The 72,089-nt window shown below is 39.3% G+C and overlaps 1 protein-coding gene across 1 annotated transcript; it reads left to right on the forward strand.

The window, feature by feature from the left end:
- Positions 1 to 24,859: 24,859 nt before the first annotated feature.
- Positions 24,860 to 50,202, forward strand: triqk (triple QxxK/R motif containing). Its single transcript, XM_085396610.1, has 4 exons — positions 24,860 to 25,036; positions 30,460 to 30,534; positions 40,200 to 40,285; positions 47,819 to 50,202. The coding sequence occupies exons 2-4, from the start codon at positions 30,474 to 30,476 to the stop codon at positions 47,924 to 47,926; spliced, it is 255 nt and encodes an 84-aa protein (XP_085252736.1). The 5' UTR covers positions 24,860 to 25,036; positions 30,460 to 30,473; the 3' UTR covers positions 47,927 to 50,202.
- The last annotated feature ends 21,887 nt before the right edge of the window (positions 50,203 to 72,089 follow it).

The following is a 72,089-nucleotide window of genomic DNA, read 5'->3' on the forward strand; positions in this document are numbered from 1 at the left end:
ACTTTTTTCCAGCCATGCTTACATCCTGATACAAGAAAGCAACAGATGGCTGGACCGGGCCTTGTGGCCGATTTAGCCGAGTCGTGTTTGCTAGGAAGTAATTGCGTTTTAACCTGGAGAGAAACCGAATATTACAGTCGTGCAGGCAAACAAATTATAGTCACCTCACTCGCCAGCAGATGACTCTATTTGTCTCCCGTCCAGGTGGAGTTTGAAGAAAATAAATTGGCCAGTGCTGCTGAATGAGCTGGGTGTGTGTGTGTGTGTGTGTGTGTGTGTGTGTGTGTGTGTGTGTGTGTGTGTGTGTGTGTGCGTGTGAATCTCTTTGTTAGGGTGTCTTTCTTCCTGTCTCTCTACCTGTTTATCCCCTCAGCAGCCGCCTGTCAGTTTACTCATACATCAGTTGTGTACCGTGGCAGATGATTCAATACTGCTGTTTTTTTATATCAGAAAAGAAAAATAAACTTTGAGTGGATTAGAGCATTGATACACTCACTTAGCATTGAGCTACAGATTGCCTTTTGATGTCAAATATCGCCCCGCAGGGACGTAAATACTTACTAGAGCTTGGTATGGTTTCATTGTAAGCATTCATTAGCATGAGCATCAACAAAAGATCTGCCATGCTGATCTCTCCCCAAATTAAGTCGCTTTGTCTATTTCACATCTCCCCAATTTTCAACACTTGCTGTTTATATAAAACATTCTTGAATGAAGTGTTCATTCACTGTCAGTTCCTGCTCCATGTGCCAACTGTGTGCATCAGAAAATCCCCTGCAATCTTTGTTTTGGCTAGTGCGAGGCAGAAAGTGATTACCCAGAGTGCTTTGGGAAGTTAATGTTCATGGTCTGCACAGTGGGATTCTTGGAGTGATGACAGAGGAAGTGCCTCGGGGTGAGCGTCTTTTCCCTGTCATCTCACTTTCGCTGTTTCTGACAACACGTTTACCCCAACAGATGGCTCCAATGCTCACACAGAGACACTGCGAGGCTACGAGGAGCTGCGTGGGCTGATACAACACATAGAGAAGCGAGAAAACAGTTAGCGTGTGTTGATGTAAAATTGACAAATGAGCCCTCAATAATGACTGATGTGTTTAAATAGCTTGGTCAAAGGGCTCCATCACACTTACTTTTTAATGAAAGCAACTATCCATCATCTCTGGCTTTTCACGTTATCACTTTATTTCCTTTAACTTTTGCTCATTTGCATTTTAGCATCCGCAGGAGGTGAAACCAAGAGGAATTTCAAGGAATGAATTTCAACTCATATCTACATTGATGGCCCAAAGCAGCACGCTTGAAGGAAATCTGAAGGCATAACAAGAATATCTCTGTGTGAGGAATAAGACTGAACAACACCTTGGTCCCAAACTGCAGCTCTTTCTGGAAAAAGTATTTTCTTTGCATATCGAATCAGAAGAGTTCAGCCGTTGCCTCTAGGCTGCTAAAATGACACACAGCACAGCATCAGAATATGACTTACTGAGAAGTTCAGCAAGGTGGGATTCTGTGTGTGTGTGTGTGTGTGTGTGTGTGTGTGTGTGTGTGTGTGTGTGTGTGTGTGTGTGCGTGCGTGTGTGTGTGTGTGTGTGTGTGTGTGTGTGTGGGCACACGTCATGTGCTGTACAGTGTGAGTGTAAGTGTGTACCCCGAGTTAGTTTTTGAAAATTGTACATAAGGCACACATCACATTCAACCCACTTCCCTAAAATTTCCCATTTTTTGGCAGACAACAAAGTTTAACATTTTGGGAGTTTGATGACATTATGATGTCTCTGTAATGGTTAGCTACCAGTGTCTAAGTATGAATGTACTGGAGCTTTACTACATTAACACACATTGTACATAAACTACATTTTCTGTATTTATCACATCATGTTGCTTATCATTGCTCTTGTTAACACTACAAACTTGCATTTATAGTTCACTAGTTTGGAAATTTATCCCTAAATACTAACTGATCCTCTCAGTCAGTATTTACGAGCTCTCTGTGGAGACAGCTGACATTTAAGCCCAGACTTCCAGTCGTGTCCTTTGATCAATCAGGTAAGTTAAAAGCTGAATAACAACTTAAACTTGTATTTGATAATAGCCAGTGTTTCTAGTTTTTTAATCTTTAGAAAAGGATTTAAGAAAATGTGGTGCTTCTTTTGCTCTTACCTGCATGCAGTAAAAGCCTGCTCCAATCTGATGGGCATTGCAACTAGGAGCACAGAAAGCAGAACGCTTCCAGTACTAAAAATCAGGTTTATGGCCAGCCGGTTCTGCATATTCATGTCCAGATATCTTTTCTTTTTCACAGACTGTTTGGATTGAAGGTGGAAGTCCTGGCATCAGTGTCCCCCCTCTGCTGCCACCAGTTTAAAATACATAATACATAACCCTAACCCTAATTCTGCAAATTCAGTCCTCAAGTCTAAGTAAATAAAATTAAAAAAAACCCCGCATGCATGTGTATTTGTCTGCAAAAGTATCTAAATATTTGTGAGAGAAGCACAAACCAAGAGTTTTCCTCTGTACGGTTGATTGAACATGTGGCTGTTTGAGAGCGAATGAGTGAATGGCTACAGCGGCGTGCGAGGTGAATGTCACACCCATCAGCGTGCACAAGTAAGCTGGCATTACTACAAGCCAATAAAGTGGCTGTCCACTTACCTGCCCACACACTCACATACCCACACACATGTGCACTGGGACCCTCAGGCAGCCTTTCACACTAACTGGGCATCTTTTCACAGGACCCAGTGGAGCGTGCTGGTGTGACTCTACTCTCAGGCTCTAGTGGCGAAGGAAATTGCTGCAGAGAGAGGACAAGAGAGTTGGTGCGTCGTGGTGGCGTTAAAGGTTAGGACTTGCACAGGCACTGGAAGGATAATAATTGCCCATTGGCATTTATGTTCAGTTTGCTTACTTTCATTTTGAACTTCAGTTTTAACTTGTGCAGTTTCTGCATTGAGGAATAGGAAGTGGACTTCCTGGAAAGCCTGGATTTTACCTGTTCTAAAGACAAGCACCAAACTATGTTAAAACAAAGGATTTAAAATGTTGTCATTATTTGATTTATTAGCTAAATTGCACTTATTAGCTATTAAAGCATAAAGTTATGTTTAATTTTTCATGTGATCACAAAAAGTATTTTTACGTGACAGGAAATCCAAGAAATCCAAGAAAATCTGGCAGGTGGGAATATCTGCACAATGTTCCACTGTTTACTTTAATATAGAAACATGAATATTAAATGTATTTATTTATATTTTTAGCTTTTCAAAGGATTTTAAAAATCATTTAATCAGCATCGTTTTCTCCCATTAAAAAAGCAACGTCTAGATGAACAGAATCAGCTTTCTGGGATTTCACTGGTTGAAGCATAATTTGATAGATGATTTGATACATAAACTCACAAATTTGATCTGTGTGAATGATGTTCATCTATAAAAGACTGGCAAACATAATTATCTCTGTATGTTGCTTTTTTATAAACCATGTTATTATAGCATCACATGGAAAAACGACTGGCACCTATCCTTGACCAGAGGTGGTGTTAGAGCCGGTGAAAAAAGGCAAAATCAATCATCTACCCCCCCCCCCCCCCCTTTTTTTTTTTTTTTCTATAAAAGTATGAGAAAAAGCGAGAGAAATTAGACTGATGTATCACAGGGAGTGGACATTCTCTGCAAACTGGCTGGGATACAGCTGGCTGTAATTATTCTCCTGTGCTCTCTTACTCTGTCTGGTTATCACAGGAGGGTCAGTGACAGCTGTAATTGTTATGCCTCAGCTCTTTGTTCTCAAAAGACATTTATTGTTACTTTCTGTGGAGAAATTGTTCACACCTCAATGGTTATCTGTGCAGTAGGGTCACATTGTGCCACATATACTGCACGTGAGACGTGACAGAAGAGATTTAACGAGCTGCGAAGACAGACTGTTATTGATCTTTTTTGCTCATTGCTTAGAATGGACGATTTCTACTTTACTTCTTCACAGTTGGAAAACATATACAACATAGGTAAATGAAAATTCAAACATTGTAGGGCTGTTTTGATGTCTGTTTAGAGCTTGACTCTTTAATTTTGAAAAACAAGTTGCTTTCTTGATTGTGGTCAAACGTGCTCTATTAGTCTTCTCACTCCTGCTTTCAGCATGGCTAAATGAGCCTCTGAATTGGTTAACCGGGCTGAAAACATCACCCATTAATGTAAACAAGATTGTACTTTCTTCTATCTCCCACATGACTCTACGCCCTAACCAAATTAAGACAGTCATTTGCATAAGCGAGATGGATGAGATAGGACGAGAATACTCTCTCTCTGGAAAGTAAGTGCACTGTTAGACGGAGTGGGAATCTCAGATGAGATGTCGCAGCTTATTAGACCGGCCATGCTTCATCATTTCTCCCCCCCCCCCACAATGCATTCCTGTAATCACTTTTTAAAGTTGTCATAGTTTTTGGTGAAAGGCTGTGGTCTGATTAAAAGGCAGAGCGTTTGATTGTAGCAAAGGAGTGAATTTTGATTCGTTTTTTATGAAGAAACTGAAGCTGCACGCGGCTCTGTCTTTCTCCTCAAATTTTCCACATATCTGAATATTGCAGTACGGACCAATTATGTTCTCTTAGTTTAGATTTCAAACCACACCCACAGTACCGACAACCTCATTCAAATCTGAAAGTATTTTAGCAACAATAACACACATCTGAGGTGGTATTTACTCAGAAATGTACTAGAAACTTAATATGTGTTGCATTTTGCACATTAAGCTTTAACGTGCACCATTAGGCTTCTCTGCCCCTCCTTCGTTCTCCACAAACGCACACACAGAGCAAGTTTTGTTTGTGTACTAAAAAAAGCACCACAATTTACTGCAATCAGACACTGTGTATAGGCCAGGGCACCTGGGGCACCCTGTGTGCGTGCCTACCCTGTGGTGAAATTGCTGTCAACACTTTTGCCCCCCCCCCCCTCCTTTCAGCAATGGTAGACCCAAGTAAGCAGCCTGGTGCTGTCCACTATCCACCTCTCACCCACTGAGAGGAACACCATGCTACATTCACAACTCCGCATTTACAACATTCGGCTCTCCAGTGCTCACTGAGAAAACCGTTGCGATTTTCGCTTTATATTGTATCTTTCTTTCTATACCGTGCCTCCTTTCATTTCTGTGTTTATCACTCACACTTGGTTGGACGTGGCTGTGCAAAACCAGGAGTCTGAGAGCAAATTGGTTTTGCAGCCTGCTTCAGTTTGCAAGTAAATTAGGGAGAAGTGTCCTATGAATTTGAAATATGACTTCTTTGTTACTCTGCCTGAATGGAGGGTGCTACGTTACCTCTGCCATCCGTAACCAACGCGAGTACAATAAAAGGAAAACAAATGTTGAGAGATGCCTAGCATTTAAATCAAATCAAATGTGTTTTGACCACAATAATGTTCGGCTTGTTTGAATTTCACATTACATAGAGACCATTAATTTGCTGCTAACTTTGTGTCAAAGACCTGTACGGCTCTGTGGCTTTGACATGCGCGAGTGTAAGAGCAACTCATTGATTCAGACCATTAGTGAGATAATGTAGACAGCTGTCAAGGAGAGAGAGCGGCACGGAAAACGAACGAGAGGAAGAGAGAGTGAGAGAGAGAGAAGAGAGATCCCCACTTTGCACAACACCCCAGCCTCCTCCCTCAGGAGAGTGTAGAAGTGGTGCCATGAATAATGCATTACTGCTTAATTTATGGCCAAACTTTAAATAGAGCTGAAACACAGGAGGCGCCACAATATGAAAATCCATCTTGTTACATTATTTGCTAAGCTGGTATGCTTTGACACCCATCTAAGACACTGTATTTAAACAAAATCCTGTCACTGATAAACAAAATGGCTTCGAATGTTGTGTGTGTCTTGCTTTGATAACTCATAATTAAAATAGGGATGTTTTTTTGACGCCTGCATTATTCTTATGCTACCCCCTGTTAACTAATGTTATCCCGAGTGGCCTGCCTGGTTAAATATAATCATAACCAGTACAGACTGTAGAAAAATTGTTTTCTCTTCATGAACAGCTTACATAACATATCACAGCGAATCTCAATGATTTTGTTATACTGTAACAGATATTTAGTGCTGACTGTAATAACACATTAATAAAAGATTGGCAGAATCTCCATTAACTGCCTATTCAAACTTTGTGATTCACAACACTCATGTCAAGCTAAGTGTTTTTTTGGTTTTACTTGTCAGCTTATGGTAACTTTTATTATTGGAGGCTATGGAGCATGCAGAATCTCAAATGTGATATGCAGTGCGTGAAAAACAGCAACAGGGAGCTGATTACAGTCTGTGCAGCCTACCTTCACCCATCCTCTCCTCCTCTCCTCCACGGTAATGAGGCGATGAATGGCAGCATGTCTACAGGCAGGGGAAGCAGACGTGGCATGCAGCTGTGGACTCCTACGCGTGAGACGCGCAGACACGTTTCTTTTCCATCCCTCAGGCTCCCACCTGAGGGCCTGGTACTTAAATGGCACAGGGGTGGTTGTAGGGAGGCTTGATTGGTAGAGAATAAAAAAATTCTTACTGTGGTGGCAGAAAGGAATGAGACAGGACAAGGACACGTGACCTGGGAGAGCGGGGGTTGTGTGTTGTCTTGCGTGCGTCTTTTATGCGAGTGAATTTTGTGTTTCCATAATGCCTTCCTGCATCATTTTTTAACATATGCCCATGTTAAAGAATTTTGAAGAAACCAATATTGCTTAATAGGACAGTGTGATCTTATTTACCTTCCACTTTATCTAATTACAATGATAGATGCCGAAAGAATGCCAATTAAATGCACACCTCCACTGAGAGGAGGAAAGCTACATTTCTTTGCTATTATTTACAAATGATTAAGTCCATAGTGGTGTCTAAACCACTTAGAAACACCCACTGCATCATTGGAAGCCCCCAGCAGCCTAGGCCTATTGGAGCATAACAAAAGGATGGCTTAGGGTTATGGCACTAACTACACGCTTTATCAAAAAGGGAAGTTTTAAGCCTAATCTTAAAAGTAGAGATAGTGTCTGTCTCCTGAATACAAACTGGGAGCTGGTTCCACTGAAGAGGGGGCCTGATAGCTGAAGGCTGTCCCATTCTACTTTTAAATATCCATAGGAACCACATGTAAACCACCTGAGAGCAGAGTGCTCTATTGGGGAGAAAAGGTACTATGAGGCCTTTGAAATGACAAGTGATGGGAAAAACGTATGCTGTGGTTTATCATACAGGAGATTTACCTACTCAGTGAGCGCCCTGGATGTCCTGTACTGACCAGCTGCCAGCTACAAAGAAATGGGTGATGAGCAAATTGCTTTAAGAGTGGAATAGATTTTTTGTCACCGAGCTTATGTGAAATATTCAACTTTTCATTCCAGAGGCCTGAGGAATGCTACGATCAAAGTCTCTTCAGCATACATTCAGACTAATTGGAGATCTTATTAGGAACTCCACTTCTTTCAGATACTTTTTAAATTCATTAAGCCAAGTTAAAAACAGCATATTTTTCAACATTTTCAACCAGAGCGTATATCCATGTCAATATATGTTGATGAAAATAAATTCCATTAGCACAGAAAGAGCTGCAGGGGTTTGTCTGCACATCCACATATGGATTTAAACTAAACTCAAAGGTTAACTATTGCTCTTATCCTAAGCTCCACTGCTTATTCTGCTAGAGTAGCTTTGCATGAGTCACAATTTACTCTATCAAAGTTTACCATAAACTCAGCCTAACCCTAATCACGGATTTAATACACTGTGTAAAAATAGGCAATATTTTTGTCTCTCCGTTTATGGGTATGTCTCTGTAAGCCTTTCTTATGATTGTTTGTCCATCATGGGTGGGATGCTGTGCCAGAACTATGTGACTGAAATAACCATAATAAGGATAACCAGACGCTCGGCAGAACCAAGAGTAGCAAAAAATGATTGAAGGGGAACTTTTAGAGAAGTCTGAAGCATCAGTTTTGTTCCTTTTACTTGTACATTCACTAACTTCATTACCAGAAACTTTGGCCGTGTGTAATGAGGGTCCACCATTGTACAACTATATACATATATAATGTATACATATAAGTAAAAGTCTGTTTTTGTTTTTTTTTGACAGACTCTCTCTCTCGTGTTCACAAAGCACTACTCTGCCATCAAATTGCAGAAGTAAAAAAATATGGAAACAGATGTTCTGAGTGGAGAAAGTACTGACGCACCACTAATAACAGGTTGAATAAAACATCGAAAGTACATGGCAGTCAGCCGCAGAGTGTATGGCTAAGATTTTTTTATTTCACTTTAACATTTTTGAGGCAATCTTCAGCAACACAGCCTGTTTATTGATAAGGTATTTGCTCAGCAGTGAGTTGTTTATTTTTTACACCACTGTCTTTTGTTTCTTTTACATATTATGTGTATTTTCATGAGCTAGTTGCAAATCAGCATGAGGGGAGAAAAAATGCATTACTGGAAATTTAAAGTTTAACCAAATGGCTGTGAAGAAATTTGCCCAAACTGATGCCACAAACAGTGCAAACTTGATAACAGAAACTTGGACAGATGCTACATTTAAAAATCTTTGGTATTTATTTTTCAGGGAGCATTGACAGGAGCTGCACCATCATAAGACACACACACACACACACACACACACACACACACACACACACACACACACACACACACACACACACACACACTGCATATTAACTGCAATGGCAAGTGACAGGATAACAAAGCAAATCCAGGACACAGATGGAAACTTTATCGATTCAACAATGAGACCATTGATAACCACGCTAGCTGTCCATCAGGAAAAAAGTCCCTCTTCTTACAAGCGCTCTTTTAGGTAAATATTGCATCAAAAAGCTGCACCCATCATAAATCAAACATCCCAGGAGTCATCATATTTTATACACAACTGCTTTCCCCCCCCAACCCCCCCCCCCCCCCCCCCTTGTCTCCCAGTGATGCATTAAAGACACGGGCCTCTCTGAGGGGAAACCTGTGATCTCAAAGAAATATTTATTTTCTCATGCTGCGCAGCAGTTCGTCTGAGATGCTTCAGAAAATTGCTTCTATTCCCGCTCAGTAAAAAAGTCTAAAAGACTGCGTACTCTTTGCTGCACGTGAAAATTTATCCCCACTGGACTCTTTGGCCACTCCTAAATCCCTTAGTTACTTACATTGTTTGTGTTGTCATTAATATTTTATAAAGATGTTTCAATATTTATTCATCTTTTTCTCCACACAGATAACCGTCTCACTAGCTCCCTTGTATCATACATTTTAATGCACTGAGTGATCACGTCCCACAAGCGGTGCGCACGAGTTTTTCTACCCCTCCTTCTTTAGTACATGCATCTATTAATAAAACATAATAGATGCCTCTGCCAAGAATCATTCTCTTTCAATAAATGTAGTGTAAAACGGGCTGGCAAAAATGCTCTTATCTTTTTAAATGAAAATGACATGCATCTTCTGATATTGTGATCAAGCCACCGAAAGCACTGAAATTTCATATGTTTAAAAAGAAAAATCATAAAGTTCTTTTTTCTGTTGTTGTTTTGAATAACTGATGAGTGCCTGGTGGAAATAAGTGTTTTGGGGGGAAAGCCCATTGCATTTGAATTTGAAAGTCACAATTTTGTGGAAAAAAAATGATAATGATTTTACATAATGGCCATCTTTAAACATGAATAAAAAATGTGCTTGGACTAAGAATGCATCAAGAAGTGTTTTTGGCAAGACATATCTAAAGCATCAAAATTAGACATGATGAATTAAGAAAAGGTCCCTCTAGTCGTTATAGGTTTATTACATATTGCATATTATTAACTTCTACGTTGCAAACTGAGAAACAGTTGGAAATGTTCTTCACAGATTTTGGTCCACAGCGACATAGCATCACACAGTTGCTGCAGATTTGTTGGCAGCACATCCAGGAGTTGAAGCTCCCATTTCACCACACCCAAAGGTTGGGTGCTTTATTGGACTGAGAACTGGTGGCCTTAGAGGCCATTTGAGTACGGTGAACTGACTGTCATGTTAAAGAAACCAGCTTGAGATTTGGCTTTTGTGTGCTATCCTGCCTAAAGCATGCAATCGGCTATGGATCACGGCTATGGACACGGTCAGCAATAATTCTCAGGTATGCCCTCATGTTTAAATAAAATGTGGCAAGAGCCTTTCCCCCCCTCATGATTACACCACCAGCAGCTTGAACTGTTGAAACAAGAGAGGATGGATCCCTGCTTTCATGCTGTTCGCACTAAATTCTGACCTCACCATCCGAATGTTGCACCAGAAGACTCGATACTCATCAGACCAAGTAATGCTTTTCCAATCTTCTATTATCCAGTATTGGTGAGACTATTTAATGTTCAGTGTGTTTTGTATTCAAAGATCTTCTTCTGCATCCTTTAGTTGTAACCAGTGATTATACCTGTTACTTTTCACTTCCCATCAGCTAGAAGCAGTCAGGCCATTCTCCTCTGGCCAGACTGTCGCTTATGGGATATTTTCTCTTTTTGGGTCCATTCTCTTTAAACCCTAGAGATGGTTGTGTTTGAAAGTAAATGATTAGTTTGTGAAACTGCTGTCTGGCTCCAACAACCAAAACACATTCAAAGGCACTTAAGTGATGTTTCATCTCCACTGTGATGCTCGTCTTGACCGCGTCTACTTTAAGTTCCTGCCATGTGACTGATATATTTGCAAGCAGTGAAACACATGTACCTAAAAAAAGTACACATTACAACATTTTCTCTGTACAAATGTTTTTTTGTTTTTTTGCAAATGACACTGATGAGATTGCTGAAAAAAGACACTAAAGTAATGAATTTTAAAATCCAGTAATTTAAAATATGATAAAAGCTCCTCTTTGTTTTCTAAATTTGATTTGAGTTGTTTGTGGTTGGAGGATAGCCAGGTGATGTAGGTACCCTGGGTGAGGAAGCTTGTCCAGATGCCAACCAGAGGAGACAAACAGGGAAAACAATTACTCGCACATTTTCACAACATGGAATCGTCTCAGTCTCTCTCTGTTTGTCACCATTGCTCTCTCTCTCCTTCTTTTCCTATTTGCCTATCCTAACATCAAAGTATTAAAGATAATAGATTTCTGTAAAACACACCTGGCGTTTCCCTATTACTACAATGCAACACAAGATAAAACAACACAAAACACCTGCACCAGAGCTTTGCTGCCTCTTCAATATTTAACATCTTGCCTTCTTACATGGCATGTTGGAGTGAAATCTTTTGTACATGCTCAAAAACTCATGCCACAACGCTTCACACAGGTTTACATCCATATATAATGAATCTGCGAGTCATGGGATGAATTAGTAAACCTCTTTACTCTGGAAAACTGAGGATACATCTTCGAGGTTCCCAAAGAAACAGTCTCAAATGCATTTGTCCTTGGCACACTAAAGTGAACAGTGTAAGTTTAAATAATGGAATTTGGACAAATTTTAAATGAGATCTTAATAGGTAAGGAGGTCCGTACTAAATGAATGGTTGTCACCCTTCCCTAAGAACCCTTTTGATCACCATGCTTATTAAATCTTTTTAAAAAATCCAGATCATAATGACAGGCTTATTGTTAAGAATTAATCCTTTTAATGCCTAAGCACTAATCATGCAGGAAACTTTTGACACAAATGGTCACTCTCTTGACACAATTGTTACCGGAGGAGTGAAAAGGAGCTGATTGTAAATTATCTGCAGCTACTTAAATCCAAATCGCCACGTCTATTTGCGCAGCGCCACCGACTCCTATTTCCACGGCTGTTAGACCATGAAATCTACCCTGACCTCCTCCACTCAGGAAGAAAAAAAACTTCAGGAAACTGAAGTGCGAACATTCAAAGTAAGGCCAGTTAGACAGTCTCAAGGAAGGACAGACCCTCAGGGGCTCCAGTTTCACTGTGCTGCTTCCTCCAAATAATCAGCTGGTGAGAGATTTTCTTGTGCTTGAGATGGGTTTTTGAAGTGGTTGGGCAACTTCATATTCTTTTCAGATAAGTGAGCTTGGTATTTATTTATTTGTGTATTGCAATTTTTTATGTTATTAACCTTTCTTAACAAAAGATTTCCCCTTGATATTCAAAGCGTGCTGACAAATCTGGCCCTGCATGTAACACACACGAGCAGAAAGAGACACAGAAAGGACCAGAAAAGAAAAACAGAAGAGTCACATTCAGGATGTGTGTGCCCCTTTATCACACAAACAAACAAATGATACACACAGCTAAATGACAATCCATAAAAGTCAAAATAATATTTTTGCATTGTCATCGACTGTTTTGTGTTTTCTGGTGTCATTTTTAATTAAAAGACGATTAGCGCATGGGCCTATTTGGATGTTGAATTTTGAGGGTATGTTCATTTGCAGCACTAAAACAAACTTTAATAAGAAATAGTCCACAATGTTTTTACTCTACGTGAGTCCATAATTAACCAAAGTTCAAACCAATCAAACTGAGACCCAGAGGAAAAAGAGGACATTAATATTTCAATTTTTCTCTTATTAATTTAATCACATTTCATATGCTGATTTGAATTGGCCACGCTCCACCACTCAGAGTTGACTCTAATCCCAATCTAATTACTAATTATACGGTTGGAGGTTGATTGGACCAATCCTCCCAGCCAAGGCCAATTTGACTCCCTCTGATGTCGAGCACCTTTCATGTGCGATGTCTCTCAGGTTTTGAGGACACAGTGGCGGTGCATTTATGTGTGTGCGCGCACATGTCTCTGTTTTAATCAAATCATTATTCAGCACCCTCAGTCATTAATGTTTTCCCATTGTTTCTGGCTGAGAGAAAATACAAACAACAAAGTAAAAGATGTGACTCTAGGTTTCTCTTATTAAATAATCTGAAAACTGGTTTGTTCTAGTTTTACGGTGAGCCGTGCACAATCCACTAATAAATAAAATAATTTCCCCGCAAAACTAACTGCTGGTATATTTTTGTTCCTCCTAGATAAAGACAGTAATCTTATCGACACAGCAGTCATACACGTAATTGCGGGCTTTATGCTAGGGGAAAACTTGAAAGCAAAGGACAACGACACTCCTATTAAGAACGATCAAGAGGACAAAAGCTTGAAGGAGGATGCTACAAGTCAGTCTGGTGCAGCTCTGGAAACCTTATTTTACAAAGTAAATGACTGTGGTTGTGAATTGTTTGTGTTAGTTAGCAGCTAAATTAATTGATGATAAGCCTAATTTAAAGTTAATTGACAGTATATGATAATGTGTGATAACATTTTCTCATGAGGACAAAATTATATCTCGGTGAGTGTTCCAGGGCATGGACTGCCATAGCACTGTGATCATCAGCGTCCCAGTGAAGAAGGAGTGAGGACTTTTCCAGATCCAGAGTTTAGACTTTCCTGCAACATGTAAAAGCATCAGGCTGCAGCACAGATGGAAGTCTACTGGGTCTTCACATCACTGATGAATCCAACAACGTATGCGATTCAGGGTGTATATATTAATAATTCACCATCTGTGTGTGTGTGTGTGTGTGTGTGTGTGTGTGTGTGTGTGTGTGTGTGTGTGTGTGTGTGTGTGTGTGTGTGTTCGAGTGTTCAGGTATGCGCACAATATTTCACCCAAGATGTTTGGTACTGCTGGTGATTCTGTTGCTAACATTTGTTTAAAATTGATTTAAACTTGAGATTGTTGTGCTGCTAATTCGAGCAGTGTGTTCACAGTGAAACTCTTTCTCTAGTGGCTAATCGCACTTTTTTCCAAACTGTTGAACCTGCATAAAATGCGAAAAATGAACTAAATACTAAGAAATGTTGACTCTGACATCTGAGGGTTGCGCTACAAAGCAGGTTTAACACAGCCTTGCTTTCTTCATGTTAGCTGGCTTTACAAAACCTAAAATCCCAGTCAGATAACAGATAACCCAGAATTTCTGCTTCAAGCTCTGAGCATGTTCATATTAGAAATTGTATTTTGACGTGTCATTTGATGCTTCTGTGAAAAGTGGACCGACTGAGCAGTCTCTAGTCCAGTCAGACATGCTAACAAGGGGAAAGGTCATAAAATTCTCTGAAGATAATTTAAAAAGTCACAACAGTGAAATGCAACACGGGTTCTGAAAATAATGCTGCAGAAAAACGTCACCATCACAAGTGCACAGAATGGTAAAATGAATATACGAGCTTCAGCTAATTTCATTGAGTTAAAATAATTGTATTGATTGGTAGTCTTAGTCCAGTGAAGCTGAATTGGATGGCTGGATATTCTTAGTCATAAAAAGCATAAACAGACAGATCCATTTTCTAATCATGTATTTTCTTCACAAAATAAGTGAATCCAAATTCCACCGACAATAGAAAGCAGAGTTTGCGCTGTTGTCAATGACATTCTACATCAACAAATCAATGTCTAAGAAAGGAAAGAAAAATGATTATCCAAAATGTAAAGCCACGTTATACTGATGTAATTTTAGTCATTCTTCAGGACTGAGGTAATATGTTTTGGGTTTTTCTTTTTTACTTTTAATTTAAAAATATTACAATAAAAACCAGGCATGTTTCGCGCCCCGTTGTCTTTTCTCTTTCTAATCACACAAGCTAAGAACACAGATTGTATTGCGTCACCTTGCAACTGTTACATTGTGGAGCAGGCGTATGGATACACTACTCAGTAGATACACTGTGTGAATTGTAAATGTTAGCAGCAGTGCAGGGAACATCAAACGTTTTACCAACAAAATTCTGTTCAAAATAATTATGTTAAAAAAAATATTGATTTATAAGAAAAACACTAAAGCTTTACTTTTTGGGTCAGTAATTTTTTCCAGTATAAATGAGCATTTAATTTGCTATTGATAGAATTAGGATAAAATTAGACATCTAAGAAAGCACCAAATAAATATACACAACAGGAATATATGCTAACTATCAACAGATATTAGAATTCAAACGAGAAATTAAAGACATATGTAAAAGTTATGAGCAGGCAGACAACTAATAAGGTGCAATAGTCCGAATAGATCCAGATTTCTAGGAGTACAAAATACATTGTTACATTTTCATTTGTGGCGTATAATTCACAGTCTCACAGAAAAAATAATAAAACTAAAATAAATGATACAAATTCCTTGTTTTAAACTTTGAAGGTATAGCTCGAGCTGTTGCATCACTAAAGAAAACACAGTTCTGGCTCAGTCCAGGGATTTCTCATGAAAACTCGTAATAATGGTGCAATTATTGGTGAAAAACAAATTAATCTTCTCCGTGTTTCACTCCTATTTCCTCATTTTCTACTTTTTAACCTTCATTTCAAATAAGGTCTGATTTTTTCTCAGCGCAGGATCAAAAGGGCACCTAAAATAAAGAGCCCTCAACCTCCACTACACCACCCAAATTCCAAAAATAATGAAGAGAAAATAGTGGAAAATAATGTTGCCTCTGCACCAGGAGGTGACTTTTGTTGACATAACCTCTAATAAAGGTTTTATATCACCGTTGGAGTATATAGGGCTCCGTGTGTGGCTGTTACTGCTCGTGGCTCATAGCACTGAGCGTATTTGAAAATGTCATCGCAATTAGTTGTTGAGCCTTGAGTCGTGAGAGCTCTGACAGGGCAGTATTGAATGGCATCACACTGGGACTAAAACAACACCACAGCAACTGAAAGGAGCGACTAGAATATTGTGGTGCCCCTTAACAACTTTTTACTATATTGATTGTGCACAGGACAGAAAGATAACTGTGTGGCCGGATGCTGTGTATGCCATTAGATAAATAAAGGAGAGCAGCTGTTGCTGTAGTAAAAATTTATGTTGTATCGTCTTCATCAATGTTTTGCCCCATCCTTCTGCCCAACACCAGTCGTCAAGCTTTGGCACTTTTGCTATTTTAAATTTCTACCAATGTTGTCACTGTTAGCGGCCTCACAGGCAACATTTGCCATCACATTTCTAAGAAGCTCTGATATCTGCAACCAGACAAAGACTTCCAATTATGCTCATTCCCACTCAATGATGGTATAGATTCAAGGCTGCTGTAATAGAGGCTTTGCATGCACACAATTAGGGTCTAGTATAATTAAACTATCTTTTATCTATCACAGTCATTACATATAACACATCTGAAGACAGAATGTGGACATTAGGCAAGTCGCATTAAAATGTAATTGACTGGTAAATAAAGTAAACAAATAAACTATCTGCACAGCTGTGCAGCTTTAGTCATAGAAAAAGCAAGAAAAAGGCTGTTGCCATGGTCTTGACTCCAGACTCTGCAGCATTCAGTTTTGATGCTTGTTTTGAAGTCGGTGGTTTACCATTTAAGCATGTTTCTTCTGAGATTTCTAGTTATTAAAGCAATGATTGGTACTTCGCCTGACTTAAATATTTTCAGTCTGCCAGTAAGATGAGTGTTTGAGCCCATCGGTTAATTTAACCCTGCGCATCGCCTCGACCTGGCTTCATCCCCTGCCGCTGTAACTCGCGGTGACGTCGATGTGTGAAGTATAGAGGCTGCCAGAGGAAACTGTCAGCAGTGACTTTTGACAGCCTGCGTGATGGAGGCGTCCAACAGAGCCGTGGTCTTGTTAATGAGTACACCACACAATGGGCCTGATTTAAATGCACCAATCAACCCTTATCTAAATATCAAACCTGATTATTAAGTAGCTCCGTATCAGTAACACTGATTGAAGACATTTTATTATTATTTTTTTCCAGTAGCTTTGGCTTAAGGAGACACTGTGTTTCAAAATGTCAACTTTTTTCATTGCCTTCTTGGTTGGAAGTTTGGTTCATTGCCATTGTTGGATATTAAATGTAAATGGTTTATTTTTGTGGTTGTGAATGAGCTCCAGCGGAGACGGCTCTTTTATAATTGTTAAAATATTTACTTTGACAAATTAGGAGAACTGTGAGAACTTGAATAAAAATAAACAATTTAGATGTACTGAAAAAAGTTACCAAAAAGCTGGAATATGGTCACTTTATCAGCTAGAATATTTTATGCTTCTCCAGTATTGTGCAAAGTTTTTAAGCCACCTCTTAAGTGTATATATTTTGACCTATACTGTGACCTATGAGTTACTTGAGTATATAAAAAGGTTTAAAGGACCAGTGAAACTAAGCGAAAAAACATATTTAAATTAGATCTTTAGGCACTTTGTGGCTAGCAGCCTGTCACAAAACATGTTATTTGCTCGCCTTATTTTAGCTGAACCTAAGAAAACGTCAAAGATAACACATATAACTTTGTCCGTGGGTTATGACACAAAAATAAAAAATATGTGTTTTGATCCATCATGCAAAACCATCTGCAAATTGTTTGATTAGCAACAGCGTAATTTTTCAGCTTGACCATGAACTCTGGACACACTGTCAGTGCAGTAAAAGTATCAGGCAAGTATCAGTCATCAGTCATGGATTTGCCTCCCCAGAGCATGGACCTCAACATTATTGAAGAAGTGTGGGATCATATTGACAGAAAACAGAACAAAAGACAACATCTAAAGAAGTTGTCTGGAGAACTCCTGAAGATTACTCTTTCCTAGGAGAGTTCAGGGTGTGTTGAAGAATAAAGGTGATCATACCAAATATTGACTTTCAAGCTTATTTGAATTATGAAATTTAAATTATATGTTGTATTTCAATTTATGGTTGCATATTTTACTACGTTGCAGCACCTATTTCCCATTTTCCTAGAAAACTATAAAGATGTAAAGGGCAGCTCAAGACTTATGAACAGAAATGTATATATTGAAAAATTTATGACGTTAAACTTAACCCCAACCTGTTGTTCTCCAGGACGCTATCACTATTTTGACCAAACACACCACATGTCAATGAATTCTTTCAAACGACATCAACTAGAGAACACTTACATTAAAATGACTGACTTACCACTGGATGCCTTTCTCAGATACAATATTTATTTACCCTTCACCGTGAGATATTGCAGGCTTTGTGCAGCCCATATAAAAGCATTGCTGTCTGTATAATCACCCATTCCTCCTGTGGTTGTGCTTTGCTCCATCATACAACACTGGCCCCAGCAAAACTGATCTGACATCTCCAAATTGCATGGCGATGAAACCATATCACACTGTTCAGATTTCAATTCTACTCCTTGGGGAAATATTGTTTCAAGCCATTACTCTTCATCAAGGCGACGTCATAGCCACTCTATGGCGCTATTGTCCTCCATGGCCTGTGTTTTCAGCTGTGCCCCTGAGACAATGGCATACGTGATGTACAAGCCGCTGAACTCCTGTCATGTAGTCACAAAGGACCACAGTGCAATGATCAAAATCCTTAAATGGTGCTTGCATAGAAATTTCATCATTATTTTTGAGAGTGAGATGCATCAAACACAAATCGCTTGATGAGGCGATCATATGCTGAAATGGTGCAGCTTACAAAGTATTTATTAAATAGCAGAGTGTTATGAATCACTCGGATACTGTGATCTTCCCCACTGTCTTTGTTAAATATGCTCAGTTGCAGTGCGACTGGCACGGCACCAATGATCCATGCCTGTTCCACATTCATCTTTGCTGCTCACTCTGTGTACAGAACGCCGCAAATTACAGCCCTGGTGGATTCACGCTGCTCTAATCCTCAGCAAAACTGCGAGGGGTTATGAGGGGAACCCTGCCAGTTACCTTGGGGGGCGAATGATGTCTCTGACCTACCCCTACTAACCCCAGTGGCCGTACTGCAATGGGAAAAGATCTATCTCTCCTTATTATTACTCGCACCCCCCACCAGCGGCACAGAAGATGAATCATACCTGTCAATCCTTATCCCTGGTGCAGGGAGGCCATGTTTGTTTATATTGATCGGCAGCATATGTGGCACAGCTGTTGCTGGAGGAGGCTGATGCTGGCAGAGGTTTGTTCACGCTTTCCCTTGGCAACAGTACAGTTGGCAGGCAAGAGAGCAAACAGTGCGCACTCGACTAATCAATACAAACAATGAAGCAGCAAATCAAGAATGATGTTGGAGCAGACAGATCTGAGGGAGCGAATATAGCTTTTAATTATTTGAGGCTCAGAGATTATTTTGTGTTGGGATCTGTTAAGATTTATTTTCCTAATGCGTAATGCCTTCATGTTATTATTGCCATTAAAGATAGGCCCTGGGGGCCAGTTCAAAAAGTTCACTGTGCTGTTCTCAGCTGAATCCTACTGATACACAACTACTACTAAAATTAAGTCATACAGTTTGTTGATGATACAAGCTCAACACCAACACACCGGTAAGTTACTGCAGGTCAAGCTGCAATCCTGGCAACTATGATGTCAGTGAGGGTGTAGGGCACTAATTTTTGAAGCACACAGGCTCCACCCCCGCAATTCTTTAGCCCAATCTAACTTTGCAAAAAAAAATTGCAAAAACAAAAAGAAGTGAAAAGCTATTTTGAGCTCCAAGACTCCACCTGTCCTATAACTGTTCTCTCCTGCTTTGTTTGTATACTTATGTAATTGTTGAGCATCTGTCTATGCGTGTCATTGTACATATGCCTTCGTTGTAAATGGTAGATTGACTGGTTCCTATAAAGAGCCTTTCTTCTCCATTTTGAGGACTCAAAGCAGTGCGAGTACAAGCGCATCTGTGCCAACAGGAATGTACCCTGTCTTCTTTTTCATGAAATAGCACAATCCACTATTTTGCTAAAAGTGTCCGCCCAGTTCACATGCTCTGAGATCAACCTTGTCCCTCTCTGCATGTAGGATTTTAACAATGCATGCATTTCAACATTAGGTGTATTTGGATAGATGTTGCACATTGCAAGTTGGACCTGGTTTATGTTTATGAGCTTCCAGAATATATATAATATGACTATTGTGATGTTACTGAAGACATTTAAGCTTTATCATAATGGGATTTTATCCCTGTGTAGATTTGTCTATATATAATATTAAACATGCAAGAAATAGTGGTGCACAAAATGTGGTTAATTGTCAGTGCGTGGGACAGTTAGAATCATATGAATGTGTGAAATTGTAAGTGCAAGTGTAGGCAAATTACTCAAGGTGCAGCATCTGGCAATGATTAGTGACCATTAATTGGTGTTAACTGGTGCTACTAGTGTTTATAGAGTTGAAGGATAATTAGCTGGAGGTCAACTCACGGCTGAAATTAACATGTCAGAACTCTGCAGCTGTCTTACGACAACTAGGCAAGGTAGTATTAGAGTCTATCACATTTTATTGAGAGGGCAGTGTAGGATTGTGAGGATGGATGAGTAAGTGTTTTTCTTTTCCTTTTTTTGCAGTTATTTTCTTAAGCGAATCATTTACTCCATGTTTCCAGATGTGTGTGTTTTTGGACCGAATTGTTAAAAAAAAAAAAAAAAGACGAAAGAAAAAACCAGAGTATTTATGCATCTTCGCTGGTGGTGAACCCAAGGTGACAAAAATTATGTACCTCAAGAATAGCTCTCAGTAGGACCTTGACTTGACTTGCCAGAGTAAACAGTGAAAAGAAACAAGCCGAGTCAGCCAGTCTGCAGTGTGACCACTGGGAGACCTCGCAGAGATCCAACTGCAGCACCTGTACAAACACCAGAGCTAAAACTCAGTGCAGGCAGTTACCACACACACACAAGCATTGTATATTACACAACGCTCTCCAATCTGCATTTGTTGTGAATATTTGATGCCTCATCTATACCCTAAAGAGCATTTGTTTACCATAACATTCACTACGTCACATGTGTCGCCCTTGGCAACCACTTGAATTGAAAACAAAAAAATTGTTGAATTCATGAATAAAGCTAATTGTTAACATCAATGTCAAAGTGATTTACTGAAATCCAGATATTACACTGATACATAGAAACCATGGAGAAACCACCAAAGAGCACCTGCCAGACCAACCATCAGATCCATGCAGAACCACCTTCCCTCTTTCTAAGCTGAAGAAGAAACTCCTTTCATGAAAAAGGAGGTCCCATTTTTGCTTTGTATAATGAAAAGCTCATATCCCTTCTACTAATGAGCAATCTAAATTTCCCAACTATCTCGCTTTGCATGGTACATAGTGGATTTAGCCTGCTGTTTGATTCATTTATTTGTTAAGAAATTTTTAAACAATGGCCTATGATGAACTTGCAGCCCCTCCATGTTTCATTCAGCCTCTGGCCCAGTGACAGGATAGGGTCAGGTTCAGGAAGAAAATGAACTGGTAATTGGATTAACATTGACTCTAGCTTGTACTAAAACATCTGATAACTGGAAGGAGAGCGTTCTTAGCATATATAGTTAGCGTAACCTGTTCTGTACCTCATCCAGTTCCTTATGGAAATCTTACTGATGATCCATGAGGTTAATTTGGCAAAGATATTTTGCTGAATGCCCTTCCTGGTTGCAAAAGGACAACAAGGGCTCGTAGAGCAATGTGGCTGGGTTATCTAGTTAGCATAGCTATGAGCTACGTGTCATAAATGTTAATTTTATATTGATTGTTACTGACACAGTTTACAATGAGAATTCATTTGCATGCATGTGTGCCCAGTCGCGACATACCCAGACCCTCCTCACACAAGTGGATAACTCCCAGTCATCAGACTCCGATACCGGATAATGACTGGAGCAAAACGGAGCTAAATCCACCTCACGATAACTTATCTTTCTAGGTCTGTTCGTTTTTTTTTCTTATACCAGACCTTGCATTTCATAAACCCAAAATTCATTTTGCTCTGTATCGGTGCTGATACAGTTTTCCCGTCAATGAGAGGGAACTCTGTGGCTGAGAGATAGAGAGGGGAGAGAATTCACCGCACACTGCAGACATTGCGGGAAAACTGAGATAAGAATATTAAACAGGGGAAAGAATTTTGTCTTCTCCAAACCAATAACGTGACTGAAGATGGAAATGAAAGGCGAACACTAAACTTCAATCTATAAGAATTCATGTGACATATTTTAGAGGGCACCGTGTGTTTCTGAATATTTCTGGATTGAATTATTAAAACACTGTTTTGTGGAAATCTCTTTCAGTTCAATTTTGCATCCTCTTGAGTTAATCTGATAAAACAAAACCCTGAGCATTACATCGGTTTCATGTTGCAGTGAAAATATGACCAAATTCTGACAGCACGACTGTAGCTGCTGCCACCACCCACATCTATAAACTAAGAAAGCTCATTACAGCATTAAATGTTGCCAAATGCATTTTTTAAACATCTGAGAGACACTGATAAATAACAGGAATTGTTGGTGTGTCTGCAGATTCACAAGGAATTAATTTCTTAATCTCACATGCCTCAGAATTGATAGTGTACATTCTGAAAGAGATTGTGGCTAATATTCAAAGAATCTGCTTCACACGGTGTGACATTTTTATTATTATACAGTGTGTAGGGGCCCTAAGCCCTTTTTGATAAGAGGTCTAATATCTCCAATTAACAGCATTTTACAGGTGGATTATTTTCCATGTCAATACGAATGCCTTTTTGTTGACTGCTAACCATTAAATTTGCTTTAAAACATTTAAAGTAAGACCTTAAAATATAGACAGACCACTCTACTGTTTACGACTGACAGTCAGAAATTAATCAGTCCCCCCGATGATGACTGCAAATTGCCTAAGATTATGTTGACACGTCTTCATTGCTGCATGTAAAAGAGGCGATGGCAGCAGATCTGCCATTTAGCCTGCCAGTAGCCCCAGGGGATTCTTCTTCTCTTGCATTCTTTTTAATGTCTGGCAATTAAAGGCCGTATAACTGCCGGAGAGGAGGAGAGATGAAGAGGGAGGAATCGAGGGTGGGGTGTAAAAGAGTGAGGTTCAAAGAGAGACAGGCAGCGAGAGGCAAAAAAGAGAAACGAGAAACAGAGGCAGGCGCACATAAATAGATCTAAGTGCAAACAAACAAACTACAAAACAGATGATCATATTAGGAAAACGGCCGAGGCTTAACTCTATTTCATGCCGCCTCTGCAGCGCGGTCACTTTGCAGACATTTGTACAGCTGAAACTCAATTTCATTTAACAAGTCTTCAATCACTGGTGAAATATTTCACCTCTCTGTAACAGATCCTGAGGGAAATCCTCTCATCTCCTTTCAAGAGTTATCCATACATTTCCATGTACAGGCCACACGCTGAAGCTGTTCATCAGGCAAATCCATCCTACCTAGTTTTCATTCTCAGCAGCAGTAGATGCTAATGCTTTCCATATCTATCAGAGTGACAGGCACAGCACGTTGGTTTGTTTCACTCAACGGGAGAAATTAATCACACACATTTAGAATAACAAGAGAACATTTGAGCTCTGCATTAACTGCACTCATGCTGCTTTTGATGGCCATATTAAGACAATAGTTTCAGGCTTCTTATTGAGGCTATTTGTTAACAGGTCTAACATTTTTGGCAAATATGCGTGACGTTATGTATTTACAGCATATGGTCTGAAATCAAAGTACTTGCCTTAGATAGTTCACATAACTTCAGTTTTATTTTTAGAAAAGCATTTTCCATGAACATACATGGAAAATATCCTGTTTCCTCAGCAATATTTCTCCTCATAAAAAGAAAATACCATCACTGACAAATGCCACTCAAACGATTGTTTCTCAATCAAGGGGCAGTGTTTAAGTGCTCCCTATGAATGGCAGCTTCATGTGAAGTAAAGCATAATACAGACACATTATAGACAGATTACATCTATTAGTTACTGCTGTGCTGCATGCAAATGGCATGCCCATGGGAGAGCAGAAAATCATTTTAAACTTCAATAAGTTACAAGCGGTGGCAAGTCTACCCATAATCTGCACTAAGCCCCAGGCAGCAATGAGGCTGAATGCAATTAGGGGGGAATAAAACTCTACACAGTAAACAAGGAAAAACTGTTAAAAACAAAGACTGATAAAAGAGAAATGAACATGGTGGAGTAAGATTGCCTCATCTTTGATGAGGTTGGCTGTTGCTTCCTTTAATTGTGACAGAACAGAGCTATTGTTTTCCACAATGATCACAATGGCATTGGTAATATCCTGCAAGAATAACTTAAGGACAACAAATTAAATGAACATGACTATTTAATTAACACAGCACATGTCTTTGTTACTTTAAATAACATTTAACTGTTTGGGAGAACCAAGGGTGAACACATCCTTGCATGTGATGTGCAGACAGGTCTGTGTGATCATCTTATTTTGCAGTGATGGAAGATTCTGAACCCTGGCTCCCATTTCTCAGTGTACGTCCTATCAAAACTGATTAGAGCATTATCAGTGACCTTTTTGGTTTTAAAGTCAAAGAAACAATATTGTGAAGTTGTCCGCATTTCTTGTATGTAATAATCTGAGTATTTTACACTCAGTGGCTCCATAGTGTAGTGGCTTACACACTTGTCTAACAGGCAAAAGCTCCCCAGTTCTGGGACAGAACTGGGGACAGAACTGCTCCTTCTGCTCCTTCTTCATTTAATGTAAAACATTAAAAAAATCGTTATATTTGTACATTATTACTCATGTTTTAATTAGCAAATAGTTCTTGCTAGTTTTTGCTACCTGATATTATTGACAGTTTAGTATGATGTAATGATGTAGCACTGTTATAAAGTCATATGCCTGATGGGCTATTTTTGTGTTTTGTGCATAGCAGCAACATCTAAAACTGTTTTTTTTCTGAAACACTGAAGAAATAAATACCATTTTGGTGACCCTGGTTAAAAAGTTTTGAGGAGAAAAGGATCCGCTTGGGAGTGTCCGACTATCAACCCGTCACATGCTGCTCCAGTGTTTTTGTCTTAGCGTCCCACCCGGCGCCCCGCTATTGGTCAAAACGAAAGATACTCTTGTTTCATTGGATGAAAAGGCTGCCTGCCATCGACGTTGCCGAGCAAAACAGGAACTGTCCGCGGAAGAAGTGATGTGTTGGCATTTCGGAGAAATTTAGATCAAAGTCCAATAAATAAAATTGGTGAAATCGGTCGTCCTGCGGGTTCACGTAAAGCAGCCGTGCATATCGTAAACTTCTTCTCGTCGACGCGTTCACAGTGTAAGTATCGCCGTCAGTGCAATGAATCAACATTGCTTCTTGCACGTCTCTACTTACTGCGGTGTTTTGGAGTCTTTGCACACACATTAAAGGGCTTTCAGAAACATTAAATGGGTGTTCTGTTAATAGTCAAGACTTACTGGTGATTTTGACGTTGTTGAGAAATCGAAGGACAAGCATCAAGCATTGTTGCGCAAGCATATCATAAATCTGCCTTTTTACATTTGACCTTACTTTTGTTTACGTTGTTGATGTCAGTGAGGGGAGAATAAACTGACGAAACAAAGCTGACCTATCAGTTCCAGCAAACATAAAAACATTCAGACTAAATAATCATGGTTTTGCTTTGTCTGAATGGATACTGGTGGTAAAGACTTTCAACGATTTCTTTCCAAACACATACAGCTTAGAAAATAGCTGCTGATCTGTGAACTTTGAAGTGCTGAATTTTATCAACATTTATTTATTTGTTTTTGTGAGGCACTGGGGCCCTATTTAGCATGACCCTTTGCTAACACTACTTGTGCATTCACGTGCATTTATAATTGTCACATTTTCCAGATTGGGAAGTTGTTCTTCTGACTTTGCTTCGTTCATGTGCTTGGGAGTCAGACTGTGGCACCAGCATGAATGGTACAAAGAAAAGATGTTATTTTGAAGTTTACCGAGAATACATAATTTTTCAGACTAATCTGGGTCACCTGGAGCAACTAGAGCTTAATATGCAATGCTATACTCAGGTATGCCTTGCTAGTATGAGGTTTTTCTTTTGCCTTCAGAGTTGCCTAAATCATCTGAAGCATAGATTCAACAAGTTGCTGAAAACATTCCTCAGAGGTTTTGTCATCTTCCTGTTCCACCACATTGCAAAGGCACTTTTTGGAATTGAGATAATTGGAGCACAGTGAAGTCATTATCATATTTAAGGAACCAGTTTGTGATGATGTGAGCTTTGTGACATGGTGTGTTATTCTGCTGGAAGCAGCCATCAGAAGACTGGTGCACTGTAGTCATAAAGGAACGGACAGCAGCAACAACTTAGGAAAGTTTGTGGTGTTTAATTGAGGCTCAGTTGGTATTAAGGCACCCAAAGTGTGCTAAGAAAATATCCTCCACATCATTTCACCACCACTATCAAAGCCTGAGCAAATTGTAGCCTCACTTTCTTAGTTGACACCTAGGGGCACCTGGTGTGGTCCTCTGCGGACGATCTGATATCCTCGTGTTGGCGTTGTTGCAATGTTGAACCTGGAACAACATTTATTATGATGATGTGGGAACAACACCAACACGAGGATATCAGATCATCTGTCTTCTGCTGCTGTTGCCCTTCTGGAGACGCTCTTCTGCATCTATTGCTTGCAATAAGTAGCTATTTGAATTACGTTGCCTTCCTATCAGCTCACTGGAGTCTAGCCATTCTCCTGTCACCAGAGAGCTGGATATTTCCTTTTTCAGACCTTTATCTGTAAACCCTAAAGAAATCCTTTTTCTTCACATTTGCTGTACGTTTGCACTTGGAAACAATTTCTCCAGATTGACATCACCATATAATTACTCAATGAATCCTACAGCACATTGACATTAATGATTTTCTGGCTCTTTCACAAATTCCTTCACCTGCTAAAGCTGATGGTTGTGAATCGTCTTAAATGCTAAATTTACAGACAGGCTGGTATACTTATTTAAACATTATGAGGGCAATGTGAGCAAGATAAAGACAAATCTTTTGTACAGATACTTAATACAACCGTTTGTTTCTTTTGGTTCAGTTCATATGTACTCATTTGTAAGCATTTTCTTGAATGACACTCGTCTAACCTGTGCACGGCAAGTAAAACCTTGACTTGTAGTTTTTACTCTACTGGGGTTGAAGACTGTGTCTTTCAGGGAAATGGCTGTTGTAAAATGCTTTAGTTTTAAAAAATAAAGCAATTTTTTAAAATCCAGATTTACTTCAGGTTTCTAGTAAAGTGAGATTACAGTTAACACTGTTAATGACAGGAATGTATTATTCGCCTTGTCATCTATGACTATACGGTGAAAAAATGGACAGGGATGTATTATAGTATCAATTCCAACAATGCACCTGTCACTAGCAGCAGCATGCTGCTTTGCTATGTTCCACTGATGCAGATGCAAAATATACTCAAATGTATCTGTTCAAACGTTAGTGACTCCAATTTAGGTATATTATTGTGATGCTAATGAATAATACTGCATAGCAGCAGCTCTGAGAGCCTCCAACTGTTAACATTTTATTTTCATTTGGACAGGTTCCTCTCCTCCTTTTGTCTTTCTCTGACTTGCTTTTATTTGCTGACTCTGGTTTCCAGCTGCTGGAGAACAATAGCTGTGCATACATCCTTGTTCTATGCTGCCACTAAGAGTGTTTGAAATGTAGCTGAAAACAGTGTTTTTAATGTAAGGTAAAATTCTGGTTACCCAAGGCAGCTGCAGTCTCCCCTGAGAAGGTATCAGTCAGCACAGGCAGCCAGCCACGCTCCTTGAACATGCTAATTCAGTCTCTCTCCTCTATTCCCCAGCTGCAGCTCTAGATTCTCCACCACTCTTGTTCCTCTTGGATACACATAGATACTTTTTCCTATTCACCTAACTCTTCCTCTTATGTGCACACCTGCATACAAATGTTTCTTTTTACCACACTTGAACATTTTCTTTCTTTCTTTCTCTCTCTCTCTCTTTTTTTTTTTTTTAAATTATAATCATTTATTGTTAGAGTAGCAGGATTTAGTAGCTGGTATTATGTGTCTAATGTGGGTAATTGTAAATCTTTTCACCTCAAATCTTTTGCCCAGAGAACAGGACGGACATTTCTGTATCATCAGCAACCACAGGTACGCGTCCCTAGATTCACTCTTACTTTTCCCACTATTTTAAACAAAGGGCTACAATATTGATTGATGCAGTGTGTTGTGAGAGAGTCTGTCTGGAATTTAGAGCAGGAGAAACAAGCGTTTTGGATTGATGCAACAAACAGGCAGTCCTAAGTTTTGTAAAGAAAAGCATTACGTGGGCTTAGATGCTTCATATTCATTTCTCTTATTTAGATTATCTTTTGGCCATAAGGCATTTTTAAAAAATCAACAGTTATAGTAGATCAAAGACATTATAATGGTATTTTTATATAGGATAAAACCCCAGTAACACATCTAATGGCATCTGTAATATTCCAACTTTATATAGCCAATTAAATTAATTAAATTTGATTGTAGTGTAGTTCTTGTCACTTGAATGTATACCATTTAAAGTTATATGCCAGTGGTGTACTTTTAGTAATTGACACACATTTGTATTCATTTGATTATTTATTTATTTATTTATTTATTTATTTATTAGTTATTTGTGTTAAACATCATAAAATCTTTCAAGTATTGTTTTTATTATAGGTACACAGAAAAACAACCTCGCCATCTCCAAATACCATAACCAGTGAATGGTTATGGTTAAAATACTCGATATACTTAAACTAGCTTCTATAATCAACTAAATTGGGTTTAAAATTAATTAATCAAAATCAAGACTCAGTTTTTTTCAGGCCTAAACATTATGGGACAAGCAAACATAATTATAAAGAGAATCCTTTGTGTGGTACCCATGAGGGTCACCTGTCTTGAGAAGCTTTGCGAGGCAAGCCTTTACCCTAGCCACCATTAGTTTCTGCTTCTTTGTGGGTCTTTCTGCCTTTTAGTTTTGTCTTTATTAAGTACCTTAATCTGCTTCACAGACTAAGCCGACAAAATTCAAGTCAGGTAACTTACTCTGCCGTTTAAAGCTCTGACTTCAAACGCATCACAAAAGAAACATTCTCCAGCTGGACTGTAAAATGCTATCCCACCAGGTTTGGAGCATTGCGAAAGGCAAGAAATCTCATATGATCGACTTTGAGTGTTTTCCTTTGCATGTCTGGCCTGTGGATCTCAGATATCATCACTTCTGCCAACGTTTCCTCATCCACAGCCATTTTTCTTTCTGTTTTCACGTTTATCTGAACTTTCTTCCTCCTGAGTTGCACCAGTGGTCTTGAGTTCATTTACATTCATGAATGAGTCCCTTGATTGCAGATGCTGACAATGATACACTTACCTCTATGAGAGTGCTCTTGACTTGGTTAGATGTTGTGAAGTGGTTCTTTTTCCACCAAAGAAAGGAATCTCATATCATCACATCATCATGTCTGGCCCTTTAGTGTTGCTTTGTTGTTGTGTTGATTTGCCTTGTCCTAAAGTTTCTAGTTCCGCTGACACATCTGGTTTTCTGATCAATATTTTTGGACGTCATATTGAGACCTACAGCTACAGAATGCCAATTCAACACTTTCATTTGTCATGAAATAACATAACACACCTGACCATGAAACTGCTTATTGATTAGATTTTTTTCATTTCACTGCGAAATAAAAGGACTGTTAAAATTGCTGATTATACCTAAATGGTTAATGAGGATTTTTCTTCATTAAACTTCTTGATTGGCAGCTATTCTTCACTCACATCTTGTTTGCTTTATTTTAGTCCATTGAGGTGATGTACAGAACCAAAAGAGTCGCACGATAGTTCAGGAATTCTCTAGTGATGGGAGTGATATTTAGCCTTTTGTTCACCACGCCACTTCCTGTATGGACGCCTCTTTAAACAGGTGAAACGGAAAATGACTTGCTTATTATGACTTGATATGTTTATAGGGATGTCTTTTACTGTGTAATCTGCAAGTGCAATTTACTGACTACAACAGCCAATTGTCTAATCATTATCTGGCATGTTATTGTTACCAGTGCCCCTTGTTCTATTATATTTAAACTTGAAGAAGGTTCATTTATTGAAACACAAGCCAAATAGAAGAGAGAACCATATCAAATCAAACCCTGCAGCACGTTTGTTTTCTTATTCACAAGTCTTCTTCCTTTGACCACGTCTTTGTTACTCCTGCTGTGCAGTGCTTTTATGTTCATATTTATTCTATACCCCAAGTGTAGTCACTCACTTGTACAATTACATCCTAAAGATATTATTTATATTATTCATAGCTCTCTGTCTTTATATCTTACCTCTGAGCTGTCAATGTAATCAAAGAGAACTCATGGTGTGAAGGAAAATGGTGCTAGGCTAAATGAGATGGGTAGGAAGTGCACATGCCGAGAGCGTAACACACATGGTAGGTGGTGAGAATTAATTTAATTACGTGTAGCAGATGTATGTGAAAGATAAACCATCTGCCTGATCAAAATTGACTACTTTGTGCGCTATATGTGATTGTGTATTAACTTGAATCCTTCCTGCAGATTTCATAAATTATCCCGAGCTACAGAAGGAGTGGAGCTGCAGTATAGTTGCAAACAATCGTGAGTAATGTGGAGACTTAACTGTGAAATTGTCTCAATGTTTTTTATTCTCATTTTCTGTCAGGTTGAGGACGGAGGATGGGGAAGAAAGATGCCAGTGCAACCAAATTACCGGTTGATCAATACAGAAAGCAGATTGGTGAGTCATCTGTACTGCTGCTCGGCAACAGCAAATCAATCAAATGTAATTAAATGAAATAACGCACAAGGTGTATTTGGAAAAAATAAAAAATAAAAACTGGTCCATAAAAAGCTTTATGTTCGAAGTTCGTCTCATCTCTTATTTTAAGGTAGTGTTCTCAGGCAGTCATTTTTTGTTTTTTCAACATTCATCTGATTGCGTGCTGTGAAATGGTCCCCTAGTGAGATAGTCAAAGCAGACTTGTATAATAACAAAGAAATTTTAGAGGAACCAATCTTAAACAGCTTTTAAAGCCCATAAGTTTTAGGCATGAACCCACTGGCATCAACACAACCTGCAACTTTTTCTGCTTCCTGAAAATTAAAATCTAGCCCCTTTGAGAAATGCATTCCACTGATCACTGAAAACTATCCATAGTTGTACAATAAGAGGAACTTGAGTGGTTTTTGAATTTTGTGGACCTGTTCTGAAAACCTTTTAGTTATTGCTAGTTGACCTGACATGTTTGAACTGTGTGGAAATCATACACAGTGCAAAACATAGATCTAGCATCTAGGTTTAAAAAGAGAAGCAAATGCAACAGTGCTTTATACATGCGCTACTTCTAATGGGGGCCAAAAAGACTTCTAATCCAATAGAAATCTATTGGAAAACTGCTCTCAGAACTGATCTCATAAACATTTTACAGGTGATTTTATGCAGTTGTGATTGACAAGAGTGCTTTGTAGCCCAATCCACCCCTTGGTCATCACATTTGTTTTTAAAATGCCAAGACTATAGCAGCTAAAAAACTTCATAATAAGACTTCATTAACCGATGGGTGATGTTATGATCACTGTATCTATCTTCATACTGTCTATGGTGAAAACTCATCCAACAAACTGTTTTTCTCCATTGTCATAAATTCTCTATAGCAGCGTATATAACATATGGCTGATAGTTTCAGCAAAATTCTACCAATAAATTAACTAATAATTAAAACAAGGCTACTGGTAATTATTTTGTGATGCTTTTTGGTAGTTTGTATTTATCTACTTGTGGTCGAATTCCATTTGACACATAATCCTCACTGATTGGTTGATTGTGCCAGTGTAGGAATGCACACGTAATTAATGCCGCATTATAAAAAATCAAGCTGACATTCCACATTTAAGAAATCACATATAATAATAATAATAATAATAATAATAATAATAATAATAATAATAATAATAATAATAATAATTATTATTATTATTATTATTATTATTATTATATGTTACTGGGAAGTATTTGGTGGCCGTTCTCACATTTGTCAGTGTAGGATTATGCATCATCTCTTTGCATAGCGTTGGAAGTGTTTCTGGTTTGCACTAGAGTAAAAAGAAAATTCAACCAAATTCACAGCCATTATGCAAACTGTGCAAATAATTCCACTTGGTCATGAAAAAGCAGCGTCTCAGGTGACAGTGAATACGTTGCTTAAAGACCATCTTGTCAGAAGCTGTTTTGTCAGGTTTATTGGCTTTCTAATCATGTAGTATTTACTTCCCCCTTCATTCCCCTTTCTTCACAAAGGGCCAACTAAGGCAATATGATTGGAATCAATCAAAGGCTCAGCCAACTTTAGCGTGCCAGCTGTGGTTTCTTAAAGATCAGTGCACCTATCATATCTTTTTGTTTTTGTTTTTCTCGTGTAGAGCAAAGCCAAAAGGTCGCCAGTGGCAAAGCTGGATAATTGTGGGCAGCTGACAGACTTGGATACAAAGGGAAGCTCTGTTGGCTTTGCAGGCTTAAAGGTTTTACTTTAAATCCCGGGACTCCCATTTTGTTAACATGAAATGTGACACAGTAGTCTTATAAGACACAAAAGTCATGCAAATGAACTTTTCATGAAAGATCTGGTTTTGGCCTTGATTAATTGACAACTAATGACTGATGATTTGTCCTTTTACAAGGTAGTAGAGTGATGGCACAGTGCAGTTACTAAACTAACATGATGTCTGAGATTTATTTGGATCTCCATGACTGTGGGAATCTAAAAATCTGATGCTACAGTACATTCAAGGAAAGAATATTTAACTTGGTGACTTGAATCCCAGTCCAAGAGATGTGGCAACAACATCTGGCTACACAAATGTGCATGTCCTTTTCTTGCGTTCTTTTGCTTAGTTAGTAGTTAAATATGATTACTTCAATAGATACACATTGATACTACCAGGTTGGACCCCCTTTTGTCTTCAGATTTTGGCATAATTGTATTACACAATTACTGCGGATCTGTTACACAGTTGCTGTAGAGCTGCACATCCAAGATGGTATTCTGGGTTTCCCCCCCAAACTCAAAGATGCTCTGTTGGCTTGAGATCTGGTGACTATGGAGGCTGTTTGAGTACCATTTTGTTATGTTCTGAGCTTTGTCACATTGAGTGTTATACTGCTGGATGTAGCCACCAGAAGATGGGGGCACTGTGGTCACAAAGGGATAAATGTGGTAACCAACAGTAGGCAGACTGTGGTGTTTAAATTCTGCCAAATTGGTGCTAAAGTAACCAGAATGAGCCAGAAGTATTCCCACACCATTAAACCACCACCCTCAGCCTAGACCAGTGGTGTCAAACTCAAATACACAGTGGGCCAAAATTCAAATTTGGAACAAAGTCACGGTATGGCTTCGCGGGCCAAATGTATTTAGGCTGGCCAGAGTTTGACACCTATGGCCTGGACCATTACTAGAAGCCAGGATAAATCTCTTTTATGTTGTTTATACCAAATTTTGATCCTACCAAAGTGGCAGCAGACTCATCAGACCAGGCAATGTTTTTACAGTTTTTGTTGTTGTCCAATGTTTGTGAGCCTGTGTGAATAATACCCTCACTTTCCTGTTCTAAGCTGGGAGGATGCTGGATCCCATGCCAGCTGTCTTAAGGCGAGACACAGGTTACACCCTGGACAGATCGTCAGTCTGTCGCAAGGCTAACGCATAGACATAGACAACCATTCGCACTCACATTCATACCCGCATTCACACTTATGGGCAATTTCGAGTTTCCAGTGGACCTATCCCCACTAACTGCATGTCTTTGGACTGTGGGAGGAAGTCAGAGTACATGGAGATGCTATATATTTATTTAAAAAGCTGTAAACTACGGTGACGTTACTGTGACAGTAATGGCATTGTTCTAAACACCTTCATTCCAGCTTTAAGTACATGTTATTTCTTTTGCCTGTGGTGATTCACATCCTCACATTTTTTCCAGGTTTTGTATTTTCTGGTGTTAATTTTGTGTTAACAGGACTCGTGGTGCTCTCATGAGTTTTAAAGCAAAATGTTTGGTCGGTTCATATTTCCATTTCTAAAGTTATGTCACGTTTATCCTTCTTTCTTTTTGTTATTATTGTTAAAGAAAAAAAGATGGCACTGTAAGTCCAATTGTGTTTTTTATTTTATTTTATTTTCCTCAGGCATGTGAAAGCTTTTTACACCACCAGCTTATAAAGGAGAGGGATTGCTGTTGTATATGTTTTCATACTGGGACAGAAGAATAGAATTATTTAGCCTGAAGATATCCCTTAACTGTCTGCCATTATGCAAAACCTGATAGGTTCAACAAATGAGAGACAGACATAACATAACAAGCTCATCTCCCGCCATCACATCCTCTCCCACGAGTCCATTTTTTCTTTTCCTTTCCCCCATTTAGTGTTTTCTTTCTGAGCACATCTTATCACTTCAGAAATGTGTAACACACTTTGGTCCCATCTCTCCCGCCGCCTTCCTCCAACCCCTCAATTTCTACCATTTTCCTTCTGTTTGAAAAGGACGGCCATCAGGCAATTTCACTGAACCACTGTTTAACAGCAAAGGTGAAAAACAGAGCGTGGGGGGAAAAGATGGAGAAAAATGAAGTCTTCAAATGGAGCATGGGGCTTGTTCTCCTCAGAGCTGGAATGGGCCACACATGGTAATTTGAAATCGTAATAGGTAGCTTATTCATGGCACATCGGCGGTAGTCCAGGCTGGTTGTTGAGCTGTACCATCATCTCTGCTGGAGTGCTTTTGTCATGGCAGATGGCCATCAAAGAGCTACTGTTGACACTCTCTTTTTTTAATAACATTATTAAACCTGTTGTAATTGAATGCCCTTAGGATAGATAAAGCTGTAGCATTCTTACATGTAAGTACAAGTGTTCAGTCACAATGATCCTTAATGCTTGTTGAAAACTAGGGAAAATTGTCCACATAGATAAAGACACCCACAATTTTAAATACAAAATGTCAAGCTGGAAGCCAATAGCTTTACAAGTTACCATTTTACATGCAAATAAAAGATAACACCCATGATATACTGCTTCTTACAGGTGAAATACTTCACTCCTATCTGTAGATAAGACAGCGCAGTAGATCGACAAGGTGTACCAGTTATCTCTCGGCGTTATATCATGGATAATCTCCCTTTATTATTTATTATTTATTATTTCGCTTCCTTTCTCTTCCAGTAAGCGAAAAAGGGCTCAGTATACCCCAAGAGTCTGGCATCAGTTCTCAGGTTCTACCACTCATCCTGGCAGATGTCAGCGATCCGCACCATGTGGTCACTGACTATATGGCTGCAATGCCAGATAGACGCGGAAGCAAAGCATGAAAACTGTCAAACACGCTGTCGGTGTGTTTCCCGAATTGTCCCAGGGCACTCAGAAACCACTAGACAGGGCTGTCTGTCCAAATTACTCTGCCTGTGTTGGATGCAGTATGTGGGACGGTTAGTCCCCATAAACACAAACAGTCACCCACAGAAATCTTCAGGCATTTTAGTTTATTTATTTTTCCTCTGAACATACACATGTCCCTGTTTGTGGTCATTTTGGCTTAGCGATAGCTGTGTGCTGTAGGCAGTAAATGGTTTTACATATATTGGCTTTAAAGCAACCTGGTGTTATATCATCTATCAGTTTAATAATGAATTGGTGGTTACTTCAGAGCTGCCCTTGTTTTGGGTCATATAGCTACATCCATTAAATTCATGCTCACATTCACACCAGTGGCCAGTTTCAGGATTGAAAGTTGGACTGTGAGATGAAGCTGGGATATGCTGAGACCTGAACACCCACACAACACAGGGAGAACATGCAAAATCCTCAGAAAAACACCCAGCCAGTGCATTCAAACCCAGGACCTTCTTATTGTGAAGCAGCAACATTAACCACTGTACCACTGTGCTCAGTTTCCTGTTCTCAGCTGACAAGAGTGACTATTGCAGTCTGCTGCTATAGCCCATCTGCTTCAAGGTTTGGCATGTTGTCCGGTCAGAGATTCTCTTCTGCAAATCATTGTTTTAGTGAGTGGTAATTTAAATTAATATTGCCCTCCTATCAGCTTAAAGCACTCTTTCCATTCTCCTCTCACCTCTGGCATCTACAGGGCATTTTTACCCAGAGAGCTGCTGCTTAGTGCATATTTTCTCTTTTTTGGACCATTCTTTGTAATCCTTAGGGATGGTTGACTAGGAAAACCGCAGTAGATCAGCAGTTTCTGAAACACTCTGACCCGCCCATCTGGCACTAATGACCATGCCAAAGTCACTTACCGTACATCAGCTTTCTTCCCCATTCTGATGCTCAGTTTGAACTTCAGCAGGTTGTTTTGACCATGTCTACATGTCTAAACTTGTTGCCATGCTACTGACTGATGAGTAATTCGTGTTAACAAGCAGGTGAACAGGTGTACCTAGTCGTGCTTGCAATTAAACTGAATATTGCTGCAAGTTTTTCAGTAGTCATCCTCATGCCTGTCTACTAAATGAGTACAGTGGTACTGTAAGTCCATATGTGTGCTCTGAACCATGTTCTTATACTTTAAGTCTATTTTTTCCTTTGCGTTGGCTTTTTTGCTGTGTTCTGTCTGACACAGGCAGAAGTTTGGAGCTGCTGCCGCTTTGCTAATGTGCTTCTCGCTCATGGTTTATATGAAGACATGGCATTAGATGAACTGTGGGGTATACTGGGTTCATAATGGAGCTCGTTGCAATGGTATAGTTACTTGATTTTTAATACTTTCTGACACTGGAATAAATTTACCAAGATGTGACTGAGAATAGTATATAATTTGTTTTTGTTTTTTGTTTTTATATATAGGAGGATGCATGACTTGAATAAAAGAAGCCGAACTATACTAGTTCATGATAGGCTTTCATTTCTCAGTTCCTCAAAAGTAGGAAATAATTTATTCACAAAATGATCCCCATGTTTCTCATTCTATTCCATTTTTAAATAACAAAGAAGGAGGAAAGGGGAAGTTGAACAGAGCTGTACTTAGTTAATTATATGAAAGGCTTAAGGTGGTCTCACCAGTTGTGAACAATTCACTCTTGAACTTGCAACCAGAAATCTAAAAGTAGACATGGTTGTCTAAGGGTTTGTTGCATATAAAAAGGGATGAATTGAATCTACTCACTAGAGGCTTGACGTAAATGAACATCCTGCCGTTGCACACCTGTTACAAATGTGGCTGTGCAGTTTCGATTTGGTTACTACCTTCATTGTGATAGTGGGGAAAAATGATCTCCTTGCAAAAGAGAAAGTGTCAGCAATCAAATTGCTATTCTAAGCAAAGAGGGGTATTATTAGCATCACATCATGACTGGAGTAAAGGTTTCAAATGGCTCTCAAATGCTTTGCGAAAACTCAGTCAGCCCTATTCCGAACATTACCAGGGAGACTGAAAGAAAAACCATATGATCATGAGGTTCAGGGCATCGAGCTTTGTTAGAAACAGCTGCATTTTCTAAATAAAGAACATGTTATTTCAGTCTGTAGCAGGAAGACGATCTCATCAGAGGATGGGTAGTGTCTCCAAACCGCTTCACAGAAAGGAGGAAATGAGAGCAAACACTTGGCATGGCTTAAGACATCAAAATGTTTGTGTGGACAACTGAAGAATTTAACGATGACTTAGACTTTAAGATTCACAGCAGTAACAGAAAGGTGTGAGACGATAATCAGCCTAGAGAATGTCAGTGCAGCGTGTCAACACAGTGTAATGGCAGATAGCTTGAACTAAACACCTGCACCAAAACAAGTAGCAACCCACTGTTCAGAGGCACGTAACATCCTTTGAGCTACATCCTTGCGATGATGCTCGAAGACCAAGGAGTGCTGAATATCGCAGTAAACTATTTGGGGCATTGTCTCCATTTTTGATAACATGTCTCATCTTTATGCAGACTTGTGGAGTCCAGCTTGAGCGCTGTCATTAATGCAAACGGCGATTACTGAATAAGATATTCATGAAATTAATTTTTTTTATCACAACTAAAAATTTCACCAAAATTGTTAAGCTTATTTTGCCAGCTGTAATACAGGTTGTTCGAATTGGATCTGTATTTGTTTTCTAAAATAGAAGCATTTAGGAGGCTCAGGCTGTTGGATTCCATTGTATGCATTAGAAACTTAAAATAAATGGTAAAGTTTCTTATCATCACTCACCACTCTTCTATCTTCATTTTAATGGCCAATTTGTATGACACAAATCACATACCTCCCCTCTCTTTCCCTTGAGTGCACAATCACATGTGACTAATTTTAGCTAATACCCCCTACCTCTCTCATTATGCTAAACAGAATAATGGCTCAAGATAAAAACAAATTTCACAGCCGTCTTCATCAGACTCCATTTATAGGTAACCTGATGACAAACAAGCAAGAAGAATCTGAACTTTGCTTTAAGCGGTGGGGGGAGAAGGCCACTTTCACTTTTCCTCTCTGTCTCTTCGGCGATGACTTCAGTGAAAGGCACGATCAGGGAAGCCATCCCAGCAGGTGCCCTAGGCCGTTTTACAGGGGTTAATGTTCCTCTGAGACGTGTCATTGTTGTTGCTGTACAGGAGAACAGTGATGGCTTTTCAGGGTGGCAGGCTGAGGCAGGGAGGGATGGGAGGATTGCTTGTAGCTCAATGCAGGTAGATAATTGGTGACAGAAAATGTCTCAGTGGAAACGGTGATGACAAATAGGAGTACTCATAAGCCTAGTGCAATATCATCAGGCACGCGCGTGTAGATTGTGCAGGCTCCAAACCCACGCAAATAAACCACAAGAGAAAGCTGCTGTGTAGCTACAGGAGGTACACCAGTGTAACACAGCAGCATTAGAATACCATATACACACACTGAGGTAATTCTCTAGCATATACACTACTCTACACATTACCTTGCTTGGTGTAAGTATTCTGATTTGGCCTCAGTTAAGTACTAATTGTTACCAGATGGTTATGTCTTCAACCAATATATACATCTAGCATTGAAATTTAAACCCCGTCCTTGCTCACATCACGCCATTTACAGTGTGAAAATCTTTGCAACGGTTATGTGAATAGTGAGCAACCTGAGGTGCCCTCCAATCAAATTTTCCCCTCTCCACTTTCTGACAAGTGGAGGAGACATTCAGTGCCCCCCGTAATGAATTCCCACTAGCTCACTGTTTGCTCCTGGCAACACGCTCCCCATTTCTATTAGCCCTCCACAGAGTCAGTGGGAGGTGAACGAAGGGTTCAGGACCAGGAGGAATGGGGGGGGGGGGGATAAAAGAGAGCGCGGAGAGATGGGAAGTGAATATCAGATCTTGGAAAAAAGATGCAGGGGGAGCAAGATTATTGAAAAGCAGGTGAAATGCTTAACATAAGGCTAATGGTCATTTCCTCTGTGACTGGGCCGTAAGAGTGACACCTTATTGAGTGGAAATCAGCTCTACACACGCACACACCTACACCTGTTTTCCCACTAGCTTATTTCAGCTTTTCCCTCTCAAACCCTCTCCAAAATACATCTTCCAGTCTCTCTTCCTATTCGCCATTGTAAACAAGGATTAATTGGAAGAGGAAAAACCACCAGGTCTCAGTCTGTACTATGTAACATCCCTGTTTTTCTAATGAAGTACAATCAAGTTTAAATCATGAAAACTTCATAGTTAACTTCAAGCACCACACTCATCTTACCTTTAATCAAATCTAGATTTAACCATAAGTTTGAAGAAAGAATAGTTTAAAAAAAAAATAGGAAATTGCACAACTTGAACACACACACACACACACACACACACACACACTGTTCAGCAAGCTGTTGCCTTTCCACCCTATTGTTAGCAAAGTTCCTTTTCCTGCTGTGTGTTGTTTCTAATTAGACCAAGACAACCAGCTGTCTCACACACACACACACACACACACACAGACACACACTTTTTGCCGGGTGGCCAGTTTGCCCACAGGACTCACCCTTGAGAATTTAGCCTACGGGAAGTCAAGTAAGCACAGGTGAACCGTGTGTTTTGTAGACTGCGTGAGGCGTGTATATGTTTATTTGAGAAATTTCAGTAGTGCACAATTTATTTCTCACTTTCTCACCACCCATTTTTGAGCACATGAATATATAGAGAGAAACTCACATTTAACTGTTATATTTCCATTCAGCAATCTCCCTATTCTGTAGAATAAAGACCAGAGTACAACCAGCATTTATGAATTATATAAAAACCATTTGTTCCCAGAGTGCTACACTTCTACACAAAAACTTTCTGGTCTCTTTGGTTGTTTGGCAACAGTAAATGAAACCTGTCACTCAATATCAGTCAATCTTGGTCATTTATTTGTGTACTTCATTTAATTTCTTTTTATCTATTTCATGTGTTTTAGGTAAGCAAGACTACAAAAAGACAAAGTCGGTTTTGAAAGCAACACGGCTGAAAGCTGAAGCGAAGAAGAATTCCTCTGGATTCAGGGTGAGACTTGGTTTCTGTTTAGGACTACTGAAGCCTTTATCTATATGTATTCTACAGTTTGTATATATGTATATCCACACTTAAATGTCTGTCCTGGTACAATTGTGGTTCTGCTTATCTATGTAAGATTTGCTAGCCAACTTTTCCCATGCTCCTTTTTGTATTAAGTTTTTATATTTATATTATTTATTCCAGACTCTTCACACTGTCTTATTGAAAGAAGTTACTCTAGGTCTTCAGGGAATATAATAATCCATAGTAGATCTTCACATAATTATGTGCTGTTCTATTCTTTTAAGATCCCTGCTGCTTTGCTAAAGAAGGTATGCTAGTGTCCTTCATAGATTGTGTGTAAAATAGTGCTTTTCTTTAACAAAAAGAGGAGATATAAAACACAAAGGTGGTCTTATCCTTTCAATGGCAAAGGAGGGGCAACAGGAAGGTGGGTGAAAAGAGGAAAATACAGTATGCAGATGAAAGAAGATGAAATGGATAGAGCAGGTAATGCTAAAGTAAAAGGAGGTCAAGAGATTTGGAGCCAATGACGGGCAAGGCTGAGACGTGTAGAGAGGAGGGAACATGGATCTATTGGCCAAAGGATGCTGAAGATGGAACAAGAAGAAAAGAGGAAGACCAAAAAGAACATTTTGGGATATGAGTGGCCCTGCAGAGGGTTGGTGTGACAGAAGAGGATGCTAGCATCAGGGCGAGATGGAGGCAGATGATCTGCTGTGGCGCCTCCTAAAGGGAGCAGCCAAGAGAAGAAGACGATTGAAATCACAGATTCCATGAGAGGAACTTTTATAACTTTATTTTTTTAGTGAAACTCAATTGAAAGACGTCATTACAGTAACATTCAGTATTAGTCCTTGAACACTTATTGTCCTTTGTTACACTGACAAGTTCTGCTTACAGGACATTAAAAGCCAAAATGTTTCACTTCCTGATTAAGCCTCAGTTGCTACGAAGTGGGCAGAGATGAACAAATCACAATGAGGATTAAACACTGGGTGAAATGGTCAGGTTTTAAAATATGCATCTCTTAGACATGCAGGGCCTCATTAAACACGTCTTTAATCCAATTAGATTAGTCCATATCTTGAAATATTGATATTGGTCATGAATAATTCATGTTTTTCATGCCCAAGATGAGTGGAATTTTCAGAGGTTGGATTAAAAATACCTCTGGGACGAGGATATTAAACTGTCTTAGACCTCTTGGCCCCGAGTTCGATTGAAATTCAGCCCAAATGTAATGGATATTTGGTCACGCTTGCTTTCCCATCAAGTCCTTTTAGCGTGATATGAAGTTGAAGAAGTGATTTTTACACAGCTCTCTGATGACAGTAGAAAGTCTCTCTCTCTCTCTCTCTCTCTCTCTCTCTCTCTGAACCTTTGGTTGACAGCAAAGATTTGGCTGGAATTTTTAGGGCTGGTTTGGATGTTGGGGCATGTTGTCTGCTTCTCTTCTCTTCTCTTCTCTTCTCTTCTCTTCTCTTCTCTTCTCTTCTCTTCTCCATATTCCTGGTTGAGATGCTGCTCTCAGATGCAGCTGGCACCTCAGAAGGGCCAACAGACATGCGGGCACAGAGAATCTGACAGCTGCCAGGGCAGGCTGTCTCGGGGCTGTCCTGGTAACGGGGCAGTCTGGATGAGTTGGCAGAGAGAAAGGATGGAGACACTGTGGTGGAGAAAGTGAGAGAAGGAGAACTTCTGTTCCCACCATAGTGCTGAGTTGTCTGGGTTGCTTTAAAAAAAAAAAAAAAGAAAGAAAGGAAAAACAACCCAAAAACCAGCCACCTGCTGTATCCATGCAGGTCCTTATACACAGGTTGAGTCACAGTGTGTTTACGGAAGTAACAACTTGTTGCCAGAACACAAGTCTTTGCCTCTTCCAAAGAGTGAATGGTATGTGGTAATGACAGCAGAGAGGGAGAAACTGGCAGGAAGTGCAGTCTGCAGCCTCTCCTCAGGTTGCCTAGAGAAGAAGCAGCGCCTTCAAAGTAGCTCCAGCACATTATCTTGCAGCAGAGGAAACGAGCCTGCTGCCTTGTCTAATTGGCACACTAGCCTTCTGTTCAGTTCTGCACTGTTTTCCCTCAGTCTTATTTAGCCGCTGAGCCTAGGAAGTTGTGGTAGAGTGGGTGGGGTGGGGTTTCTTATGGAATTGGCAGAGGATGGAGACAACAGATAATGATGGGTATCTTCCATCTGTCATTTGTGAATGTGTGCTGTGTGGCGAGCAAGATCCTATAGATCCACAAGTATTAGTTTTTTGGACATTTTTGCCTCTTTGTGACAGGAGCAGGTGGGTCAGGACGCAGGTGAGGATTTGAACCATGGATACAGCTTCATATCTTGAGTTGTTTTAGTGTTTTTGAAATTACATCCTATTTTTCTATACAGTATTTGGCATTTCTTATGTTTGTACAACTATAACTCACGTCAAGAAGCTCCAACTTTTGTTTTAACGGGGCAGATTCGAGTAACTGAAGCAGTAATTGGTGAAATGCCCGAATCAGTGCTGTTAGAGAAAAGCTCAAGGTTGTGTTGGGAGCTTTGTGGCCTTTTGTTCTATTTAATGGTGCTGCTGTTTATTTCTAACATGACAGTGGCACATTCGAGCTTTTAAACTTTAAACTTGTTTCCATTTCAGCATGGGGATGTAACAGCAGAGATGTTGTAATCAATTTACTCTTTGGCCAAATTAAAGTGAAATTTATTCATAGTTACCATATCTGCCTTTTTTTTTTTTTTTTTTTTTTTAAAGCAAATAAGCACCAAGTATAAAACGTCATTATTTTCCTGCATCGCTGAATTGAATGCATGTGATGTAGTCTGCTGCAACGTCACTGCACGGCTTCGTTCAGTCATGTTAGCAACTTGTGGCTCACCATTTTACATAAATAAAACATATTCCCTCTGCTGAACATCTGCATCACACTCAGAGCACATTGTCAGAAAAAGGATGGGTGAAAGTGTGACGCTTGCAGCCCTTTTTTAAACCACAGCTCTGAACTACATCCAGAGCAGCTTATGTGTGCAACACCATGAGTTACCATGGCAATCTGGAAGAGAGAGCTACCTTTGTGACCTTTAAAACTGGCTTTAGGCTCAGCATCCTTCACTAACCTTAACTCTGTAGCTTTCCACCCCTCTGGACCCTTGGACGCTGTGGTAAGCATTTTTGGGGTTTTTTTTTGTTTGTTTTGTTTTGTTTTTACTCTAATAGATGACGTGATTAAATTCAGCAAAATTATCAATAGATTTGCAGCTTTGCAACAGAGTGAATGTGGTCTGAAGGCAGGAGAATCTATTCTGGTGGTGATGGAGAATCGATTGCTCAACAAAGGAAACTAATATATCTACAAAAATTAACTAGAAATTTCAATGTAATCGGTCAGAAAACGTAACACTTTAATGGTTGATTGTTTGTTGCTGTGGCTGGTATGGATGAGACCTGCTTATTAACTGTGCTCCAAATGCACCGACGGTTGTGTGGCTCTCACAAGCTGCCACCCACATACAGCCCCAGACACACCGACTCTAACCTGCTTAGCACATGGGAACATACACACAGACGTACACACACGTGTGCGTGCACAAACAAACCCAGGAGGAGAATAAAAGTCGGACCAGATGAGGGGATGTCTGCTGAGCTATGGCTTGTCGCCAGGGTGATGGGGACTAGGCTCCCAGCATGCCGAGTGTGCTGCAGCTGCCGCCAGTGCTGAGAGAACCACACGATGAAGATGATGATGTGTTTGGGCCCCATCCAGAGGTCTCCATCAAAATGTGGGCAGAGAGGCTGTGTGTGTGTGTGTGTGTGTGTGTGTGTGTGTGTGTGTGTGTGTGTGTGTGTGTGTGTGTGTGTGTGTGTGTGTGTGTGTGTGTGTGTGTGTAAGCACATAAATGTATTTGTGAGACAAGGCAAGAGTCAACGCAGTGGGCTACTCTTCTCGAAAACAATGATCTCAATCAAATGCAGGTGCTTTCTCCAATTCGAGTGTTTTCACTGAAACCCCTCCAGCTTGTTTTTATAGACAAGTCACTGTAACCAGCTGTTCTCTTTATCTCTGAGACCTGATGCAAAGAAGGGGGAGAAACCTGAATTGTAATTGTTTTTTGTGTGTCTCCAGCAATTCAATAAAATGCTTACCTATGTCAGAAACACAATGTTTTCTTTGTGATATTCTCGACAGAATTACAAACGCTTATCTTTGTTGTGCTTCTTTTTCTTTTCTTTTTTTTTTTTTTCAAAGCTGCCACAGAACACACGAAAAAGCAGAAAACAATCAAGCCTCGGTGATTTGATAACAGTTCTCTTTTCTCCGAGGCCTAAGCAAAATAGAAAAGTAAATCAAGCGGTGGAAGCCTGGCGGTTAATATATGAAACTAAAGTGCATGAAATTTAAAAGTTTTCCAATTAAGCTAGGACTTTAAGCTGTTTGGAGGCTGCTGGGATTCAGATAAATGTGGGCTGAGGCTAATGAAGACCAATGCTGCTGATGACTAGGCACTACAACATGTACACAGATAGCTGTGGATGCTGTGACGCCTTTTAATTGTCACCCCCATCGCCTTCGTCAGAGAGGAATTATTATTAGCCCCCCACCACCCCTCATTTGTGCCGAGCTTTATCTCTCACTTGTTTTCTATTTCATTCTCACTCCCTTTTTTTATTATTTATTTATTTTTCTATCATTTTCTCTCTGCAGTTTGGCTCATTGACTGATTGTTTTTGTAGTCTGCCATGTGTGTATGTGCAGTATAAGGGAATCGTTGAACTGATGTTTTATCAGATTGTCCTATAGTTTTGTTGTTTCAATTTTTTAAAAGTGTCTTTTAGGATGACTAAGCTTATCTTATTTTCTTTTTTAGTGCTTTATGCCCGTCTTTAACCTTGCATCAGCCTCTTTCATGAACAGGTGGATTTTGTTAAATTTAGTTTTTCCCTGAAGTCTTTTTATAAATCTATAAATGGAAAACTGAATTTATTAACATTTGCAAAGATTTGAGATTTTTTTTGTAACACTCGCCACGTCACCTTTTGTTGTTTTGGCCCAGTTTGCAATTTAAAACTCATTTCCACACTCAAATATTTCTTTTTGAATAACCTCCAATCAGACTGTACTCTGTGCTCTTTTAAAGCTCTCCAAGCTCTCCAGTGTTGATTAGAAAGTTTGCTGCTAATGAGTTCTCTTGATAAAGAATAACTGGCATTGTTCAATACTCTGAGTGCCCCTAATGAAACTCCAGCTGATGAAGATTGTAATCGTGTGAGCACCACATAATGAACAAGCGCTCCTAATTCCCATTTTCAAGTTGAATACCACTCCTTTGGAAAGCCTCAATTTGTTTGACAATTAACCAATAGAAAATCTAAAAAAATAAAAAAAATAGGCCATTTTGTAGAAGAAAGTTTAACTTTTCAGTAAAAATGGAGAGACGAAAAAAGTGAAAGTGGAGCCTGACTGCAAATAGATTTTTATTTTATTTTTTTAAATGCTGCAGCCACTTGGTACCCGGCTTCTGAAATGTGATGCTGCAATGTGGTTTTTTTTTTTTTTTTTTTTTTTTCATAGATGTTGCTTCAATTTTACCTACCAGCACCTAATTATTACATATTGTGCCTGGTACTCTTTGCACCTCCATGTGAGAGAGAGAGAGAGAGAGAGAGAGAGAGAGAGAGAGAGAGAGAGCTTTACGCATTCAGTCATCCACCCATTCACACACAGGTGATGGCAAGCTACATTGTAGCCACAGCTGCCCTGGGGCGCACTGACAGAGGCGAGGCTGCCGGACACTGGCGCCACCGGGCCCTCTGACCACCACCAGTAGGCAACGGGTGAAGTGTCTTGCCCAAGGACACAACGACCGAGACTGTCGGAGCCGGGGCTCGAACCGGCAACCTTCTGATTACAAAACGAACTGCCAACTCTTGAACCACGGTCGCCCCAGTAGGGCGATAAGTAATTTAGTTTGAGTTTGTTTAACAGAAAAAAATGTTGTACTTATGAGTATATATCCCATTGGTATGTTATTGGGTCTTTCATCAATTGATGCAGTCTCATAAACTTACAGTTAATCCATTGAAAATTCATAGGAGTGAGTGGCACAGTGTTGCCCAGTTATCTTGAATACAGTGGCTGAGATGGATGGACACCGCAGTTCTGCCTAATCGTGTTTTATGTATGTGGCTAGAAACTGGCCACAAGCATAGTACACTTTATATGGTACTTTAAAATCACATATAAGCTTTTTTTTTTTTTTTTTTTTTTAAACTGTATATGACCATTCAACTCTTTCTCATTATCTCTTTCTCCTCCTCCATCAGTCCTTTCTCTCCTCCCTCATTTCTAACTCCTCTCCTGAATTGAAGTCAGGTCTTTAACCCATGCAAAAGTGAATAAACATGCGTATTTAGTCCTGATATTGACAGTGACAGTTACTGTCAGCAGATTAGACATGAGACCCTCCCGTCACAGGACAGCTGACGAGCTGTCAACGACGACAACAACTGATTTCAAGCTAATAGTTTGATTAGTTGAGGTAAACGGTGGCCTGACAGTCTGCGCTCACTACAGATGAACGGCAGCCAGAGTTTGTCCTAAAAAAATTTGTTTTTTTTCCATATTGTCCAGCCCTAATCATCAGTCCCCTAAACCAAATTTTGTTTTAAGTTGTGATCATATATAAAATAGTTACTTATTATTTTCGAGTTATTATGTATTCTTAAGTTTTTCTAGCTCGATTGCTTAAATACTGGAGTAAAATGTACATTGTAATAAAAATACATAGTGGATTGGATTTTTTTTTTTTTTTATAAAGTAAGTAGTGTTTCACATTAGTGGTATTACCTAATTATGAGAAGTGATTTCTATTGGTACAGTTCTTTTACGATTTCAAATGTTTTTATAGAAATATTTTGTTAGCATATTTTCTGCAGGGCTAGCGTGTACGCGTCGTGTATATAACAACACAAAATTCAAATTAAAAAATAAAAGAAGAAGCTGTTTGACACTGTCAATGTGAAGCTGTGGAGGATTTTCAACTGCTTCCAGTTTACGTTTCTGGTTTAAATATGAAAACAGATACAAATTCACATATTATTATGACATCCACAGATGATGATGATAATAGCTTTGTTTGCTCCTCTGTAGTAATTTTTTTCCCTCCCAGTTTAATATCTGAAACTAAAATGTAATTGCTGTAGTTAGATTTGCCCTTTTATGCACATCAGTAGAACTGTGAGCGAGAGTTTAAATATTTGTGGTTTTCAAAACAAGCAAAGAAAACACCAAATCTTTATTCACATGTGGTGAATTCAGATGAAAAGAAAGGCATTAGAGACTTGGCAAATACAGACGTAACACAAATAAATAAGCACAACAATTATGAAACACTGCAATGACATTCAAACAAAGCAGACATTCATGAGTGTAAAGACAGACTCGGGATTTGGGCAGAAAAATAAAAAAATGCTCACAAGAACATTTTGAATATATTTTTAAACCTTTGCTTTCTCCTCAGGATGCGTTCCTGGTCATCGCGGCAATCCTGTTCTTCGTGCTCTGCGTGTACGCCTTCTTCTACCTTAACCTGAGCACCGAGATTAACCTGGACGTGGACGTGGATTAATAGGAGGTGGACAGTGGACCAAATACTTGGCTTCTCTGTTTTATGCACATGGGCGAATTGGTTAACGCAAACTGCCGTTTAGTTTCGTAGTTTTTTGGGGCTTTTGTTCGGGTTTTTTCCCCACATTTCGTTGGTGACGTGCAGACTGTGAACACACTATGAAAAGACACATTACTGCATATCACACAGTCAAGTTTCAGGGTTTTTTTAAAGACAAAGGTTTTGGAATTGATCAAACAGAAATATTTTGATATTTCTTTCTGCAATGAATTTTTTCAATCTAATGACTCTCCAATGTAAAACCTTCTTTCTTTTTTTTTTTAATGTGAATTTAAGCCAACTAGAGTAAAGCATTTAAACGACGGTGACCTCCTGCTTGACATCTACCTTCTGTAAAGAAAGTTAGCATCCTTTTACACAACTGATCCGAGCCACAGTGGAGACTAAGCTTCGTTAGTCATATTCAGCAGAGTCACGTCCCACTGTTTTCACCGCTAATAGAAAAATGTAAATCTCCCGCCGAAGCTCTCGTCACATCGAGACAAACACTCGCCTCACATTCCAGTGCACAAACCTCTCCTCCTGGATATCTGGAGATCACAAAGTGTGAGATTAGAATCCACAAAGCCCTTGTCCTGATTGAACATGTGTGCAGAATACAGAATAACACGTTGCCCGACTTACGTTGTGGAGGCAGACATCCTCAGGGTAAGCACACAAATATGATTGGGTTCATCAGATTGAATGTAAATTGTGGAGATAATTGATGGCTGACGTGACACAAGCCTGCGTCTTTTTTCCTTATAAAAAACAACAACACTATTTTCATTCCATCTTGTGTGCATTGTATTCTGTAAAATGTGATATGTCTGTATAGAAAGGGATATGAAGGACTGTCAGTGCTTCTTTTTTCTACTGCTTCCCTCTGTGCCTGAGGCCTGCACGCTGCAATCATTTCAGTTCAAGTGCTTCCACTGTTTGAGAGATCATTTGTTAGCAGAAGCACAGAGTCAGTAGCTTTTTATTATCTTCATATAAATTTAATGGAATTCTTTTGGTTTAAAATTGTATTTTTCAGATTTTTTTGCGCAGAAAGGGCAATACTGTCATCTATAAGGTTTTTATAGAAAATGAAGTTTTGCATAGTGCATACAAGACCAATACCAAATACATATCAGTGCTTTAAGTTTATTCCAGCATGTTTGTATTTCAGAAACGCTCTGAGGAGGGACGAGTCATGTCTGCTGCTGATATGATTCCTGAAATGTGAGATAGATTTTGAGCTTTCAGTTTTTGCCTTTTCTCCCCTTTTCTCCCATGACCTTCTGACCTCTAGTAAAAGACCACATGTCAAAGAAACCATTATGATGAGCATGCACCCGCGCCCTCACTCGGAGGCTTTTATCTCGCCTTGATACGTCCGAGCTCCCTCCCCCAACACCATGAGCCTCCCACATGTGTAACAATAGATAGCCGGGTCTAATAGACCTTCATACATGACACCTGTTATCTGAAAGGTCACCATTACCAACTACAAGAGCCTTGACATCAGCACAATAGAAAGGATCTCGCTGCCCAACCCGTGTCTTCAGACCTGTGTTTGGAAAGATCTTTTTTCATAACAGTACGGTGGTTTGTTCTGTTGTCGAGTACATCTGTTAAATAAACATCTTAAAGTGTGCTTTTTTTAAATGAATCAATCGTGTGATTCTTTGTGACATGAATTATCTTTCTGCTTTTGTTGGAGTTTTTCGTATGTAATTTTAGGGTGTAATATATGTTTATCGACGATATCCGTGATATATTAACCACAATCTTTAAAAAACAAATATCATGTGGAAATACAAGAGATATTACCATAGCATGAATGATCACTATCCTTTGTTATCTTATTGTATGCATTTGTACATTTACGGTTACAGACTATTTGATAAATAAAATTTCACATTTCTACCTACCATCAATGTCACCTCCTACCTACACAACAAAAAGCGGTGGCATATAAGGTTAAGTACAGACCACCCCAGAGGCTTTTATTGCTGTAAGAAGGTGATTGTAATTGCATTTATTAATTTAAATAAGAGAAATGTTTCCATTTAAACACAATCAAAATAACAGCTGATCAGACAGTGTGTACTTTAGATGAATCATATGCATTAGAACCAGTGATGTTTTATATTTCTTATCTCCAGAGGTTTATATTCAGCTGTTAAATGTATGTGTAGTCATTACTTTGAGTCTTAAAAGTTAATGAATAAAAAAAATCCTAGCGTCGATTTACTTTTATGGAGTAAAAGCTGCCATTATTTCTTTTTAGATTGGTTTAATTCCCAGCTATAAACAACAGTGTTCTCTCCGTAATGGGTTATTAAATTGTATTGACTATGTGTGGAGTGCTCTTCTGGTCATGTCAAGGCTATTTGCATGCCACTGGATTGAACCGCGGAGGCAGTCAGAGATGCTACAGTATAATGGCGAGAGAACAGCGGCAAAAGGACATGACTGTGACATCCGTGTCATGTGACGTGTCACTCCTAATCGAGGGTGTTCACTGAGTTGTGCTTGCACAGGAAATTAATCAGGCATTAGGGCTTTATGAGCATTTAACATGACCTTTCCAGCTTTCCACGGGAGTTGAAAGCACTGAAATTTTTACCTACCATCCTGTGACAAATGAGCTCGACGCTTCGTGCCCAAACTCTGCTCATTAGTCATGTACGGTATGTCACCAAGAGTAATTATACTTAGCCTGAAACTCACATTTGCACCAACACACACATGCGTACTTGCACATGTAATTTGCTGTGCTTTCCCACACTTGAGGCAATACAAACCTTATCATACATGCATGGCTGTTTACTGAGACATGAATCATAATTATGACTACTGGTGAACCAGACACCCCGCATTCGCAACACGCTAGATTTGGCGTGCACGGTATTTGCTTTTGACATAAACAAACACGTGCATTTTGTCACATTTTCTGACGTCGTGTGAACATAAATGCACCTTGACCTCCATGTATTTTCTGTTTAGTCTCTAAAATACCTCTGTTTTAATGCGTTTTGTGTGTATGTGAATATGGTCATACAGAGAGCTTCTGCAGCTGCCTTTCCCCAGAGTTTGTGTATGTGTGTGTAACATTTTCAGTATTCAGCACCCTGCCTGTGGCCATGCTCCAGTGGAGCGCTCAGTTTCTCTGACGGACCAGTGAGAAGTGAGAAGGGTCAGTCCCACCAGAAGCTCATTTAGTCCCTATCTCTTTCACACACAGACACACGGTCTCTACAAGTCACTCTGCCAGAGAGGCTCATCACTCTCACTCTCTCTCTCACACATGCGTTTGCGTGCAAACACACACACACACTGCTGCGCTCCCATTAGGGAGATGTAGTGAGAAGACAGGACTGATGATGCATGTCACAAAGTACTACTGCTAATCTTTCCCTTCTTTCTCTCTTCCCACTTTTCCCCCTTCCCTCCCCCTGTCATTGTTTTGCTTTAATACTTCACATGTCCCTCTGCTTCTGCACTTCTGCTAAAAAGACAAATATTTGTAGGTCATGCAATGACAGAAACTTTACTGTGTGCATCCAAGGTCACTGTGACAGAATATATAAAAGTGTATGCAGTGAATCTTTTCATTTTTGACTCATTTAGTAGCTTTTCTGCATTAGTCCTTGAGAAATGGTATGATGCAATACATATTATATGTAAGTTTGTTATTCAGAGATATATATTGTTCTTCATGCAAGTATTTGTCCTATAAATCATCATCCTACATCACTAACACCCAGCTAAAATGTAGGTGTCTTCCTCAGTTCAGACTTTAATGTAAAAACAAACATGCCCATGCTGAACTTGACAGTAATACTTTTGGTGTTTAATTCTCAGTCGACCTCAATTGTCTGCGTGTCTGATATGAATGCATTAGTAGGATTGTGCTGTGCGGTGGATTAGAACCTCCCCCGCGCTTTGTGAGGTGTGTGGTAATGCCAGACTTAGTGGATTCTGCTGCAAATCACATCCTCCCATCTTTTCTTAATCCCTGATTCGCTGCCTAATGACACAGAGACTGAAGAACTCAGCGGGAGATCAGAGAAAGGCAGGGAGGGCAGGGAGAAAGTGAAAAGTTGCAAAGACTCAAAAGTAGTTTGATGTCTGAGTGAGGCTGTGCACAGAGCGCTGTGGTTGATTCTTACTGACTGATATGTGTGTGTACAAGTTTTGGCTTTTGACGCGCATGTGTTTACAACTGCTCCATCTATAATCAGTGTGTCATAAGCGGATAGGACAGGTGCTCAACAGGTGTGCTCTCTGATACCAATCCCTCTCCATTTGCTTGTCGGTCCCTCCATGTTTGCACGCACTCATTGTGTTGTTCGTAGAGGAACACCTGGGCTCTGCTGCACCTGGGCTTGTTGCCCAGTCCTCTGTCTGACAGCACACACACACACACACACACACACACTGGAACACAGCCAGTTCCTGTTACTGGCTTAAGCAGGAAGCAGCAGCTGACATCCTATCCTTCAGTTCCTAAGAGACTCAACACCCTGAGTAAACCATCCAACTCGGACCCACTTGAGACTGATTTACCTGAGAATCAGGCCTCTTGTACACACCAGTTAAAATGGGAAAGGAGCACACTGAGGACTCTGTTAGCACATTAAGCTAATAACTAGTGGGTACTTCTACTGAATTCTCTACAGCTGATTGCTTTGGGCATCTATTTGTTTTGCATTTCAAGTGTCGTTTATCTTTCCAACAAAAGCTGCAGTATGCATCACAGCTGCCTGAGCTTTCAGTGAATAAAAATTCACAGCCAAGTGCCACTTTTTGCTGTGATTTGTCTGTTCAGACCACATGCATATATATATTTTAAATGAGCAAAGAACATGAGCAACCTGTTTCTTAAAATCTGTTGTTTTCATTTTTTTTTTTTTTTTTTATCTTTTAGCCAGAGCAAAGTTACTATGTTTCTCACATTTGTGCTGTTGGCTATGCACTAGTGAGCGTTGAATTACCCGAGGGAATAATATCTACATGTTGTCTTTTAGATCGCTGTGTTGTTTACTGGAATAAGTAAGGCGATCTCAGCTCCCTCCTCCGCTCTCTGCGAATCACTGTTCCAGAAAGTAGACAGCAGCGATGGGCGCGTTTAAGGAGTAAAGTGGCTAACGTGATTGTTTCTGCACTACGAGGCTCTCCAGTCACTTCCTAGTTTACAAAACATTCAGCAATTTATTTGTTTTACTGATAGACTGATAGACAAAGATGAAGTCTAGATCACCTAAATGCACTAGAAAAATTCACAGAACTAAGACGACCACACTTTAGCAGCATAACCAGCACGATTAGTATTTTAATAGGCAGAAGCATCATCACTATGTTTTGGCAGGTGAAACAAGTGAACATGATCGATGCGCCAATAAAAAAGTGGCTATCAATCTTTCTGTTAGCCTCCCAAGCAAATCTAAACAGATATCATATTACACAAGGGTAAAAGGTCAAATCACAGGATCAGGGACCATATGCCCATTAGCTGTGTGTACCAATTGTCTTGCTGTCTTTATGTAATGGTCTTTTCTGTTTTCTCAGTGCTTTGGAAAGTCCACCTGCTCAATACATCCTTTTCATGTTACATCTGTAGTTTTGTGAGTTACTTAGGGAATATTTACACTTGTAAGCATTGAGCACTGAGAAGATAGAGCGATTGCAAGGTAGTGAAAGGATCCTCATTCTCTTAAGAAGGTTATGGCTGTGCCTTGTCTTTGATTTAGAAGACACAGAGTCACAGGTCTCCTAACCCTGGGGCAAAAGGCAAGAAGGCACTCACACTCGTATTCCTTCTTTCCCGCTTTTCCCCTCTTTTCTCACTTTGTCCCACAAATACATACACTGCTTTCTCTATTTGCCCACCAGTGACCAGTCTCTCTATTTCTTGTCCCCTTGAGCCAGGGGGTCATAGGAGGTTAGGGGAGATATCATTCAGTCATAGAAAACTTAGAGGAACAAAGACCACCATTCAGCAAAAACTTTTATGTTGTTTCATTTTTTTTTTTTTTTATCGCTGCATCTCAGCTCAGCTAGATGTTTTATACTAGAAAATTCTTTCACTAAGAGTAGCTGCGCAAAGGCCAGGGTTAAATATGTCATGAAAACCAAATGCTGTGTATAAAACAGTGTATAAAAAAGAACTGGGGTCTTTGTTCTCTCCATGAGCTGAATATTTATTCACTTCTATTTTCTTTTAAATAAGTTAGACTGATTATATACTGTAGATGTTGGAGTTACATCATGTTTTTATCATAGTAGATCGTGGCTTTGGGGATTAAAGCAGTTAGTTAATCCTAATTAAAACATGTGCACAACTGGAGGATCACAAGATTTCCAAAGAATTTTCCTTTCCTTTTGGAATATCTTCTAATGACTTTAGTGGTCTTCACCTTCTCCCACTGACCTGAACATTTGTGGATTTAACTAAAATGACTCAACACCTACTAAAATTAATGGCTTCCCTGGCAATTTAATAGAAACATTAGAAATGATTTTCTTTACTTTACCTCTTTAAGCCGTCATCAGGTAAAACTTTGTGCTTTATCGTCATGTATTTCATGTGTAATGCTGATTAGATCATGTTAGCACACCATCACACTAAGCAGGTATAGACATGATAGAAATGACAGTGGATGTTACAATAAAGTATGATGTTCAGATTGCAAAATATGTTCCCCAAGATACAGCTTGCTAACCAGCGAGTGTTTGCTGATCATCTTCACCCTCTTTAAAGATTCCCAAAACTTACATGGGATCAGACAAAACATGCAAAAGGATTCAATCTACAATGAAAACAAAAAAGGTTCCATGGACACGTTTTAAATTGACTTTTTTTAAAAATGGCATGCCCTGCAGAGGAAAGGCCTATTGATGATAAACTCAGGCCCATAGTTTGGTTACATCATACAAAACTGCTTTTATCATGAAGATTTGTCTTGAAGTCCGTGTGTATAAAAAGCTTAAAGTTATCACAGAATCAGCATCACCTGACAGGTAGCTGTCTGGGCTGTCTGCACACTTAGTGGCAGGTTGAGTGACATGGCAGTGTACACAGGAGTCTATGCTACAAAGTGGGAAAAACTTTATCTGATATTTGCATTTGACTTCTAAATATCCTCTTGTAAAACACACACACTGTGGGTGAATGAGAGGGAATGAGAGGCTGCGAACTAACAGGCCTTGGGGCTAAAGTGGCATTTACACAGACACTACTAATATCAATACTTTGCTGAAGGACAATTTTTACACGACAGAGGCATTCTGTCATAAGTTTAATACACATCAGAGGGACCTGTGAGGGTCTATGTGGATGACACCTATCTGTACCAGACCTGTTTTTAATGATGAGATTAGAGAGTGCACACCTGTGGCCCTCTCATTTTTAACACAACACTATGGCAGGCTGTTGAGTTGATTGTGTGTTTGTCTCCACTCTGTCAGTCTTCTTGTTTCAAGATTGCACCCTGTAGAGTACTGGCCAAAGCCTTGAGCAACCCCTCATTTCTTCATATTTTACTGGCAAAATGGGAAATAGGTACAGCATTTTATTGCAATATGTGCAAACATGAAAGTAGAGTACATGATGCAAAAATACAAATGAGCTTGAAATTCACCACGTTTATTCTTCAACAATGGCTGAACTCTCTTAGGCCACCTTTATTATCATTTCTTTCAGTAGTCTTCAGCAATAGTTCACGAGACTTGTTGAAGGAAATTCAAGGATTGTTTTTCGGATGTTGTTGGCTGCCCATCTCTCTCAAGATCATCCGTCATTGCTTCACTGGCTCTGAGGAAGCCAATCCAGGACTGAGAGTGTAACTTTGTTTGTTTTTCTATCCTTGTATCCTCTCATTGCATCGGCAGTGTGTATGCCATGATGAAAAGTGACACTGTTGCCATTCTAATGCTTTCTAGAAGGTATTGCATTGTGTGAAATCTGATGACACTTTTCTGTGTTAGTAATTTCATGAATTTTGACAAGATCCCCAACACCACTGGCTGCAGTGCATCTCTGGCCCTTTAGTTGATCCTACAGGATCTCTCAGGTCCTTGCTGGATTTTTCCCCGACCCCTTAAGGACGCACCTTTCAGATTAGGTTCATCTGCTGTTGATTTGGTATTTCAGGCCTCACACTTGTCCACCACTTTTCCAGTTTCCTCTGAGTTTTTAGGGAAACACTGTGCATCATGCTGAGATATGCCAGAATTTCAGCTAATAGTTGCTTGGGAATCACCAATCTTGTTCCTGTCAAACTGTGTTATCTTCAGCATTTTTAGCACATTAAACTAAATAAAAGGGGAAAATTATATGTTTTGTAGCAGGTTGTTATTAATAAGGCACCTCAAGATCCAATTCAAAACTGGTTCTTCTATAAGTCCTCTGTTATGTGTCGACACAACGCAGGTTCATCCCTTTAATTAGGCCCCTTTTTGTTTAAATTATTTAATGAACCAAATAATGAATCTGAAAATGGTCAGGTAGAAGGACTGGACTGAGTGAAGGGTGAGTTGAGTCTTTTGCACAGTAGTGTATCGCTTCAGTTTTTCTCTATGTTTAGGTGTTTCCCTTTCATCAAGTACAATTTCACAAACTACCTTCTTACTCAGTTCAATCTGCTCCCCGAAACTTTGTGTCATATTTGTATCAAGAATAAGGCAACTGGATTCCGTAACAAGCTGACAAAAGAAGAATGTTGCCACACAGCAAAATCTCCAGTGTTAAATTAACACTAGAGAGTGTCTATATGGGTCCACTCCTCTGAGTGTTAAATACAACACTGTTGAGTGTTAAATTAACACTTTTGACAGTGTTATATGTTTAAAAGTAACCTAGTCAATTTAGAAGATTAACAATGGCTAACACTGAGCAGTGCTGATTTTCTAACACTGGAATATTTCTAACATTTTGAGTTATTTTCCAGTGTTAGAAAATCAGCACTGCTCGGTGTTAGCCATTGTTAATCTTCTAAACTGACTAGGTTACTTTTAAACATATAACACTGTCAAAAGTGTTAATTTAACACTCACCAATGTTGTATTTAACACTCAGAGGTGTGGACCCATATAGACACTCTCTAGTGTTAATTTAACACTGGAGATTTTGCTGTGCAGTAAGAAGCCAAAAAACATAATGTGCTGTAAATATTAGTTCTTTCCAATAATTACTTGTTCCTTAAAGCCTCAGGGAAAGTCTATACAGTTCACTGCAAATTATATTTGGCAGACATAACCCATAGTTTTGTGACAGCCAGTGATTTCTCGTATATATGAAAATCCTCTGGGAGAAGACACTAAACTACCTTGAACAAAATAATAAATATAAAAAGTCTTTTTTTTTTGTTCATGCCAAATCCCTAAACAAGAAAATCAATTCCAGATGGCAAACGATAAACACCGAATTTCAATAAGAGAAAAATGTGGTTTTGACAGCTCCCTAATAGAAAAAGAGATTTCTGTTTGACTATAATTGTTGGTTATTCTTATTATTGCATTAGGTGATACTGAATAAGATCAAGAAGAAGGGCAATCACAAAAGGGAATAACTCTTCAAATTTTAAAGAAATGAAAAGATGTACACAGTTTCTTGTCTCTTGTGTGCAGGCCGTTTATTTCAAAAGAGAACCTGATAGTGCTTAACCCTCTCATGACATGCTTCTTTAAATCAAAGAACATTTTGCAGTCATGAATATATATGCATTTTCTCCACTAATCTCTTGTTTTCACTTAAAAGTACAAAGTAAATTACTTATCCACAGACTGCAGCGAAATAACCGTGGATTGGCATTCTTTTTCAAATTAATGTGATAAAAGTTTTCATTGTGGGTTTGCAGGCTGGAGCTGAGAATTCATGTTTCCCTTCAACCACCCAAAGGTTAGTTTCATTTTCAACTTTCCACTTTCCTTTTAAAAATAAACCAAGCTGCTTGGACTTTGATAAATAACTGTGCTCAAGGTAACACCGATCAGTGTTTTCTTAATCTTTAATGTGAAATGCAGCCCAAACTAAACTTGTACTCGCTATATTCTGTGACTCATCTTTCTTACCTTCACTTCATCATTTTACCACCTTGACCCAAGAAGAAAAATGAGGGAAGAGGTCGCTGCAAATCATTTACAGTTTTCAAATAGTTGTAGTACATGTAGCTACTCCTCTGTGTGTGCACTTATATGTTTCTGCCTAATGTGACTTAATAATCAAGACACTCGTGGTGCTTTTCTTTCTGGATGTCTGTTGCTATCCCTTTCCTGTCCCTTTAACCTTAATGTGCACAGAAAGCATAAACTAGAGTTTACTGCCTTTAAAAAAAAATTCACTTTAACCTACCCCCACCCTTTTTATGTCTGATACTAAAACTGCCCTAACATACACAAAGATATGCCATACCTCCAACCACACACAGCTAACCCTGACCCAACCTCTCCTCCTTCAACAGCAGATAGTGTAACATGGGGGGTGAGCCAGACGGATCCCAGACCTCGACACAAGACAGTACCAGGGTGAATCAGGGAGCATCCTCGGCATACTTGCCCCCTGACTCACCCACAAGCCTGGGGTGAGTGCATACAGCTCTACCATCTCCCACGCACCATGTCCCTCCTCACTCACTCATACACCTCATATTTTATTTGGCTTTCATTTTGACTCTTTTTGTCAGTTTGTCAGTTTATAACTACAATCTCTTTGTTTAACAGTTTTAATAAGCAGATTTGATACAACTTTTATTTGTTTTAGTGGCAATAAAATCTCTATTAAAGATATTTTGTTGTTGCAGTGTCATGATAATGACACAGGAAGCTCCAAACACCTACAAATACCTGAAAAAACTGAGGAATTGTGTACTGAGCATGCACTGCTGATTTGCAGGTTTTGCAGGCTTACTTAAACACAATGTAAGATATTTACAGTTATTCTGAACTGTGATTTTTAAATAATTAAAGGCACTAGTGCATTTAAAATAATTTAAAAAAAAAAGACAAGCTGCACATAAAAAAGCAATTTTTGTTTTTCCCTTACAGACACAATGCTGTTAAAACAATTTCTTATGTCTTTGCATATTTCAGATCATTTTTCAGATCATCAAACAAATTCTAGTATTAGAAAAAGATAACCCGACTAAACACATTTATTAAAGGAAAAAGTTATCTAAACGTACTGAGTGAAAAAGTATATCCCTGAACCTAATAACTGGTTGTGCCACCCTTGGTAGCAAGAACTGCAATCTAGTGTATGTGATGACTGGTAATTAGTCTTTCACATGGCTGTGAAGGAATCTTGGCCCTGGATCAGTCGTCACTCTTCTAGTAATTTTGGTAGGCTGGACACTCATGGGAAGATTCACCACTGCTCCAAGTATTCTCCATTTGTGGATAATGGCTCATAATGTGGTTCACTGGAGTCTAAAAGTCTTAGAAATGGCTTTGTAACCCTTTCCAGACTGACAAATGTCAGTGACTTTGTTTCACAGCTGTTGGTGTCTTCACTTTACTTTGTCAGAGGGGTTCTATTTAGGTGATTTCTTGATTCAACAGATCCGATAGTAATCAGGCCTGGGTGTGGCTCGTGAAACTAAAGCCAACTTTCCAAAAATTCTGAGTTTCATGATATTAAGGAGGAAAATTACTTTTTCCACTGAGTCAGATTGATTTTAATATGAAATAATCAATTGAAAAAATGCATTCTGTATTCTCTAATATTAAAATTCATTTGATGATCTCAAACATGAAAATGAGACAAATGTGCAAAAATAAATAAATCAGGAAAATACTTTTTCATGTACCCAGGCAATACAAATCTGATCAACACTGGATATCAATTAGCTTTACCCTTTTTTGGCTGAATAATGCAAACTGACAAACATGGCAAGTGATGAAGGAGAATCAGGCAAATAGTTGGCTGGCTGGCTCAGGGAATTCAACCAATCATTACTGAAATCTGAACATTTTCATTGTTATTTATATCTCAGTCTAATACTCTCTATATAAGACAGTGCTGGTTATACAATTCATAACAGTTTCCATTTTAATCCATAAAGCACACTGTGGTAATGATGGCCACTTATACTTGCTTTTTTTCCCTTTGCCATGACCTGCTACAGAAATGTAGAAAGTGCAAGAAACAAATAAATTAAGCTGGCTTGTTCATGTTAACTCAGACTTTAGAGGAAGATGTTGCTATGATAACAAAATCTGAGAATCACTCACAGATAAAAGGGTTTCCTGCGGTGCTCCAATAGTTTCTTGGCAGAGCTATGATCCAATTCATCCTCCACCCATAGGTATTGTGTCGTGAAAACATCAGCTGAATATGAAAGGATTCTCTGCATTTGTTGCCTCTACTATTTTACCTACCATGGTTTAACATTAACCATAGCGCCTTTGTTAAAAAATACAAGTGCAAATGAAGGAAAGAAAGATATATAGAGAGAATATAAAGTAGTTCTTCCCATGTGCAGTTGAGTACAATTTTCAGCAGGGGCTGTGTACGGCACTCTGTTACAAATGTTCTGAGGCGCAAGTGATGGCCTATTCATCTCATTTAACATTGCTACTCTGAAAGGCTGAATTGCAGTTGTGAGAGTAATGGATTATGGCGTATTCACACATGTTGCACAGACACAAAAAGCACTTAAAAGGACCCCTGGAACTGCTGCTGGAGGAACAGGCAAAATGATTTCACCCACTGTTCCCATTTTGCCATGACCCTCATTTAAGAATCTGACACCCAAAGTACTTCTTCTTACAAATCAGTTTAATCTGCAGCCGCAGTAACATGGATTCAGTGGGAACACACAGGCCCAGCCGTCAATAGCCACATTATTGGTTGTAATAACTGTACTTACTTATACATTGTTACCACCCAAAAATGATCAACTTTTAGGCGTAGTATGGAAAGAGCATCTTGAAATTACTCCGAGTAAAACTTTCTTCCCTGTGCTGAAGTAGTGTTACACTGCACAACAGCTGCAACATGTGGGCTAGAGATACGATAGAAGTGGACAGGAATTTACAGCTGACTGTGGACCGGGAGGCACGGGTGCAAGTCTTAACATGCTATTTATTTAGAGTTGCACTTGTTTGGGTTAACTAAGGCAAAATCATAGTGTGGGCTGGAATAATCATTTTTTATAAATTAAAACATGACGCTCTGTTTTCCTGGATGCCAGTTACCAATTTCCCTTCCATGAAAAAGGAACAAATCCAATCTATAGTTTTTCATGCAGACACTAAATATTGCCTATTTTAAAATGCAATCAGCAGCTTTATTAGGTACACCTTGCTGATGGTGGGTTGGACCCATTTTACTTTCAGAGCTTTTTTAATTCTTCGTGCCACAGATTCAACAAGGTCACGGACATATTCCTCCAATCATGCTCCACTGCCCAAAGAAGATCTATCTGGTGACTGTGAAGTTTATAGTGTGCAGAGAACTCATTGTTAAGTTCAAGAAACCAGTTTGTGATTTTAACTTTGTGGCATGGCTTGCTATCCTGCTTGAAGGAGCCATTAGAAATTGTTACACTGTGGTCAAAAAGGGATGGACGTGGTGAGCAACAATATTCTGACAGACTGATGTTAAAACAATGCCTTGCTGGTACTAAGTGACCCAAAGTGTCTGAAGAAAATATCCCTCACATCATTAGACCACCAGGAGCTTGAACCATTGATACAAGGCAGGATGAGTCCATTCTTTCATGTTGTTTGCACCAAATTCTGACCCTGACATCCAAATGTCTCAGCAGAAATTAAGACTAATGAGAACTGTAGCCACAGTTTCTTATTCGTAGCTGATAGAAGTGACAGTGCGTGTGGTCTTCTGCTGCTGTAGTCCATTTGCTTTAAAGATTGATATGTTGCATGCACAGAAATGCCCTTCTGCATACCTTGATTGCAATAAATGGTTTCTGTTGCCATCCTATCAGCTTGTGGTAGGGCCACCTTTGACCCTTGGCATCAGCAAGGCATTTTCACCCAGCAAACTGTCTCTCGCTGGATATTTTCTCCGTTTTTGGACCATTCTCTGTCAACTCCAGGGATGATTGGGTCAGCATTTTCTGAAATACTCAGAAACCTATACTGCATGTTCAGAATCACTTAAATCACCAATCTTCATCCATTCTGATGCTCAGGTTGAACTTCAGCAAATGACTAAAAGTGGCTGGTGAGTGTGGGTTTCAATAGCAGCTGGGACAAAAAACTTAGGGTTGTTCTGCGGGTAAGATGACTTTAACTGAATGAAAGCCAAATTCATTGTACTTTGGTATGTAATTCATAATCACTGTTTCACATACAACAAATGTAATCAAATATGTATTTCACTTAAATTTAACATTGACAAACTAACTCTCTGTAATTGCTTTTCTTGTGCTATGTGAAGCATATTGGTTTATACAAAGGAAACAAGCCAAATCAGGCAATACATATGCAGTCATCATACACTAAATGATCGTTCACTGTCCCCTCATGTCTGAGAGAGTCAGCCAAATGAGCCAGAGTACTTGTTAAACATATGTTTCAGGCAGAGAGGGAGGTGAGTTCAAGCGCCGCTCTAACTCTGCGGAGGTGTCTCAGGTCTTTTATGGATGCGCATGCTGGCTTTTCTGTGAGGGCAGGAATGGCGCTGCGTTTGCTGTGTCCCATATGTGTTGATGTGTATCTGTAGACAAGCACACACCGCCTTGTTTTTTTTGTTTTTTTTACAGGGATTTTTATATAAGCGTGAGCGATGACGTTTAAACACTTTTCTGTCTTCTTAGTGTGTGTGTATTTGTGAGCGCGTGTGAGTGCGTGTGGTTCTGCACACATTGCCAAATATAATTATGACTTCCCAGGGCTACTTCCCACTGTCTGGGCTGGCTCTCCCAGCAGGGGTAGATTGGGAGAAAATAAGGGCTTATTCACTGGACTATAAAAAGAGCTGTAAACAATCCCACATTGTAGCTACTGGGAAAAAAACAGACAGCTGGCAGCATGAAGGAAACGCTCGGCTGCACTGGCTGGCTGACTGGCTGAGGTCGGTTACTTAACTGACTATCTGGTTAGTAAGGTTGTTGACTTACATTTTGGCACGCCACAACTCTCTGCTTGTTTCTGGCTGTCTCCACCAGTAATAAGAGTGCGGTCTGATCAGGCCATCGTAACCTCAAACCCACTAGTTCACCGCAGTGACAGCTTTTCCCAGCATGCCAGTTCTCTGACATACTGAAGTGACTGATAATCTCAGAGCGAGGCTCATTTCTAGTTGTTTTTGTTCTTTTCAGACTTATAAGGTTGCTGCACAACATGTTTGCAGCATTTGTTTGAATAGTTTATTCAGTATACACAAGTTTACTCTTGTGATTAGTCCTTAACACTAGGAAGGCCCAGAGCCCAGCCATTTGGCTTTTCTACCTTTAAAACCCGGAGAGCAGCCAAATGGCTGGTAGGCTTTTAGCTAAGCTTTAGCTTCAGGCAAGTGGAAGCTAAATTGGCTAGTCATTCATATGTAAATTGGGTTGTTACCTGGGAATTCTGGAGGGAGGGGAGTGGGGGTGTGTGGATGAGGGGGTGGGGGAGCTGCTAAAAGCGGTGAGCTTCCTTTTGTTTCATCTTGATGCATTCTCAATCATCCAGGGAAACAAATCTCCAAAAGTCACCAACTTGGAGTGTTTCAGTTTGCCATCTTAGGGAGAAATCAACACACATGGGTGTATGTCCTTTGTTGCTGAGATTTATTGATAAAAACAGTACAAAAAATCAACCATTTGTACACATTTTTACAAATAATTATAAAAAGTGAGTGAGTACATTTCAACATTTTCAGCAATCACTCACAATCCTGGCACTGCCATGGTATCTGTAGTCTGCATTTACCTTGGCTTGGCTTCCTGATCAATTGTCCACTACCAAAAGGAAGCCAAGCCCTGCCACCCTTTACAACAAAACAAGGTGTGATCACATTGATGCCACAATGGACGACTGATCAATGCTCCACTACCAAAAGGAAGCCAAGCCCTGTGATCACACCTTGTTTTGTTGTAAAGGGTGGCAGGGCTTGGCTTCCTTTTGGTAGTGGAGCATTGATCAGTCGTCCATTGTGGCATCAATGTGATCACACCTTGTTTTGTTGTAAAGGGTGGCAGGGCTTGGCTTCCTTTTGGTAGTGGAGCATTGATCAGTCGTCCATTGTGGCATCAATGTGATCACACCTTGTTTTGTTGTAAAGGGTGGCAGGGCTTGGCTTCCTTTTGGTAGTGGAGCATTGATCAGTCGTCCATTGTGGCATCAATGTGATCACACCTTGTTTTGTTGTAAAGGGTGGCAGGGCTTGGCTTCCTTTTGGTAGTGGAGCATTGATCAGTCGTCCATTGTGGCATCAATGTGATCACACCTTGTTTTGTTGTAAAGGGTGGCAGGGCTTGGCTTCCTTTTGGTAGTGGAGCATTGATCAGTCGTCCATTGTGGCATCAATGTGATCACACCTTGTTTTGTTGTAAAGGGTGGCAGGGCTTGGCTTCCTTTTGGTAGTGGACAATTGATCAGGAAGCCAAGCCAAGGTAAATGCAGACTACAGATACCATGGCAGTGCCAGGATTGTGAGTGATTGCTGAAAATGTTGAAATGTACTCACTCACTTTTTATAATTATTTGTAAAAATGTGTACAAATGGTTGATTTTTTGTACTGTTTTTATCAATAAATCTCAGCAACAAAGGACATACACCCATGTGTGTTGATTTCTCCCTAAGATGGCAAACTGAAACACTCCAAGTTGGTGACTTTTGGAGATTTGTTTCCCTGGATGATTGAGAATGCATCAAGATGAAACAAAAGGAAGCTCACCGCTTTTAGCAGCTCCCCCACCCCCTCATCCACACACCCCCACTCCCCTCCCTCCAGAATTCCCAGGTAACAACCCAATTTACATATGAATGACTAGCCAATTTAGCTTCCACTTGCCTGAAGCTAAAGCTTAGCTAAAAGCCTACCAGCCATTTGGCTGGTGGCGGGTTTTAAAGGTAGAAAGGTAGAAGCCTGGGCCTTCCTAGTGTTAAGCAGTTGTTATTGTTTGTTGATGAGTGTAAGACATTGTTAAAGAAACAATGAGCTAAAGAAGTAGGTATGAAACTGTATTTGACATTTAGACATGGAAGATATGTTAATGCATACTGTAAGCAAGTAAGTCAACAATCAAGGAGACTCATCTGAGTGGAAGCAAGTCTGTCAAATAGGAAGTGCAAAGTGTGCAAAAGCTTGGCACTAAGACTTTACCATGGGCATATATGGTGATTACAAATATGAAAGGAGAGCTAAATGAGATACTCAGTCAAAGGAAATGGATAGCTGCCAGACGGATCAATTATTTTCCATAAGATTTAAAAAAAAAAAAAAAGAAGAAGAAGAAGAAATTACATAATTTAATTCAAGTTCTTGTCTCTGACTCTATTTTAATGGCCATTTTGGCTAAGTACATACTGCTCCATTTACTGTATTTTGCAAAAACGTATTTTAAAAATAAGGCTTTGAGTGTGAAGACATAAGAATTGGCATATTTCCATATTTTGATTTAATAATGATTTTGTAAAGGCAACCTTATCCAGTGACAGATTTACAGAGTCCGGCTGATGTGTACAGCAAAAGCTAGATGGAGACCAAACTGAATGTTTATTTCCTTTAAAAGGGCCAAAGCACATTAATCAACATGAGCACTTTTCATCTGTGGTCCCTCGCTGGTTGATGGCATTTATAGACAATAATGGAAAACCAAAGATGCAGAGACATCTACACTTAGGCAAGAAATAATAGCATTTAAGCAGTAAAACAAAAACATAAACCCTACAACATCAGCCCACATCAAACATCAAAAAGCGCTCATGAAATCTCATTCACAGAAAATAAAACACATTAGCACAATTACTAAAGTGAAAATGTGAAGCTCTCCTAGTTTGTCAAAGAGAAGATAAACCTGGTTGCTTACAGTCCTATTAACCATTCTCGATAATATTCATCTTGACATTATTTTAGTTCTTGTTTGTTTTGCTTGCTTTGTGTTGTTTTGTTTTGATTTGTTAGTTTGGAGATATTTTTTTTTTTATTTACATTCCATACAACAGAAGGTGACACCATTTTTCCCAATCTAAAATCTACACAAAAAGAAAGTACAGGGCTTGTTTGGAATAAACTCAATCCATTTATCCTTTTCTATTCACTGCGGACACTCACCAACACAACAAAAACACCAAAAACAACCAATTAATGAAAAGTACTAATTCCTCAAATATACTTAAAAAAAGAGCTATATACTGTACATGCATGTGCCTGTATTAACTAGGCACAAACACGCACACACAAGGCACCCAAACAATAATAAGCAGCTCATTAAAACAACCTGGGTTTTTTATTTCGTTTTATTGTTTTTTTTTTTCCCAAGTCTTCTCAGCTTTGGGGACATTATTCTGAGATACACACCTCTATCTGGGAGCAGGGGGATATCATTTACCGCTGCACAGCTCTGAGGAGCCACTTATGCGTGAAAGGCAGATGTGTTTGTGCAGTAAACAAGAGAGGGGAGTCGGAGAGTGCTGAAGAGCCATGCCAAGAGATCTTCCCTGGCTGCCAGGGGGCTGTAATGCTAGACTTCATGAAAAAATATGTCCAGTAACAATACCCGGCATGAAATCACAACAATACATGCATTTTGGGGGGGTTTAGAGACACTGAAACTGTAAGATATCGGCACGTTTCCTCTTGGAAAAAGCATGAACTCATTATCTGAGTATGTTCCACACTTTGTCTAGTCGCAAATGATTTGAAAGAGGCAAACAGATGTTTTTATTTATTTTTTATTTATTTAATGTTGGATAAATGTCATTCAGTTTTCTGAAGGAACTCAACATCCACGCAAAGTATTCACACCATTGCGCACAAAACAAATCATTTCAATCATAAATCATTTTAAAGGATCCATGTTCCTGTGAGATCACTGCAGAGATATTTCTGTCTGACACATGACCTTTGTCCTCTTCCTCATTGTATGGTTATTTTGGTGATATGCTGTTTATCAGACTCTCTAAATAGTGTAGACCTAGTTATTGCTTTCCACACTTCAAAATGTAGTTAATCACTACGCTTCTGTAGCTATTTCCCTCTGGCTTGGCCTATATTATTCCAAGTATTTCCAGATCCATCATTTTCCTTTTGGATAATTTGTTAAGCACTTTGCTTCTTCAGCATGCATCTGGTGAGTGAGTCTATCCTTTTTTTCCCCCTGACATCTTTTTCTTTAGAAATGAGTATCAGCTACACTACCCAATAATTTTCTTTAATGCAGAATATTCCCGCAGTTACTTCTGTAGTTGCTACTTGAAAGGATTTCAGTATAAGCGTAGGCTCTGTAGTGTTTTTGCTGGACAGCGCTGAAGCACCTGATGGCTGCAAAGAGGAGACAAAGTGCTGCTTACAAAGTGGGCGAATCACCTGAGAGTAACTCCACAAGGAACATGAACCATAATTATTGCCTGCTCTTTGTTTCACACACTCATAGAGAGAAAAGTCAGTCTCCGAAATATTTCAGATAAGGAGAGGACTCAATGGACCAATTATTCAGGAGCAAGAAAGCAGCTGTGCTTCATGAGATCTTCTGGCTCATTCTTAGACAAAATATACCAGAACCAAAGAATTTCCAAGTGAACTTAAGTTTGGAAGTCAATTTAGCAAAGTAGGAAGGAAGGAATCAGATGTTGTAGTTTTACTGTAATTGTCAGATTAAAAGTGAACCTCAAATAATACTTTTAAATACCAATCATGAAGCTAAAACAATCAAAGAAGCTCAAGTCTATCTATTGTAAATTATCTGCTTGTTGTCATGACATAACCCAGGGATTTATTTTGAAATACAGGAGTGCCAAAACCTTTTTAGAATATACTGTATATGTATGTGTATATGTATATGTGTGTATTTATACACACACACACACACACACACACACACACACACACACACACACACACACACACACACACACACACACACACACACACACACCTGTTTCTCTGTCTAGACTGAAACTTAAATCTTCTGTGCACAGTCTTTATATTTTCTACATGTGTCAAGTCAGATAATTGTTTTGTGCAACAGTCAGCACGGTTTTCATCTGCTTGTTCTACGAGGGTGTGCAGTCGTGTTCACTATGAACACCTGAGCATGCGTTTAACTGCCAATGTGAAATATATGCCTTCCTCAAATGACAAATATTTGATCACATTTCATACCTGTGTTTAGATTTGCATCATATTTAAAATAATATCCATGCTCTGAAGAAAATTCTATGAATGGAAGTTGCTGCAGATTTGATTAGGCCTTTGAAATCCTCATAAAATATTTAGATTAAGCAGGGTGCTTATGCATTAGGTCCAATGCCAATTTCTTGGCAGGGTTTCAATTTTGCTTTCTTTATTAATAAAGCAATCATTTCCCTTCTTGTAATGAAGTGTTTGAAATACCCATGAATTTTAATTAAAAAGTGCTGCTCAGTAGCCATGAACGTCACAGCGTGGTTCTGACAGGTAGTTGTTGTCATTATGGATAATTTGGTTTGATATCTGACCCCACAAATCTGCTCGGCAATATTGTGTGCTTGCGTTTGTCCTAATTGCTCTTACTTGGCACAAAAGCCCCAGTAATTAATGAAAAGCTCAAATTTACTTTTTTAGAGTCTCTTTAATCCTTGTTGGATGTAACTCCATTGTTTTCTTCACTTTTCTAATTGAATACCCCACTGGTCTTTCTAAAGGAGGCTCGTATTCTATAATAGAGATGGATAACTTGGCTCAGTAGGTGCAAACTTAATTGATGGTATCATCATGATGTTCCAATGCGTTCTCTGTGATTCGGATACTGTTTGTTTACGTGTACGCTGTGTGTGTTTGTGTGTGTGCTTTTTTGTGGGGCACTGCATGATCATGAGGTGTGTGTTTGTGTGAGGGGGGAATGTATAAATGGCTGGCAACATGCATTAAGAGAGAAGCGTGGTGTGAATAGTGATTGTGTGTGTGTGTGTGTATGTACACAAGAATGTGTGTGTGGGAGTAAGCACAGTGCGTGCATGTAGTGTTAATGAGGCTGCATGCTTACTTGTGTTTGTATGTGTGTGTCTGTATACGTGTATACGTGTGTGTACACACATCTCATCTGCATGGCGCCATGCCCCATCGCTTCCATTGGGGTGTGCGAGAACAAAGACTTTCCATTTCCAGCACTGCTGTGCCTGCAGGGAAAAGCCTGATCATAATTAGCTGAATGATGAGTCTCCGCCATGCACCACACAGCAGGCCTGTGGCTGCCTCTCTGCAGCACCCCTCTCTCTCTTTCTCACTCTTCGTTCCATTTTCTCTACTTCTTCCTCTTCTTCTATTTCTGGAAATTTTCTTTCTATTCATTATCTTTCACATGCGCCGCACGCTGCTTATCATCCATCTTCTGCTCCCTCCGTCCGATTCTGACTCCCCCTCTCTCACTTTGCCTTTATCATTCTTTCACTTCATTTAACTCAAAGGAATTAAATGAAGACATTCACTCTGTTTTTCTCTCTTTTCCACTCTCTGCTACTCTGGCACAATCACTTTTTAAAAAAATTTTTTATCTCCCGTTCCCTCTTTAGTTGTGAAAAGTGGGAATGGCACACAACTGAATTCAAGTGGTTTCAGATTAAAACAAGTATCAGTCACCATATAATATTGGCTAACAATATGTGCTGCACGTAATAAAGAGAGTAGTATGAAGAGGCATGTGTAAGTAATGTTAATGTCGAGAATTTGTAAAATCGAATCTCTAAGTTACATTTTATGTCATTTTATTTTACCCAGTAATATTTTAGATATTCATTTTGGTTATATTTTATAATAACTATATGCTTTCAGGCATTACTGAGGTATTAGGGAATACGTCATACATCATTTATAAAGCACTGCGCCTACATTAGTATACATTAGTATTTGACTTATAAACAGAGTTGTAAATGCTTTGTTCTCAATTAATAAGTTTTCATACTTAATAAATGAGACTTTAACCATTTCTGAATAAAGTATTACATCATTATTTAGGAGCTGCTAATGGTTCAACTAGGTAAATTCTCTCTAAAATATATAGATGCACATTTATATGTAGTATAATGACTTATGCACATTAGGTATGCACTAATTATCAGTTGTGTATTTTTGTAGTGATTACTGTTGGTTTTATAAATACTTGCTCCATCCATCCATTTTTTTCTGAGAATCCAGTTCAGGGTTGCAGGGCATGGGATGGCAGAAAACTCACAATCACATCCACATCTGTGGGTGATTTAGAATCACCAGTTAAACTAACCCCACTAACTGCATGTCTTTGGACTGTGGGAGGAAGCTGGAGTACCAGGAGGGAACTCAGGACTTGTTGTTAATTATTGTGACCACATCTAAAATGTGGCCAAGTTGTGGCGTATGAAGCAATTATAATTGAAACTGGAAGCACCTCAAGACTCAAAAATTAAAGTCTCCTCTATCCTTACAGCAGAAAAGGGAAACACACAAAGAACAACGTGACACAAACATACAAATATTTATTGCAAGACGCAAACACAACCTATGTGAGGTTTACAGAATACAGGAATGTAAGTAGGACCAGAGTCTCGAGGCATTGATGAGAGAAAGAGACTCAGTGATAACGCAATTTTAATATTCTGATATTTCGCTGAAATATCGAAATCAATTAAAATAACATCAATAAGATTATCACAAAACAATAGCTATTATTTCACAGGGATTCACAAACAGTTGTTAACACCATAAAAGGCATTTGCATGTCTTTAGTTCATTCTTTAAGTTCAACTTTTCTCTGCTGTGTTTAAAAGTGCTCAAGTATTAAAGGAATGACTTGCAAAGCTTTTTAACCCTTTAAGACCTAGAACCAAGTCCGTCAGAGCTTATATTATATTTTTACATGCTGTAGTGCCATTTTTGGGAGCATTTCAAGTTGCTATACATCAATACAACCATTATAGCCCAAATTTTAATAATATGTATGCATTAAGTGCATAGTAATTACATAAATTGCAAAAAAGTGCAATAACCTACAAAAAAATAGAAAATCGTTTTTGTTTTTTTAACATATATTTCTAGTTAGAGAAATTTAAAAGGCTTATCCCTCAAAACTGTAAGTACAAAAAGTTGCACAAAATAGTTTCCCACCACAGGAAATTTATTTTGAGTGTCTTCATAGTTTTATTTTTGAAATACAGTAATTTTTATATACTGCAGAAAAAATGAAAAACAATCGTACAATGCAAATCTGCAAAGAAAACAGCATTTGCATCAAAATAAACTATTTCCAGCAGTGCAATATGACTTCTAAGCATCCCAGAAATGACACAGAAAGTCATAAAGTAAAACATAATTTTTAAAAACACCAGTATAGGCTTATAAGGCCTTGATGGTAAAAAAAAAAAAAAAAAAAAAAAAAAACTACATTTCCGCGAAAATTATGTCACTTCCGGTTTCGGGCAGGTCATGGCGGACATGCGATAGTTCGCGCTGATGTCTATTCCAACATAGGAAGTGTTACGAACAGCTGATCGGATCGGCAAAGCGTGTTTCTGGAATATTATTTTTTTTGTTGCTGCAAGTGCTTTTTATGCAGTTTTTGCAAAGCTATATGTGGAAGGAAACCGTGACCGAGGACAAGCTGATGGCATAAGATGTAAGTACAACTCCTCCGGTTTCGTATGCAAAAACAATAATTGCGCTAGTTTACGTGGTTACAGTGCTAACTAAAATAGTTCGTTTTTAAAGGGTTAATAGTGCTCCTCCAGCATAATGAAAACTCAGAGCTGCTCTTCGTGGTGATCAGGTTCAGGGTGCGCTCCTTCGTCATGGAGAATCCCAAAACAAGCAGCACTGCCATGGCATCTGAAAAACTTCTGCCTATATTAAACTCGAGTCTTTCAGACTGCTTGATAGTGTTCTTCATTTTCTATATTTTAATTTTCAGCATTTTAATACACATTCTTTTTCAACCACAGGAAAAGAAACCCCCTATCATGTCATGTGAAAACATAAAACAGCAAGTGAGACTTACCCCCACAACTTAAGAT

Source organism: Rhamphochromis longiceps, linkage group LG22 (genome assembly GCF_057381845.1).
Source record: "Rhamphochromis longiceps isolate RC_006_pf linkage group LG22, R_longiceps_female_GT1.1, whole genome shotgun sequence".
NCBI lineage: Eukaryota > Metazoa > Chordata > Actinopteri > Cichliformes > Cichlidae > Rhamphochromis > Rhamphochromis longiceps.

What these genes read in the sequence shown, in the direction of transcription:
- triqk (XM_085396610.1), top strand. Translation starts at nt 30,474, where the DNA reads ATGGGGAAGAAAGATGCCAGTGCAACCAAATTACCGGTTGATCAATAC. An exon ending in TCAATACAGAAAGCAGATTG is followed by an intron (nt 30,535 to 40,199) that starts GTGAGTCATCTG and finishes CATGTGTTTTAG; the next exon opens with GTAAGCAAGACTACAAAAAG. An exon ending in AGAATTCCTCTGGATTCAGG is followed by an intron (nt 40,286 to 47,818) that starts GTGAGACTTGGT and finishes CTTTCTCCTCAG; the next exon opens with GATGCGTTCCTGGTCATCGC.